The sequence below is a fragment of the Pleurodeles waltl genome, chromosome 3_2, assembly GCF_031143425.1.
Source record: "Pleurodeles waltl isolate 20211129_DDA chromosome 3_2, aPleWal1.hap1.20221129, whole genome shotgun sequence".
Classification (NCBI taxonomy): Eukaryota; Metazoa; Chordata; class Amphibia; order Caudata; family Salamandridae; genus Pleurodeles; species Pleurodeles waltl.
Genome location: NC_090441.1, coordinates 79893643 through 79965731, shown reverse-complemented (window position 1 = coordinate 79965731; position 72089 = coordinate 79893643).

Here is a 72089-nt window from a genome sequence, read left to right as displayed (position 1 = left end):
CTGATATTAGCCAAACCACAGACTTTATAATATTTGCCAACTACAAGTCAGCGACCAAGGAAAGATTTCAGAACACTATGGGTGGAAGAATGACTGACCGGTTCCTAAATTGGTTGTTCTGGGTGATGGGGGTTGAGCGATGCCATTTGTTTCTGTCTGTACAGAAAGACACCAATGTTTCTGACGTAGGAAGCATTGCAGCAGCACATTTCATCAGACTCCTCTTCCAGAAAGTATCTAACTGTAATAACTTGTTAAAAGCTGTAGGTGGTGAGGGGGCCTGGAACTGTGATATATATCTTTATTAACACGTGTTGGCTGGCTGTGAATTTGAAAGTTAAATCAACATCAACAACGAAGATCATAACTCAATTTGGACTGAAGGACTTGGGACTCTGAATTTGGACCATACCACAAGTTTGGAGCATCAATTCATATCATTTGTTTACATTGGATATGAACATTGTTTCTTTATTGAAGGACGCTGATGTTTTTTTGACATATACTATCTTATTTCCTTATTGTTAGCAATACACAATATATGTACATAAAGAATACTCATTCATGAGTACTTTGTTATTCAAATGTATAATAATCACACACAGTTATATTAGATTATTGGTTATTACGCATGTATGAGTGCCTCTTGTAGTTAACGGTATCCATACGTATGACACAGTGTCCAATCAACCACCACTGCCAAGCAAACACATTATAAAAAGACACATTCACCTACCTCATCACGGGCTCCCAACTTCGCACTTTGTGACTGGGCAGACAGCCAATGGAACAATCACACAATTGTATCTGTTAGAGGTCTTAGACACAATCAACTATAATTGTTCATTCCAGACTTCCCACGGTCATTGACTGCTCTCTGCAAGCTACTGATCTGATGTAAACTCCTCCATAGACGAGTACCGACTACTGGCACTGCAGGCAACAAGATGTCAGACTACAACTGGAGGATTCTTTGTGCGTGAAATCGTGATACTGCAGTGCCGGGGAAGAGTTCAACTGATGGCCCGCGATTCGCATACTGAGGTCAAAATCGCCACAGCAGTTCCCACTTATGGAGGCAGTAACAGAAAAATAGCAAAGAGAGGCAAGGGACACTGAGGAAATGGCACAGACACTGTCTCGGAGATAATACTCAAAGAATTGATGGCTCTGAGAACCTTTGTTTCCTCTATAGAAGAGAACATTTCCAAGACATGTGCAGAAGGCATCCCAATATGGGGGAAACTCACAGCTTTCAACTCCTGGGTATCAGCGAATGAGCACAGACTTGCTAGCGTAAGCAAAAATGAATAATCACGACTGACTAGGAGCGAGATTACTGGTACATGCAAGCAAAGTGTATGGAATTTGAAGCAGAAACAGACAGGATAACGATAGTTCTGAAGGATCCCAGACACATTCCAGAAAGACAGAACAAAGACATTTATGCTATGCTTTATCCTGGAACTTACTAAACTGGAATTTAACCCTCCACTAGAATTACAAAGAGGTTAGAGGATTAACACTGGTAATGATAATAATAGAAGGCAGGCTACAAGTCAAGTGATTGTTTTTTGCATCATCCACAAGCACAAGATGTTCTTCAGACGGCTGGGCAAAGGAGCCCATGTGTGCACAGAGATCACAAAATACATGTCACACAAGACTTCCCCTGTGACGCAGTGCTGAACATGAAGCGATTTTTGTCTCTTAGACCTTGGCTACAAAAATTGAAAATCTATCACAGCACATTAGACTCAGGAATTATTTTGATCACCAGAAATGGCTGCACAAGAGAGTTTAATGACCGGTAAGAATTGTTGGACATTTTGGATATAGCAGACATGGAAACAAAGATGATGTTAAGGCACCACCATGGACATAAAGCTGATGAGAAGTCACCACCATGGGGGCATTTCAGTGACGTAGCAGACCAGTCCTCTTTGGTAGAAAAAGAGAGATTGGAGAAGGTTAGCAGGAACTTGGCAATGGGACACAAGTGTAAACCCTTGGAACAAGCAGTGCTTCAATCATATGGCGCACAATTATTACTAGTTTATCCATGTACAAATTGAGGGTGTAAACCGTAGATTGAGATTGTTTTGCTTCATGGCCTTCACAGACGCTGTTCAAGCGGAGCACATTTTTACATTAGTAAATTGATATACACATACTTCTTTCTACCTTATACCTGGTATCAACTATGTTAGACTGCCTCTGTAAGGAGAAGACTGGATCCCTTGGCTGCAACTACTCTACCCGGTTACAGGGTATATACCCACATACATCCCAGGCTCTTCCAGAACAGTAGACACTTCAGGTTAAGTTGTTTAATTGGGTAACTTCATTAGTTAGTTACCTAAGGACCAAATCTACCAGTGGCCATTGTCAGGAACTTACCAATAGGTTTAAAATCTTCTTCTCGTGCATCACAAAGAGACCTTTCCACTCCTGATTAAATGCACAAGCAAGGTGCCTTCTGTTGTGTGCCTTTCTTGTGGGACTTGCTGTTAGTAACCTTAACTTTAGATCTATTACTAATTCCACCTTGTAGCCTTCCACTACACTTCTCCCATGCAGGTTCTTAATGCTCTTGAGGTGGTTTCACTTAATGTTAATGGCCTTACTCACTTTATGAAGCAAAAACAAAATCTATAATTTCTCCATAAGACCCGTCTAGATATTGTACGAATTCAAGATATGCACCTATCGTAGACTGAGAGCAAGATACTTAGAAAAGACTAGGTTGAGTTAGAATATTACACCTGTAGATGTCCCTATTCTGATGAAGCGGTACCCAAATCCTATTGTAAACGAAGGGTAGCCTCCCTAATCTGGAAAGAATACCCCTCAGAGTAACACACATATAGCCAGACTCAGAGGGACATTATTTATTCATAAAAGCCACCATGCAACAGCAGACTCCCAAGACCAGTAGGGGCCTTCAAAGCTTGATTGATAGATTCAACCAGCTTTGCAAAGTTTTTGGCCTTGTAATCAATACACATAAGACCAAATATATGATTTACTCTAAAAGAGCCAGGGCTAGAGTGGTTATTAAGGTGGGACCTAAAACACTAGAAACAGTATGGGTGCTCAATTATCTGGGCATCAGGCTATATCATCCTGGATCCTGGGACCTGCAGATCACAAAATGCACTCCAGTTGTGAAGCATTGTGCTGGAGCCACATGAAAGTTTGCCAAAAAAGCAGAATGGTCCCCTAAACGCCCAGAAATGGAAATTTAAAAGGCACAGGCGAGGGTGCTGAGCTGTATGGAATAGAATTTTGGAGCCACTGCAACACTAGTGCCTTTAACATAACAGAAAACTATGTTATTAGAGGTGTTTTGGGCTTAGTGAAGAGCTTGCCACTAGTGCTGCTTTGCTTGGATCCGGGGATCCAAGAGATATCAGTACTGGCAGCGTTAAGACCACTATTATTCTGGATTCGTATTTGGACTACTTATGAATTGCACCATTTTAGCTGGTCATTATGGCTAAAGGGGCCAGGAAAGTCAGATGGTTCGGTACCTTCAAAAATGCCTGGGGTGAACTGGGTCTAGGGAATTTCTGTAGCGAGCCTCATTCCATTTGTCGAGCAGACACTGGTTAAGTTAAAACATTGGTCAAGGAAAAAGCAACCAGTATTAGGGACCACACAACGTCTTCATTAGGCAACTTAATAAGTGCTTTCCTCTGCCATAAATCTGTAACTAAGGCTGAGGAATTCCTGGACTTCATCCGTTCAGCCCACGCCCTGTCCCTGTTTCTACAATTTGGGTATGGGACTCTTTCAGTTGCAGCTTACACCTTCAATTGGGGGAAGACGATCCAGGGTTCTGTACTTTGCTTTTATTGTGGTAACGCACAAGAAAGCGATGAGCATGTGTTTAGTTTTTTGCCTTCGTTATGTAAAACCAAGACTCAAATGGAGCATTCCCCTATTCAGATTCCTTAACCTACAAGTTCGAGGAGAGGCATATAGAATATGCAGAAGTGATACCTCCTTGACTGTCGTTGTGGCTGTTTCCAAATTCCTGTTTATAGCTTGGTCAATTAGAATCAAACAATTAGGCCCTGCACGGAAGCCTCGCTCCAGATAATTTCACGTATGACCCTGTTCATAGGCCACTATATTTGTATGAAGAATTGTTTCACATACTTTTCAGACATATTTCTTGTTGTATTATGTTTTAATTATTTACTCGTGTACTTTTTGATGATGAAACAAATGTTTCGAAAAAAGAGGAGTAGCCACCCTAATCCGTAAAGAATTCCCCTCAGAGTAACATGCACATGGTCAGACAACAGCAAACGGTAATCCTGGGTTCAGTCTGTGCTCCAATTGACGAGTCAATTTTTTGCATGATTGACAGACTCTTAGCAGCATATTTAAGAGTCCCTATCACCATTCCAACGCCACATTAGCATTATTCTTTAATGCTAATGTGACGTTAGAAGGCCAAAAACACCGCGCCATATTTACAAAGTGGCACAATGCATGCATTGGGCCACTTTGTAACACTTCGTGCTACATTATGCCTGCGCCAGGTATAATGTATGTAAAGGGTGCATTCCACCGTTAGGATGGCCAAAAAATGGCCACAGAAATTGAAGAGATTTCCTTGCTTGCTCAAAGCAGGCGTTAAAAGGACACTTCCATTGCTTACAATGGGCCTCTGGGTGCTCTGCAGGATTAGCGTCAGAATTTTTTATCCTAATCCTGCAAAGTGCCGGACTAGCATCAAAAATTCAGACGCTAGTCCCCTAACTACCATCATGGTGTGCCGTGTTTTAAATACAGCCCACAAATGGTGGCGTTAGGGGGGTACTAAGGGGGGCAGGAAAAGCACGCTGCACTGGGTGAGGTGCCACTTTTGTTAAATATGCCCCTTACTTTCTCCATCAATAGCCAAGATGATACTCGGGCGCAGGGGGCTGAAAGACAGTGTTGGATCACTGGATAAATCAGATCACCACGCAAAACATCACCCCTGAGATAGACATTCACTGAGGGACTGAATGGAAGATCATTCAATACTAGATCCATGGTAGCTGGCCCATCCAGCTGAGCGAGATTATACTTTAACTTCCAGTACACACAGCACACACACTCGTGTAGATATGTTTTTTAGTAACACCCTTTATATTGAACATGTCACTGATTCAGGCATCATACCGAACCACACTTAAAAGCATGACGCAACAGGGTTTAACATTGCTCTAGGCACCTCCCCTCAGTCAATGGTGCTTCAGTGAATCAAGATAAAGTGATATTTTATGATCTGTCAACTCATCCAACAAGACCTGTGCAAAGTCCATCGGGACTAGGAAAGAGCACCTATTGCCCATCAAGTGAGTTTCTTGAATAAGTAATATATCTGTGGGCAGGCATTTAGCCGCATTCAGCCCTGTTCCCCATTTAACCATGTCCAAGAAGTCATTAATATTCCATGTGAAGATACGAAGGGGGCCAGGTAAGTTTTTAACGGTCGCTTCATGCATAGGGGAGGAAATATATAAACCCATCACTGGTGTGTGTTGTGTCTAGGTGTGTCAAATTATAGTGTAGGAGCATGTCAAATGTGATTCTCAATTCAAAAAACTTAACTCCATTACCCACCCCATATACTTCCAAAACTGTAAGTATTTGTTGAGGAATTAACTAGAAGCAGTTGTCAAATTTGTAAACAACCATCAGTTCTGTCTCTTTGCACCTGAACCCCCCTACTGGAATTTATAATCTTTAAGACAGAAACAGAACATTGGGGCTAGGCTGGAACACACAGATACTTCCCTCACAAAGGCAGAGATCAGCTAATATCCGCTAGCTATGCCGTTTCAGGTTGCTTACTGTCAGAGGCTTTCTCCGCAGTTGAGGGGCATTGCTGTTTTGGGCTGTTGGCTGTTGGGACTGATGTCTCTTTCAGGTCTGACAATTCCACCCAGGTAGCTACCTCCCTGCCCAATCTTCCCTTTCCTTCTCCCAGGGGTCTGTTGGGTAGTGCAATCCAGGCCAAAGTCTGGAATTTATTTTACTGAGGCCCATGCACGTTCTGGAGTATGAAACAATAGTCTTTTCCAATAAAATGACTTTCAGATGGTCTGGGAAGGGCAGCATGTGTTGTAGTCACATTGCCCACAACTTTTGTTTAATTTCCAAGAATGTTGGCCATTGCTGTTGTATCTTAAGAGTACAGTCTGGGAACACCATGACACGGGAGAAACCACACATCAGGGCATCTTATTTGCAAGCATCTTTAAGGATGGCGTCTCTGCAAAATTTAATATATGGGCAATGATGAGTCTAGCAGCGACCCTGGTGGTAGGAGGTGAGGTATCTGTGGGCCCGTTCCACCACAAAACAAACTGAGACATCCACCTTGGGGACCCACGGTTTCAATAATTTGGTGATAAACTAAGTAGGGGCCCATCCCTCTGGGATAGCCAAAATCTAATGCTGTTCCAGGAGGAATGGCATTCCACATTCTCTGCCCTTGTCTCTAGTTGTTCTACAGTTTTTTGCAAATCGGAGATAGTGGTGCGGAGATTCCAGAGTGAGTCCTCAGTCTCTGAATTTCGGCCCTTAGGCTCTGTCACACTCTCAATCCTGCTGATGCAGTGACACATCCATGTTTATCTCACCAATATTCCTCTTTAGTGATGTTCTTCAATTTTAAATGGCCTCCATAATTGAGGCTGTTGGCCTTGTGGGGAGTTTTTTGATGTCATGAGTGGATTTTTGTCTGGGGCCAAAATGGACTTTGTCAAATATATTGATCTTTTTTGGTGAGGGCTGTGCTCCTTGTTGTCTGTCTTTTCTCATGGTGGCTCTCAGCCTCCAAGGTATCAGTGAATAGCAGGGGGTTCCGAAGCTCTATTGTTCCAACAGCCTCTGCTCAAACTGAGGCACCGACATCAAATGCAAATGTACAGTGTCAGGTGATGTGTCAGCAAGAGAGTCAGAGAATTTCACAACTGAGTCTTCCCCAGCACACCTTCACCACAGATCTTCTCTAGTGCAGAAGGTGTTGCACTTACTTCAGCACCATTTGTCCCATTTTTGGATGGTTGCTATTTCAGATGTGTGCAGGAGCTTCCCCCAATGCTAAGACTTGGCCACAGATGGTCACAGGCCAAGTACAATGACAGCTATACCTGTGTGGCTAAAAACAACAACCCAAAGATATCCTCGGGCTCACTGGGCATCTCCCCCTGGAGATATTGCCCTCACGTACCTCTGTATAAAGTAACTAATTAACATCCCTGGGGCAGCTCATGTGTCACCACTGCCATCCAGTAAATGAGTGGAGTCCTCAAGGTAGGGCTTTTCAGGTGGGCACCACAGCTCAAACCTAGGCCTCACTCCCTTGGCTTCACTATGCTTTCTCATGATCTCGGTGTGTGCGTCAAGAGGGTCAGCTATCTCATGTCCTCCCAGGTCACAATCAAGGGGTGTAGTCCTCAACTCACCTTTGCGTGCTGACAAAGTCACCACATGTGTACACAGAGGGACATGTATGCACATAGGGCATAGAAAGCTCCCATTTCAGCCCCGTCCCAGTCGCCTCCCCCTGCCACCAATTATTCCCAAACTTGCAACTGAGTTACCACAGAGACATCCACTCCCCTCTGAGGGGTGCCAGCCATAACAGCCTAGTTAATGTTACTACAACAGGGCCTCCTCTAGGCCTTCTAGGCCTGCAAAAGACCCATCAATCTCCAGCCGGAAGGTATTCTGCGCAGTTTCTTTCCAACATCAACATGCGCAACACTGGTCCATCACAGGGCTCAGTAATCGGGGGAGCAACAGGATCGAACCCCCACCCCCTGCAAGGACCCTGGCAGTGGCCAACCTAAAAGATAACGCCATTAACAGCACCACTGGCCACGCCCCTAATCCAAGGACAGGTTTGGGAATGCTGACAGCACCCAGAATATGTTTATGGGTCGGGGAGGAGCCCTATTTGAAAATGGATAACCTGCATACTGTCAGAGTGTGGAGGTTTGAGACAGCCACATTTTAAGTCATACTGGTTGTCCTTTTAGTGGACACATATCTGCTACTTTTTACTTAATACCCTAAAAAAAACAAAGATGGGTAAGAAACAAAAATGATCTGCTGGGATGTATAGGCAATTTTAAAACACTATATGAAGGATAAGAGAGATCAAGTTTGCACTCACCCTGTCTTGCATGCAATGTCTTTTGCTTGGCAAAAGGCGCACCACCTACTACAAATAGATAGTTCAATACATATGGGGGCACCATTATTGGGTAATAGTAAAATCCAGATTGGAGAAAAAGAACCCACTTGGTTAGGCCTACAGATGTGGTCACATTACTGACCAACTGATAGTTTATTGCAAGGTAAAGATATTTGTGAAAGCACAAATACACTGAGCGAGGTGCAGGTGAACTGTCGCATTGCCTCAATCGGGTTCTAGGGCCCCAACCGATCACTCTTTCGGAATCTGAACTGCTGAGTTACTTCAAAACAAGGGGGACCTACAAGGATGTGGTCTCAGGACTGTATAAAACTCAAATAGACAAAGGGGGTGATTCTAAGTCTGGCGGGCGGCGGAGGCCGCCCGCCAGACTTCCCCCCTCCAGAATACCGCACCGCGGTCGGAAGACCGCTGCGGCTATTCTGTGTTTTACACTGGGCTGGCGGGCGACCGCCAAAAGGCCGCCCGCCAGCCCAGTGTAAAACTACCTTCCCACGAGGACGCCGGCTCAGAATTGAGCCGGCGGAGTGGGAAGGTGCGACGGGTGCAGTTGCACCCGTCGCGAATTTCAGTGTCTGCAAAGCAGACACTGAAATTCTTTTTGGGGCCCTCTTACGGGGGCCCCTGCAGTGCCCATGCCATTGGCATGGGCACTGCAGGGGCCCCCAGTGGCCCCGCGACACCCCATACCGCCATCCTGTTCCTGGCGGGAGAACCGCCAGGAACAGGATGGCGGTATGGGGTGTCAGAATCCTCCATGGCGGCGCAGCTTGCTGCGCCGCCATGGAGGATTCATTTGGGCAGCGGAAAACCGGCGGGAGACCGCCGGTTTTCCACTTCTGACCGCGGCCGAACCGCCGCGGTCAGAATGCCCAGCGGGGCACCGCCAGCCTGTTGGCGGTGCCCCCGTCATTTTAGCCCTGGCGGTCTTGGACCGCCAGGGTTAGAATGACCCCCTATATGAAGGATAAGAGAGATCAAGTTTGCACTCACCCTGTCTTGCATGCAATGTCTTTTGCTTGGCAAAAGGCGCACCACCTACTACAAATAGTTCAATACATATGGGGGCACCATTATTGGGTAATAGTAAAATCCGCCCGCCAGACTTCCCCCCTCCAGAATACCGCACCGCGGTCGGAAGACCGCTGCGGCTATTCTGTGTTTTACACTGGGCTGGCGGGCGACCGCCAAAAGGCCGCCCGCCAGCCCAGTGTAAAACTACCTTCCCACGAGGACGCCGGCTCAGAATTGAGCCGGCGGAGTGGGAAGGTGCGACGGGTGCAGTTGCACCCGTCGTGAATTTCAGTGTCTGCAAAGCAGACACTGAAATTCTTTTTGGGGCCCTCTTACGGGGGCCCCGCGACACCCCATACCGGGAGAACCGCCAGGAACAGGATTCATTTGGGCAGCGGAAAACCGGCGGGAGACCGCCGGTTTTCCACTTCTGACCGCGGCCGGACCGCCGCAGTCAGAATGCCCAGCGGGGCACCGCCAGCCTGTTGGCGGTGCCCCCGTCATTTTAGCCCTGGCGGTCTTGGACCGCCAGGGTTAGAATGACCCCCATTATCTCTTCATACCTTGTAGTGTTCCCACCTAAGGATTGGTGAACACATAAACCTAGTCAGACTACACAGATGAGGACTGGTTAGAGCTTTTGCAGATTCACAACAAATATTTGTGTGAATCTAGGCTACAATTTGAATACTATAAAATCATACACAGCTGGCAACTGGACCCCAGTGAGACTAGAGATAGCATGGATATGTACTCTCTCTGAATGCTGACTATGTACCATGGTGCACAGTCTGGAGATGCCAGAGGATTCAAACACATTGAACATTTGGAAGGTGTGAAGAATGTCCAGACATTTCTGGAGAATGAACAGGCTCAACAGTGTTGCTACATGATACTTCACCATACCCAGAGCTTGTGTGTGGTGGTTCTCTATAGCTATGGCCAGGTTATGTATTGTGTGTATAAAGAAGACAGCAATATCCTCGCTAGTGGAGACATGAGCGCAAGCAATGTTTGGAGTGGCCCAATATGAAAAAATAATAGAATCAACTTAACGATCTACTATCCAAGTTTGAGATGTTTGGGTGGTTTCCTTGGCAAATAAGCTGGTGAGCCTCCAGCTAGCCTTCTAAGAGAGTTTTATGACTCCTGGGACATCAAATTTACCCCCTGCAAAATGTTCATATTTATGTATGTAGATTATATCTTATTGCTAGCTCCAAACTTAAACTGATCATTGGTGAAATCACAGACTTCAGTATATAGTCAGGATTAACTATAGATTGGTTGAAATCATTAATGATACTGTTGGCATATTGCACAAAGTCTCCCACATTAGAATACATGCTACAGTGGAAAGAAACCCCTCTTAATTACCTAGGAATACAATTTCAAAGAGACACTGAAATAGTGGTTAAGGCAGAGTGTTTCAAAAAACAACAATGGATGTGGAAATAGAGTAAAAATGCCATTAACAATGGTGGGAGAAGTGGTGATAATTAAATGTTATACAGTTCCTATTAAGATGATAGGACTGTGTATTAGGACAACAGAACTTCAGAATGAGGGAGACTTAGTCCATCCACACCATTAGGAGCTCTATGCCCAATTGGTGGCTAACTCGCAGTGCCTCACCTAAAACCCTAACCCTATTGGGGTGGAAGGTGATTGTGGCTTAACTTGAACATGACACTCTGACTCTGAAGGCAGTTGTGGAAACAGATCTCACCCTTCTGTTGTATTATTCATGCATGGCCAGGCAAAACACAAGAGAGATACGAGATGATTTTTCAATAAATTTCTTGAAATAATCATAATCTTCCACAGAGAGAAGGCACTGCAATAGTTAGGCAGATGAAACAAAGCAAAGTAACCAGCATTACAAACATGGTAAATGGAATGAATAAGCCAACCATAGCAAATGATTTCTGAATGTTCCTGCATAACCCTAAGAATACACTGAGAGCATAGTGGGTGTACTCTCTACCTTTGCCCGATCAAAAGAATTAGCCTTGGATCGCCATGCACAACGCGGGACCAACCTACCTGAACCACCGCATCCTTCCACACCCCAGCCAGATCCCTCCGCTCTGCCCACATGGCCCTGGCCACCGTCCCTCACATCCGCAAAACCACTGCTGGAGGACGATCTTTCACCTACACTGCAGCGAAGAGCTGGAACAACCTCCTCCTGCACCTCAGACAAAGACTGTCGCTCACCATCTTCATGAAGAACCTCAAGACGTGACTCTTTGGATGAGGCTCCTCTCCCCCCCCAGTGCCTTGAGACCCTCACGGGTGAGTAGCCACACTTTACAAACTGATTGATTGATTGATTAAGCCTTAGCCCCACACCTGGAAACTGCGGCAGGAGTCATCCTGTAGTGTGGATGACAATCATTGCGGGAGGCTAGAAGATTAGCACCAGCAGAGCTGCAGGTCGAGCACAGCATTCGTCCCAGGACAGTCACGGCTGGAGTGCCCCTCTGCCCTTTCCAGGTCATTGTACCATTCTTATAATAAAAGGCACACTGTGTTAGAAGCACAGCTCTGGTGCAATTATATGTCTAAATGTTAGAAGCTGTCTCCTGAACGATCAACGCAAGCATGTGTACTGTGTTCCTGGTCTTCAACAGACTATACTGATTATATGTAGAGGAAAGGCTAACTAAACCAAGTAACTCATACCATATATTCCTAGAATAATATCATTCAAGCAAAGTGTGTAAAATGTCACTGCTAAAAAGCACTGCAGCTAAAACATGTAAAATATTAAATATAAAACAAAGCTAAAAAATAGGGAACCAACATAGGTCCAAGAGGGCCTCACTACAGAAAATGCTAGTGCTATTGCGATTATTGTATCTGTTTTTACATATACTGATACCAGTGACACAGAATGTTTAACTAACTACAGGTCCTCATGATTAAGTTATACTGGGTGAATAAGCAACTGAGAATTAGTTGGAAGACTATGCAAAACCATAGTGGAAAGGAGGATTTGCTGGACCCAACTTTGAAATTCATCATCCAGCAGCACAGGCTCAATATGTATACCACTGTTGTCATGATATTAGGCCGGTCACACAAAAAATTTGAATTAGGACTGACAGGCCATACAACTTGAACACAATGAAAATGAAAAAGGTGTTGAGACTCAAGAAAAGAATACACACTGTGGATTGTACAGTGTGGGATTGGTCGAGGTTGGCTGATATACGTGGCAGAAAACCTCTCTACTCATCACACACCCCCTCTGCAAAAGAAACCCTGCACAAAAATGACATGTGAATCACTAGCTGCGAAGAGGTTCAGGGTGGACCAACTGGGAAATTTGGGAGACTTATACACTAACATCACTTCTATGACACCGGAGGAATATACAGCAAGAGCCCTGCGTACCCCATTAGATATCTCCTAGGAAGCGTGTTACTGTTATGTACGTGGTCTCATTGCCTGGAAAACCTGAGGGAACTTTGTCTGGAAATGTCCTTTTGTCTGCAATGTTGGGTTATGTAAAAAAGGTCCCCAAGAAAGTGTTGGACAAGCGCATGGTGGCCAGTGTGTGGAGGAGAAAGAGACTCTCCACAACAGAAGAATGGAAGAGAATATGTAATGTGTTGCACACACTCAGAAATTTATGGAACACTGTTATAAATTGAGCCTCACCTGAAGGATATCTGGTGCTACTTGGCAGCAGGGAATGAGACATGAGCAAATGAGAAATATATTTTGTAACTGCAAAACCAAAGCATCCAATTTATGTTTTATGAGATGCTTTGCCTGAAAGATAAGAGAAAGAAATGTTTGCTTTCTCCGATCACATTATCATTAGGGCCCAAATATCGGAGGAGGAAGGCGTCTATGGTAGGAGAATCATTGAGGGGCAGACAATGGGTTGTTCTGATCAATTGGTATTCGCCTCTGGAGTTAAAAGTGCTCAAAAAGAATTTGTCTCTGACTTACCAGAATGGATATCTACAGGCACTATAAACCAGCTCTCAAACCCATGTATCTGGCCTCAGCTAAGAAGCACTATGGAGGTGATTTCTTCGGCACTAATATATCACGCCAATAAGTTGGATACTCAAGTTGATCTGCTCAATGCACTTGCAGTGCACGTCCAGGGTATTGATCTTAAATTTCAGGAGTTAAACAATATAATTTAAAAAGTACACCACAATCCAACCACTGCTTATCACACTTGTCAGTGCTCCGGTACTATGGAGTCCCTTGCCACAGTCGCTTGAATACTCTCGGAATTACTGGAAGCAGTGAAGGTGTTTCAAACAAGACTTTCTTCGGGCAATCAGTGCACTGTTATGGAACCTGGCTCTCTTGAAAGCCCTATAACAATAGGAGCATCACTCCAACTCTCAATGCAGGAGGAGCAAGATGTAAACGTAGCTTTGGAACCAGAAGGGCTGCAAATGAACAAATCGGCCATTATCCTGTTAACTCACCCTGCCACACAGAACAACATGGAAGAGGTCCTACCATCTATAAGCCCATGACCCTTACTGTCAAAAAGGGAACGTAAGCAATTGAGAAAAGCCAGGTAGGAGAAAAGTGAAAAAATGGCACACTGCTATTTCTATTAAAAAACAAACACATCAACGCCCTCCAGGGAGGAGGTCAGGCTCAATGTTGAAACAAAATTCAGATCTTTTTGTCACCCTGTATCCCATATTCTAGAGACTGGGGGAGCGCAGGAAGTCTTACTGCTCATGCATGAACTGACAGCTTTAGGACATCAGCGCCAACAATGTCTGAATGCTCAGAAGCCCTGAACCAAGCTGAGGCCACTGTACCAAGTTGCTATTCTGGGCTACAAGCTTTTCAAACGTCAGTTCACATCGAGGTCCTTAGTTACAACGGGGTCTTGAAGGCTCCCCGGATAGACTTTATTTAGTCAACAAAACACAGCCCAGTATTCAGGATAATCATGAAACACACAAAAGTTATCTCTCTTCAGTAGGGGGTAACAATATACCAAGAATGGTTACCATAGTGGATTATTACATCCAAAATTAAAAAGCACAACTGATTTGACCTTTCACTACCCATGCTCTTCAACCTCAGGGGTAACCGTCAGTGGAGTTTGAGGCAATTTCCAAAATGCAGGTACAGAATCAGGGTACTTCACATCAAAAAAGCGGAAAAATTGAGTTAATCCCCAATATGACATCTTAAACCGGAGCGCAGTGCCAAGATTTCTTGAAGCAATACAAGGTCTGCAGCATATTAGGTCAAATAACATAGAGGCGCTCAAATTCAGACCCAACCCTGAGCACCCAAGCAATGATATTACTACTATTACTTGGTCAGATGAAGTTATTGCATTGCAAGTTTGGCAGCATAGGGAACAATTTGCAGCTTGCGGAATTAACATGAGGAAAGTGGTGACAGCTCGCTACCCGAGGCCCTTGCTTCCGCCTCTGCCATTGATAGGTATGTTAAAGGGGGCAATAGTCCCAGAGCGCCCCATAGCAGTCAGGGAAGCTCTACAAATAACAAAGAGAACAATTCCATTGCAAATAGCTCAGCAGCATGTCAATCCTGAGGATTTCCAGAAAATCAGGATTCTTAACTGCAATCCTCTTAGTGTTGTGTGAGGTGTGCCACAAGATCATCCCTCTAAAGATCAGATATGTAGAATTTGTGCATGGAATGTGAATGGCCTTGGTGCAAGGGTGGGGGAGAATGAGTCTATCTCATTTCTACTTGAACATGATATCGTTCTCTTGCAAGAAACCTGGCAGCAGTCGTTGGCTCCAATTGTGGGATTCAAGGAATATTTTAATGCAGCAACAAAAGAGACGAGATTAGGAAGGGCCAAAGGGGGTATGGCGATTTACATTTGGAGTGAAATCTTATGGCACAACGGCTGTCAGTACCTGCTCAAACATATAATATGAGGCGCCTTATATGGAAAGATATGACAATAGAGATGGGCTTTATCTCCAACTACCTCCTACAGAAAATGGCAAGTATTACTTCAGGTTTTTTGTCTGTTCAGCAATGGGAAAATTTTGTTGAAACTCTTATTACCAATTTCCCAACAACACTGTCAATGCGTCAAGATGGAATCCACAGTGGGGATGAATGGTTCACACCAGAATTGCGCACTGTGAAGAAGCAACTCAATAGAGAGCTTAGGAGGGTCATTTGAGGGGTGGCCAACCCACCCAGGATTTAATATAAAAAATATCTAGAATGACACACATATATAAAAAAGAAGTGCGGGCAACATCATTTTAATACCAGCAATTGGATCAAACTATTATTTGGTAGTAGTAATGGAAGCCTCCTTTTAATGTCTGCTATTGAGCAGGCATTAAAAGTGCCGTAAATAATGGCACAAGGAAATCTCATAGATTTCCTTATGCCATTTTTCCGGCTGTCCTAATGGGGGAACGCCCCTTTTGCATACATTATTCCACGGCGCAAAGGGTTACAGAGTGGCGCAATGCATGCATTGCGCCTCTCTGTAAATACGGCGCGGGGATTTTGGCCTCGTTGGGCCACATTAATGTAAAAAAATAATTACATTAATGTGGAGCAAGGTAGCGCGCTAGGGCATTATAAATATGCCCCTCTGTGTTTTCAGTCTTAACAGCACTCAATTGCTGCAATCCGATTAGAAGATGCATGGATCACCCCTATGGATTTTGCTGCTTGTAAACGTATCACAAACAAAGCTGTCAAACTTTCATCCTTTGTCATGGATAAGGCTACTGTAGCAAGCAAAGGGTATGTGTGGGCAATCATGCCATCATATGCAGCCTGGGGTCCTCAGCCATATCTAACTGCCAAGAGGCCAAGAAGCGTGAACTCCTGCTGATTCGCCTTGGAGTGTTCGCATCAAAGGATTGTACCCCTCCCTGGAAACAGCACTGGACAGCTGCAGAGTGCAGGCTTTGCTGACAGAAACAAAGAATCCTTGCATCATCTGCTGTGCGTTTGCCCTGCCTTATAAATGCAGAGACAAAAACTCTTCTAAGAGCTCTGCAAATTAGGCCATGTCGATCAGCTGTTATTGCATTATTGGGAGGAGCTTCAGTGCAACCGGCATATAGGACAGTTAATTTGTGTAACTTAGCTGCTACGGAGCAGGAGGACTCTATTATTATACTCCCTGATTGTGTTTACATTCGAGACTAGTTCAATGGTTCTCCCCATAGGTAGTAGGCACACAGCATCTGTGTATCTGGTGGCCCGGTCAGTACTTTAAACATGTTAGGTGACCTACGGAACTAGGCCAGGGATTGTAGTGTATACATTGAAACAGTATACCCTCTAATTTCCTTAGACTTTCCTGTCAGGAAAATAGTTCTTTATTTAGTATATTGTAATGGGTTACAGGTGCACCTTACGGTAAACGTTTGCACAACATGACCGCTCTTTATTATGAAGAAATGAAGGGGGTGACTTGAAGTAGGCTTTAGTCAATTTTATTGCGCGTAGTATCTTAACTGATTGTATTAAATGATTACTGTGCAAGTTTTAACTGTTTAAAGTCAAATGTGATAACTTGCGCTGACTTACTATTTTTTCTTAAACATGATGTTTTAGTGGCTATATTGTATTAGTATGGTAATATTTTAAAATGCTTGTATGCACATGTAATTATTTTTATTAACTTAACTTGAATAAACTAAACTAAGAACGTGTGGTATGTTTGATGTTTGATGTTGATAATACCCAGCATCGAGACAACGTTGCACACTCTAGTCTTTTATGACTGGAGGACTGTTTCTACAGTTGTGGTCTGAGACTTAAGTATATTTGTATAGGTTATGGTCACTAGGTGAAAATAAAGTTTTTTAAGAACAACAAGCTGTGGCTTACAATAATTTTGACTGTGTAGCAACCATGTATCCCTTCATAGTAAAAATTCCAAAGAATAAACAAGCACTGGCAAATCGCCGAGCCTTGGAAAGCTGGAAGCTATGATTAATTGCTTCTAATTTTTTATTGTAGACATATGCCATAAAAAAAGTTTAAAAAAAGAATAAAACATGCTACTACCTAAACTTGGTTGCCAAAGGCGTATATTAAAATGTGAAGTTTAAAAAATATTCACTGATGTGGTTATTTTACTAGTGATATCGGGCCTGATTATGAATTTTCCGAACTTCTGACGGGAAGGTTGCGGCCTTACTGGCTACCTCCCCACTGGGCCCATTACGACTTTCCCGCAGGGTTGACGGCGCGGCAGCAGTCAGTCGTCGGCTCGTAATGCATGTTACTATTATTATTATTGCGAAGGAGACATGAATTAAAAGATAAGGGCCTAAGCAAATACTCAAACTGCAGTATGTAGCTACAATGTTATAATGGCACTCACACACTTTATAATAGTAACTTGAAAACAGAGCCAGAAAATAAATCACTGAAGTGCAGGTAAAATAAACAGCAGCTATTTAAAGATAAAAACAAATAAGTAAACCAAAGTTGTCATTCGAAGAGAAAGAAACTATTTTGAAAAAGATGTGAACAGTGTGCATAGGTTTTGTGCAGTCACTCAAAGTGAAGGGGGTCAATGGGTAAAGTGGACTGATCCATTTCTCCATGCTGTGTGCTGTGGTGGCCATAAGCAAAATGTGAATGGCAGTTTAAAATAACAATAGATGATGCCCAGTGACCAAGCCCCATCTATGTATTTACAGTATTTGTGTTTCTTTTCAGAAAACCAATATTCTGATGAGACATCTTAAGCTGTGTCAAAGGCAGTACCTAAAAACAGGAATGAAGGGAAACCAACATTTTCCAAATGCACTCAAGAAGATATATATATTACTCACCTTGCCAATATTCCCCAGGCGTAAGGCTGAATCCAAAAACTGTAAAGCAGTACTACAACGTAGCTCCATGCGGATGTCATTCCACTCTGGAAGTGATGAGCAGAGCCTCATGTAAGTGCCAGCCATGCTCGCTGATGCCAGTTGTTTCTTTAGTAGCTTTGGCGAAGTTTTAATTATGCCAGCGTATTCAGTGTAATTTTGTTAATTTTGCTTCACTCCTTTTGTAGGAATCTGACCTGGTGTGTGGTGGGTACCTATGGTACGTACACCATTTACCAGGTCCAGGTATCCCTACTTAGTGAAGTGTAGGCAGTGCTAGAATCCAGGCTCTCTAGAGATAGCTATGGAGGAGCAGCCAAGGCTTATCTAGGAAATAGGCAAAACGCATGCAATACCACTGTAGTCACACAGCACTTACACACATGAAAGAAAACACTCAGTTGTACAAAAATAAAGGTACAAATCACCACAAAATACTAAACATGTGACACATCCTTAGGAGGTAAGTAATACACTAAATATATATACTAGCAATCAGAAATAGGCATAGCAAAGGTTAGAAAACAGTGTAAACAGTAATAACCAATAGTGACCCTGGGGGAGCACAAACCATATACTAAAAAAATAGAATGCAAACAAGGTACCACCACCTAGGTAAGTAAGATGTGTAGAGGGGAGCTGGGAGTACTATAAGACCACAGAGGTAAGTAACACAGTACCCCAGCGACCAGGAATGCAGGAGTAAAACACTGGATTTTCCCCAAACCAACCCAAAAGAGGGAAAAGAAGAAAAATAAGACACCCAGAGAAGACATCAAGAAAACCAGCAGTGGATTCCTGAAGAAAGAAGACCTGTGGAAAGAGGGGACCAAGTCCAGGAGTCACAGTGGAGTCCAGGAGGAGTAGGAGGTACTACCCACCCAACTGTGGATGCAGGAGTTAGTCAACGGTACTGAAGAACAGGTCAGCACTGCAGCCCAGGAGCTGGAGAAGAGTTCCAGATGGATGCAGAAGATGTCCCACGCCAGAAGGAAGACTGCAGATGGGTGACAGTGCAGGATTTCCACCAACAAGCCTTGGCAAAGGCAAACGCGGTCAGTGGAAAAGAGGTGCTACCGGGGAACAGCAAGGCTCAGGAGGACTCTCCCAGGAGGGGGAGTCACAGGAGACCATCAGCATCACAGAGAGCCCACAGGAGTGGAAGCAGCACCCACAGGAGTCCCACTGGACAGAGACACTGGAGTCGCTGAAGGAGACCATGCAGCACTAAAAAAGAGGATCCCATGCCGAAGGCAAACCATGCAGGAGGCTGTGCTTTGCAGGATGGAGTACTGGGGGCTGGAGCTACACGTCGCCTGAAGATCCCTTGGAGGAGATCCCTTGGAGGAGAAGATCCCTTGGCAGCTGCAAGAGACACAATGCACAGGAGTGCTGTCCTGCGTGGGAAGGCAAAGGCTTACCTCCACCAAAGTTGGACAGCTGGCAGAGAGGACCAAGTGGACTACTCCGGACCACCACCTGTGATGCAGGATCTATGCAGCTCAGCGAGAGAGGGGATCCACGCAGCTGGTCCCTGCCTGTTGTCGGTGCTTGCGGTTGCAGGGTAATGACGCCTTTAATCCAAGGGATATTCCTTCTTCTTCTTGTGCAGGCAGAAGAGTTGCAGTCTTCTGAGGATGCACAGCGAGGGAAATGTTGCAAAGCTGGCAGGAGCCATGGAAACAATGTTGCTGAAGAGTCCTTTCTTCTTGGAAGCAGCTTGTCGGATTCTGGAGGTTCCAGTCGCGGTCCCGGAGGCCAGAAGTCAAAGCAGAGGTTGCAGAGAAGTCCTGCTGGAATCTTGCAAGCCGAATCTGAGGATCCACCCAAGAGAGAGACCCTAAATAGCCCTGAAAAGGGGATTGGTCACCTAACCAGGTAGGCACCTATCAGGAGGGGGCTCTGACGTCACCTGCCTGGCCTGGCCACTCAGATCCTCCCATTTCCAAAGAGAGAGGGTGATACCTCCCTCTCCCAATACTTGCAACAGTGTTGTGGTATGATTACAACATGTTTGATACCAAACATGCCCAGATTCAGAGTTACCATTATGTAGTTGGACATAGGTAGTGACCTACGTCCAGAACACACTTAAAATGGCGTTCCTGCACTCACAAAGTCCAGTAAAATGGATCTGGAGTTTGTGGGGGCACCTCTGCTAGTGCAGGGGTGCCCTTATACACAGGTACCTGCACCCTGCTTTCTGGGCTGAGAGGGCCTACCATAGGGGTGACTTATAGTGACCTGGTGTAGTGACTTGTAGTGAAAACCGTTTCATGCAGGCTGCAATGTCCGGCCTGCAGAACCCTTTGCATGGGCTCCCTCCGGGTGGCAGAATAACTGCTGTGGCCCATAGGGATCCCCTGGAATCCCAATGCCCTGGGTACCTAAGTACCATATACTAGGGACTTACATGGGGGGACCAGTATGCCAATTGTGGGAAGGTACAATTTAGAGGAGAGAGCAAAACTACTGGGGTCCTGGTTAGCAGAAACCCAGTAGACACACTCAATGACAAACACAATAAAAATGGGGGTAACCATGCCAAGAAAGAGGATACTTTCCTACACTTTTGATACAAAATAAATTGCCAAAAGTTATCCAACTACGCCTGTTTGTGTAATTCTGGCCCAAAAAGCTTACTGCAAGATCACAAGAACAATTAACTTGTCAATTACCAGTGGCTACTGGCTGCTGATGTACTTGTCTTGTTTCATTTAGTGCTATTATCTTCCTGTGATCCATTTTAGTTGCATCAGTGCATTTTGTGCTAGACAATGGCTCTACTTGCTAGTTTGTGGCAACCCCCTAGCCCCCTTTTTTCTCTTCTAATTAAAAAGGCTACATACATCTTTTTTATTTTTTTATTTATTTATTTATAGTTTTATGTAAACAACATACAACATAAAATGAAATGCCACCTTGGTCCTTACAGTAATAGATCAGTCATCTACTTTAATCTATCTTCGGCTCTCCAAGCTCCCCACGTCTCAGTGACTCTTATGGATCAGGCAGGGGAAGACCAAAAAACATTGCCGAATGTCCATATAGTAGTATGGCCCTGCTGGAAGGACCCGACGGGTCATCAAGTCCAAGGGCAGGACCAAACAGATGTGGCAGAAAAAGAGAAAAAAGAAAACAGAAACTTCAAAAATAAAAGGAGAGAGAAGGCCGGGAGGAGCAAGCACAATTCTCAGCAACCATTCTGTACAACCTTATCCCATTGTAGAGTGAGCAGCACTCATCACCTCAACATACCCATCCGCAGCAGGTTCTTCAGACAGACGCAGATTCAAGATAGGATCAAAGCGGTGCCCAGATGTCTCGTGGCCTGGAGCCAACCGGAGTCAACTCTTAGTAATTTGTTAATTGTTCTTGGCAAAAAGCGGCATCTCGCAGCCAATCCGATATCTGGGGAGACCGGGCCCGGCCCCAACAGATTGCCACCCTGCGCTTAGCTAACAATAACATCATGCCAACCAGGCGCCGCACTGTAGTCTGCACCTCATTCACCCCTCCCAGCAGCGCCATCAAGGGAGACGGAGGAATCTCCAGCCCAATCATCTCAGAGAGTACACGAAAGACCCTTCCCCAATAGGCACATACTGCCGGACAGGTCCACGCCAAGTGCATAAAATCAGCAGCAGGGGCCCGGCATCCTACACAGGTATCATCCGTTCGCAGCCCCATAGCACATAAACTTCTGGGGGAGTAGAATAGACGGTGCAAAAACTTAAAATGTATAAGGCGTAATCTATAGTTTGGTGACAACTCCTTCATATGCGTACAGCACATCCTCCAAACATCTTCTGCGATGTTCTCACCCACATCTTCCGCCCATTTCATCCTTTCACCCTGTCCCCTCTCCCTGCCCCTGCGTACTGCCATACAGCTTAGTGATTAGCCTCTCAGGCGTCCGCACACTCCACAACACTTCCAACGCGCGGCAAGAAGTTGGGGTCGCGGGCAAACAGGAGTAGCGAGCGCGCAGCATAGCGCATATCCTCAACACGTAGAACCGGTGGAGAGCAGTGGCCGGTCTATCCCCCAGGATTTCCTCCGGGGACATCAATGTGTCATCAACAAACCAATCATCGAGGGTTATCAGATGAAAGTCCCGTAGGAAGCTCCGCAGCCGCGAGTCCTGAAACATCACCTCATCTCCTGCCGCCACCACTTGCATAGACGGTGCAAATGGCACATCTATCCCTGAACGCTTCAGCAAACCCGACCAAGCCCGGACCGTGGAGGCCACCGAATCAATGCCCCGAGCCCATCCGGCCACACCGCATCGCTTTCGGGAGCCAGGTGTGGCAGATAGCGTATCGGGTTGATCCAATAATAGGCAAACAGAGCCTGCACGCAGAGATAATAGAGCTCCAGATCAGGGGTGGCAAGACCACCCAGCTAAAATGGCAGCACTAGTGTTTTCCAGGCTTTGCAAGGCTGGCCACCTGCCCATACCAATCGGATCTGCGCGGAACGAATGCGCTGCAAAAAAACAGCTGTAAGCATCAGCGGAAGGTTGAGGAACAGATACAAAAACTTGGGCAGTACAAGCATCTTAGCCACCGCAATCCGTCCAGTCAGGGACAATGGCAAGGAGCGCCATGCCGTAACTCTATCGTCCAGCCAGGCCATGGCCCTACCATAGTTGGCAAGCCAGAGCGTGTCTACATCACAGTTCAACCAGATCCCCAAATATTTAACAGGACCGTCCGCCCACACAATAGGGTAGCGGGACCGACACTTTCAAAACTATATTCAAATTTGTGCTAATGACTGCATTTACCATGATGCCTTGGGGTCACAAATGCTGGAATGGAAGACAGGGTGCTCCCCATTTTGACTGTTGTAATTAAGGCTCCCGTGAGCCTCTGAGCTGACGAGCTCGGGTGAAGCACCTGTGCGCCTTCTTGAGTGGTACTTAAACCTGTGAATACTTTCAAGGCGGCATTTCAAGCAACCCCGCCAGCTACATGTTGCTCTTCGCTGATGACGGCCAAATAGCCAGAAACACGTGTCCGAAGATACGGCATTTGCTGCACCAACTTATGGTGAAAAACTTTCAAAACTATATTCAAATTTGTGCTAATGATTGCATTTACCATGATGCCTTGGGGTCACAAATGCTGGAATGGAAGACAGGGTGCTCCCCGTTTTGACTGTTGTAATTAAGGCTCCCGTGAGCCTCTGAGCTGACAAGCTCGGGTGAAGCACCTGTGCGCCTTCTTGAGTGGTACTTAAACCTGTGAATACTTTCAAGGCGGCATTTCAAGCAACCCCGCCAGCTACACGTTGCTCTTCGCTGATGACGGCCAAATAGCCAGAAACATGTGTCCGAAGATACGGCACTTGCCGCACCAACTTATGGTGAAAATCTTTCAAAACTATATTAAAATTTGTGCTAATGACTGCATTTACCATGATGCCTTGGGATCACAAATGCTGGAAAGGAAGACAGGGTGCTCCCCGTTTTGACTGTTGTAATTAAGGCTCCCGTGAGCCTCTGAGCTGACGAGCTCGGGTGAAGCACCTGTGCGCCTTCTTGAGTGGTACTTAAACCTCTGTATACTTTCAAGGCTGCATTTCAAGCAACCCCGCCAGCTACACGTTGCTCTTCGCTGATGACGGCCAAATAGCCAGAAACACGTGTCCGAAGATACGGCACTTGCCGCACCAACTTATGGTGAAAAACTTTCAAAACTCTATTCAAATTCATGCTAATGACTGCATTTACCATGATGCCTTGGGGTCACAAATGCTGGAATGGAAGACAGGGTGCTCCCCATTTTGACTGTTGTAATTAAGGCTCCCGTGAGCCTGTGAGCTGACGAGCTCGGGTGAAGCACCTGTGCGCCTTCTTGAGTGGTACTTAAACCTGTGAATACTTTCAAGGCGGCATTTCAAGCAACCCCGCCAGCTACACGTTGCTCTTTGCTGATGACGGCCAAGTAGCCAGAAACACATGTCCGAAGATACAGCACTTGCCGCACCAACTTATGGTGAAAAACTTTCAAAACTCCATTCAAATTCGTTCTAATGACTGCATTTACCATGATGCCTTGGGGTCACAAATGCTGGAATGGAAGACAGGGTGCTCCCCATTTTGACTGTTGTAATTAAGGCTCCCGTGAGCCTCTGAGCTGTCGAGCTCAGGTGAAGCACCTGTGCGCCTTCTTGAGTGGTACTTAAACCTGTGAATACTTTCAAGGCGGCATTTCAAGCAACCCCGCCAGCTACACGTTGCTCTTCGCTGATGACGGCCAAATAGCCAGAAACACGTGTCCGAAGATACAGCACTTGCCGCACCAACTTATGGTGAAAAACTTTCAAAACTATATTAAAATTTGTGCTAATGACTGCATTTACCATGATGCCTTGGGGTCACAAATGCTGGAATGGAAGACAGGGTGCTCCCCATTTTGACTGTTGTAATTAAGGCTCCCGTGAGCCTCTGAGCTGACGAGCTCGGGTGAAGCACCTGTGCGCCTTCTTGAGTGGTACTTAAACCTGTGAATACTTTCAAGTGGCATTTCAAGCAACCCCGCCAGCTACACGTTGCTCTTCGCTGATGACAACCAAATAGCCAGAAACACGTGTCCGAAGATACGGCACTTGCCACACCAACTTATGGTGAAAAACTTTCAAAACTCTATTAAAATTCGTGCTAATGACTGCATTTACCATGATGCCTTGGGGTCACAAATGCTGGAATGGAAGACAGGGTGCTCCCCATTTTGACTGTTGTAATTAAGGCTCCTGTGAGCCTCTGAGCTGACGACCTCAGGTGAAGCACCTGTGCGCCTTCTTGAGTGGTACTTAAACCTGTGAATACTTTCAAGGCGGCATATCAAGCAACCCCGCCAGCTACACGTTGCTCTTCGCTGATGACGGCCAAATAGCCAGAGACACGTGTCCAAAGATACGGCATTTGCCACACCAACTTATGGTGGAAAACTTTCAAAACTCTATTCAAATTCGTGCTAATGACTGCATTTACCATGATGCCTTGAGGTCACAAATGCTGGAATGGAAGACAGGGTGCTCCCCATTTTGACTGTTGTAATTAAGGCTCCCGTGAGCCTCTGAGCTGACGAGCTCGGGTGAAGCACCTGTGCGCCTTCTTGAGTGGTACTTAAACCTGTGAATACTTTCAACGCGGCATTTCAAGCAACCCCGCCAGCTACACGTTCCTCTTCGCTGATGACGGTCAAATAGCCAGAAACACATGTCCGAAGATACGGCACTTGCCGCACCAACTTATGGTGAAAAAATTTCAAAACTCTATTCAAATTCGTTCTAATGACTGCATTTACCATGATGCCTTGGGGTCACAAATGCTGGAATGTAAGACAGGGTGCTCCCCATTTTGACTGTTGTAATTAAGGCTCCCGTGAGCCTCTGAGCTGACGAGCTCGGGTGAAGCCCCTGTGCGCCTTCTTGAGTGGTACTTAAACCTGTGAATACTTTCAAGGCGGCATTTCAAGCAACCCCGCCAGCTACACGTTGCTCTTCGCTGATGACAGCCAAATAGCCAGAAACAAGTGTCCGAAGATACGGCACTTGCCGCACCAACTTATGGTGAAAAACTTTCAAAACTCTATTCAAATTTGTGCTTATGACTGCATTTACCATGATGCCTTGGGGTCACAAATGCTGGAATGGAAGACAGGGTGCTCCCCATTTTGACTGTTGTAATTAAGGCTCCCGTGAGCCTCTGAGCTGACGAGCTCGGGTGAAGCACCTGTGCGCCTTCTTGAGTGGTACTTAAACCTGTGAATACTTTCAAGGCGGCATTTCAAGCGACCCCGCCAGCTACACGTTGCTCTTCGCTGAAGACGGCCAAATAGCCAGAAACACGTGTCCGAAGATACGGCACTTGCCGCACCAACTTATGGTGAAAAACTTTCAAAACTATATTCAAATTTGTGCTAATGACTGCATTTACCATGATGCCTTGGGGTCACAAATGCTGGAATGAAAGACAGGGTGCTCCCCATTTTGAGTGTTGTAATTAAGGCTCCCGTGAGCCTCTGAGCTGACGAGCTTGGGTGAAGCACCTGTGCGCCTTCTTGAGTGGTACTTAAACCTGTGAATACTTTCAAGGCGGCATTTCAAGCAACCCCGCCAGCTACACGTTGCTCTTCGCTGATGACGGTCAAATAGTCAGAAACACATGTCCGAAGATACGGCACTTGCCGCACCAACTTATGGTGAAAAACTTTCAAAACTCTATTCAAATTCGTGCTAATGACTGCATTTACCATGATGCCTTGGGGTCACAAATGCTGGAATGTAAGACAGGGTGCTCCCCATTTTGACTGTTGTAATTAAGGCTCCCGTGAGCCTCTGAGCTGACGAGCTCGGGTGAAGCACCTGTGCGCCTTCTTGAGTGGTACTTAAACCTGTGAATACTTTCAAGGCTGCATTTCAAGCAACCCCGCCAGCTACACGTTGCTCTTCGCTGATGACGGCCAAATAGCCAGAAACAAGTGTCCGAAGATACGGCACTTGCCGCACCAACTTATGGTGAAAAACTTTCAAAACTATATTCAAGTTTGTGCTTATGACTGCATTTACCATGATGCCTTGGGGTCACAAATGCTGGAATGGAAGACAGGGTGCTCCCCGTTTTGACTGTTGTAATTAAGGTTCCCGTGAGCCTCTGAGCTGACGAGCTCGGGTGAAGCACCTGTGGGCCTTCTTGAGTGGTACTTAAACCTGTGAATACTTTCAAGGCGGCATTTCAAGCAACCCCGCCAGCTACACGTTGCTCTTCGCTGAAGACGGCCAAATAGCCAGAAACACGTGTCCGAAGATACGGCACTTGCCGCACCAACTTATGGTGAAAAACTTTCAAAACTATATTCAAATTTGTGCTAATGACTGCATTTACCATGATGCCTTGGGGTCACAAATGCTGGAATGGAAGACAGGGTGCTCCCCGTTTTGAGTGTTGTAATTAAGGCTCCCGTGAGTCTCTGAGCTGACGAGCTCGGGTGAAGCACCTATGCGCCTTCTTCAGTGGTACTTAAACCTGTGAATACTTTGAAGGCGGCATTTCAAGCAACCCCGCCAGCTACATGTTGCTCTTCGCTGATGACGGCCAAATAGCCAGAAACACGTGTCCGAAGATACGGCACTTGCTGCACCAACTTATGGTGAAAAACTTTCAAAACTCTATTCAAATTCGTGCTAATGACTGCATTTACCATGATGCCTTTGGGTCACAAATGCTGGAATGGAAGACAGGGTGCTCCCCATTTTGACTGTTGTAATTAAGGCTCCCGTGAGCCTCTGAGCTGACGAGCTCGGGTGAAGCACCTGTGCGCCTTCTTGAGTGGTACTTAAACCTGTGAATACTTTCAAGGCGGCATTTCAAGCAACCCCGCCAGCTACACGTTGCTCTTTGCTGATGACGGCCAAGTAGCCAGAAACACATGTCCGAAGATACGGCACTTGCCGCACCAACTTATGGTGAAAAACTTTCAAAACTCCATTCAAATTCGTTCTAATGACTGCATTTACCATGATGCCTTGGGGTCACAAATGCTAGAATGGAAGACAGGGTGCTCCCCATTTTGACTGTTGTAATTAAGGCTCCCGTGAGCCTCTGAGCTGACGAGCTCAGGTGAAGCACCTGTGCGCCTTCTTGAGTGGTACTTAAACCTGTGAATACTTTCAAGGCGGCATTTCAAGCAACCCCGCCAGCTACACGTTGCTCTTCGCTGATGACGGCCAAATAGCCAGAAACACGTGTCCGAAGATACAGCACTAGCCGCACCAACTGATGGTGAAAAACTTTCAAAACTATATTAAAATTTGTGCTAATGACTGCATTTACCATGATGCCTTGGGGTCACAAATGCTGGAATGGAAGACAGGATGCTCCCCATTTTGATTGTTGTAATTAAGGCTCCCGTGAGCCTCTGAGCTGACGAGCTCGGGTGAAGCACCTGTGTGCCTTCTTGAGTGGTACTTAAACCTGTGAATACTTTCAAGGTGGCATTTCAAGCAACCCCGCCAGCTACACGTTGCTCTTCGCTGATGACAGCCAAATAGCCAGAAACACGTGTCCGAAGATACGGCACTTGCCACACCAACTTTTGGTGAAAAACTTTCAAAACTCTATTCAAATTCGTGCTAATGACTGCATTTACCATGATGCCTTGGGGTCACAAATGCTGGAATGGAAGACAGGGTGCTCCCCATTTTGACTGTTGTAATTAAGGCTCCTGTGAGCCTCTGAGCTGACGAGCTCAGGTGAAGCACCTGTGCGCCTTCTTGAGTGGTACTTAAACCTGTGAATACTTTCAAGGCGGCATATCAAGCAACCCCGCCAGCTACACGTTGCTCTTCGCTGATGACGGCCAAATAGCCAGAGACACGTGTCCAAAGATACGGCACTTGCCGCACCAACTTATGGTGAAAAACTTTCAAAACTATATTCAAATTCGTGCTAATGACTGCATTTACCATGATGCCTTGGAGTCACAAATGCTGGAATGGAAGACAGGGTGCTCCCCATTTTGACTGTTGTAATTAAGGCTCCCGTGAGCCTCTGAGCTGACGAGCTCAGGTGAAGCACCTGTGCGCCTTCTTGAGTAGTACTTAAACCTGTGAATACTTTCAAGGCGGCATTTCAAGCAACCCCGCCAGCTACACGTTGCTCTTCGCTGATGACGGCCAAATAGCCAGAAACACGTGTCCAAAGATACGGCACTTGCCGCACCAACTTATGGTGAAAAACTTTCAAAACTATATTCAAATTCGTGCTAATGACTGCATTTACCATGATGCCTTGGGGTCACAAATGCTGGAATGGAAGACAGGGTGCTCCCCATTTTGACTGTTGTAATTAAGGCTCCCGTGAGCCTCTGAGCTGACGATCTCGGGTGAAGCACCTGTGCGCCTTCTTGAGTGGTACTTAAACCTGTGAATACTTTCAAGGCGGCATTTCAAGCAACCCAACCAGCTACACGTGACTCTTCGCTGATGACGGTCAAATAGCCAGATACACATGTCCGAAGATACGGCACTTGCCGCACCAACTTATGGTGAAAAACTTTCAAAACTCTATTCAAATTCGTGCTAATGACTGCATTTACCATGATGCCTTGGGGTCACAAATGCTGGAATGGAAGACAGGGTGCTCCCCATTTTGACTGTTGTAATTAAGGCTCCCGTGAGCCTCTGAGCTGACGAGCTCGGGTGAAGCACCTGTGCGCCTTCTTGAGTGGTACTTAAACCTGTGAATACTTTCAAGGCGGCATTTCAAGCAACCCCGCCAGCTACACGTTGCTCTTCGCTGATGACCGCCAAATAGCCAGAAACAAGTGTCCGAAGATACAGCACTTGCCGCACCAACTTATGGTGAATACTTTCAAAACTATATTCAAATTTGTGCTTATGACTGCATTTACCATGATACCTTGGGGTCACAAATGCTGGAATGGAAGACAGGGTGCTCCCTGTTTTGACTGTTGTAATTAAGGCTCCCGTGAGCCTCTGAGCCTCTGAGCTCGGGTGAAGCACCTGTGCGCCTTCTTGAGTGGTACTTAAACCTGTGAATACTTTCAAGGCGGCATTTCAAGCAACCCCGCCAGCTACACGTTGCTCTTCGCTGAAGACGGCCAAATAGCCAGAAACACGTGTCCGAAGATACGGCACTTGCCGCACCAACTTATGGTGAAAAACTTTCAAAACTATATTCAAATTTGCACTAATGACTGCATTTACCATGATGCCTTGGGGTCACGAATGCTGGAATGGAAGACAGGGTGCTCCCCGTTTTGAGTGTTGTAATTAAGGCTCCCGTGAGCCTCTGAGCTGACGAGCTCGGGTGAAGCACCTGTGTGCCTTCTTCAGTGGTACTTAAACCTGTGAATACTTTCAAGGCGGCATTTCAAGCAACCCCGCCAGCTACATGTTGCTCTTCGCTGATGACGGCCAAATAGCCAGAAACACGTGTCCGAAGATACGGCACTTGCCGAACCAACTAATGGTTTAAAACTTTCAAAACTCTATTCAAATTCTTGCTAATGACTGCATTTACCATGATGCCTTGGGGTCACAAATGCTGGAATGGAAGACAGGGTGCTCCCCATTTTGACTGTTGTAATTAAGGCTCCCGTGAGCCTCTGAGCTGACGAGCTCGGGTGAAGCACCTGTGCGCCTTCTTGAGTGGTACTTAAACCTGTGAATACTTTCAAGGCGGCATTTCAAGCAACCCCGCCAGCTTCACGTTGCTCTTCGCTGATGACGGCCATATAGCCAGAAACACGTGTCCGAAGATACGGCACTTGCCGCACCAACTTATGGTGAAAAACTTTCAAAACTCTATTCAAATTCGTGCTAATGACTGCATTTACCATGATGCCTTGGGGTCACAAATGCTGGAATGGAAGACAGGGTGCTTACCATTTTGACTCCCACACTCCATCCACACTAAACAAATGCAAACAAATTAAAAAACATGCCACTCATAGCAACCTCGCATCCCCTTGTCTGTTACATAATAAAACTACCCTACAAAAAACACTACACTCCTCATTGCTCTCTCAGCCACCAAGTCCACCACCCACACACACAGACCCAACAAAATGCCTCCTTAACCTGCTGGAAGAGGAACACTATATTGAAAAGCAAAACTATTGTGAGCCTCAAACAATTATCAACACTCCTGCTTCAAGCTCACTATTTACTACTTACCCTTCTCCTAAACAAAACAACACTACCACTAACACACCTTTTCTAAACTGCCAGCTCATAAATGCTCGATCACTCTAAAAAAACAAGCACCACATCTACGACCAGCTCACAGACACACAACCTGACTTATTATTCATATCTGAATCCTGGTTGGGAGATGACATGGCACCAGTGTTGCACGAAGCCGTTCCTCCGGGCTATGAAACCATCACTCAAAACCGTATAGGCAAGAGAGGAGATGGACTAGCTATTATATTCAAACAGACAATGAACCTCAGTAAAACAGACAACATCTCCATACAAGGTTGTGAAGCCCTCCTTACCAGATGTCAGCCTACTCCAACTTCCTTCAGTAACTTTCTCCTCCTTTACAGACCTCCACCTAACAACTCCACATTCCCAGATGCTTTTCTAGACACAGTCTCAAACCTTATTACACTATACTCCAATCTATGCATTCTTGGGGATCTAAACATTTAGTTTGACAAACCCAATATGCCCCATCCAAAAGCTATCACCACTGGCCTAGTCGCATTGAACCTACATCAGATTATACACAATCCCACACACATAACTGGTCACATCCTAGATGTCATTTTTGCTAAGCCTGAACTAGTTACTATTTTTAGCATCACGCCAATCACTTGGTCGGACCACCATATGATAACTTTCCGACATACAACTCCACAAATCAACACACCCCACAATTACTTACATACATACACCTATCGACCATGGAGCAAACTCAATTTGAATCACTTAGAAACACAACTAACAGCAAACACAGATCTTGATACAATTAATTCTGTTCCACACTTTATGAGTGGCTACAGGAAGCTTTTGATATCCTAATACCACTCAGAAAAACTAAACACATCAAAAGAAAACCAACACCTTGGAGAAACACAGAACTTAAAAAGATAAAGCAACAAATCAGAAAGTTGCAGCGGACCTGGCTCAAAACAAACAACAGTCAAGACAAACTGCAGCTACACAAACTTAACAGGATATACAAATCATCAGTCAAAAAAGCTAAAAAAAAATACTACTCAGACAGAATTCAAAATGCTCAATCTACAACCAAGGAATTTTATAAAATTCTCAAAGAATTTCGAAAACCTACATGCATGGAAGGAAGTCATCCCACTACTCAAGATTTCAAAACAAATTGGCAACTCACTACACAACCAAGGCAGACACATTGGACTCCTATTTAAAACAGAAGAAAACCATCAGCACCAACCCCTTTCCTAAAATACCCTTTAAGAATAAACCAACCCAACCTCTACAGTCCTTCAAACAAATATCCCAGGATGAATTTATGGATTTGGTCAAAGCAAGCAGACCTTCTGGTTGCCCTTCTGACCCTTGCCCACCACAAATCTTCAAGAACATTCTTCTATCTACTGCTGCCACACCTGTAAGAAGAATCATCAACAACTCTTTAACTTTGGGAACTTTTCCTGCAGACCTGAAAAAGGCATACATACGACCTTTATTAAAGAAAACAAACCTAGACCCGCAAGACCCCAACAACTACAGACCAATCACAAATGGACCTTTCCTGGGCAAATTGATAGAAAGAGCAGCATTCGTCCAGATGTCACAATTCATTGAAGACAATTCTATACTTTCAGACTTCCAAACTGGATTCCGCCCAGGAAGAAGCACTGAATCGGCACTCATTGCAATCTGGGATGATCTTAAAAACACAGTCGACCGAAATGGAGTTGCTGCACTACTTCTCTTGGACCTCTCAGCTGCCTTTGATACGGTTGACCATGGCACCTTATCTCAAAGACTCCACAAAGCCGGCATACAAGGGATTGCTCTCGACTGGATTACTTCCTATCTTCAAAAAAGATCTAATATCATCCACTCACCCCCTTCTCGTCTGAACCCTACCTCACAAAAGCAGGGGTCCCCCAAGGGTCAATCATCTCACCTTTGCTTTTCAACATCTACATGATATCTTTACCAGAACTGATCAATGATTTCCATCTCACATGCTACAACTATGCAGATGACACACAAATACTACTTAAATTAGAATGCCCCAAAAACATTGAAAACTCACAAATCTTCAGTTGCCTCAGAGCCGTTGATCAGAGGATGACCTGGAGCCATCTCAAACTAAATACCTCCAAAACAGAAATACTCATATGTGGTGACTGGAAAAATTATGACCCTCTGTGCGTCTGGCCTGACGATCACGGACCACCTCCTCAATTATCCAAGGAAGTTAAAAACCTAGGAATCACCATGGATTCCAAGTTAACTATGAATGCCCAATTGGACAAATTAGCACAAACAAGAACAAGTCACCTTGAAGACTTTATGACGCATCTTCCCCCACCTCGGATTTCCACACAAGGTGCAAGCTACTATCTCGCTTGTACTATCCAAACTGGATTATGCCAATGGCCTCTACCATGGATCTTCTCTATCTGTTATGAAAAAACTACAACGTATCCAGAATTCCGCAGCCAGGCTACTATTACATGTAAAGCCGCAAGCCCACATCTCCCCTGCCTTGAGAGCACTACACTGGTTACCCACTGCCAGAAGATGCACTTTCAAGCTGCTTTGTATCACCCACAAAGCTCTACATGGAACAGGACCGCTTTTTATCAGAAAGAAAATTACCAAATATATCCAACAAAGAAACCTCCGCTCAAGATTGGCACCCCGCCTTAGAACACCACCATACAAGAAAAAGACTACAGGTGGTACATCCTTCTCCGTCCAAGCAGCCAAACTATGGAATTCATTACCCCCAACTATAAGAGCCACAGATAACTTTCTTGTCTTCAGAAAACTACTCAAGAGTTGGCTCTTTCCTTCATAACCACCATATTCAAACAACTATGAACTGTATATGCCTATGTTGATAAATATTTTTTCAGATTATGTGTATATTTCTATTTATTTATAGTTTCTTTAGAAAATATGTATCGCTACTATGTCATAACAATAAAATACACACACACTCCTTAAACTTGTTTGAATAAGTATTTTTTACCCATGGTTCTAATTATGCATTGTATGTGCATATGTGTGTGTATTCATGTGTGTGTGTGTGTGTGTGTGTGTGTGTGTGTATATATATATATGTATATGTATATGTTGTTTCTGTGCTTGGCATGTTTGTGGATCATTGCATGGCTCCTGGGTGGGTTGTTATACTAGATATCTATGAATTCCTGCTCTCATCTTATCACACTTATCTACTCATCATCATATGTCATGTCTCTATCAAACTATCCTCCACTCTCGCTCTGACTCATCCCAAATCCCTTCTACTACTTAAATCTCCTAAATAACTCTGCCTAAGCTCTTCCCTCCGCTTCCACATCTAACTCACCAAACCTCACTCTACTACTGAAACCTCGCACACAACCCTACTAAATTCTCCCGCATTTATCTCGCCCTGCTACTATGCTCTCCCTAACCCTTCCACATACTCTTCCCTCCTCCACCCCCCTTTACTCATCCCAAGCCTTTTGGTTGCATAAATGAAGGATATACTCCCAATTAACACTTCTGGATTTCTTTCCTCCTCCACCCCTCCATTACTCCAGTCAATCTAATTAACAAACTCTCATATCCGCGGCTCAAATTAACTCATAATAATACTAAAACTGTACTCATTATTTCCCGATACTAATCCATCACTAATTCTTGTTGGGTTCCAGAGTAGCGTGCTACTCATCGAAAAGAGCTTCAACGCCTCGTCAGGAGTAGTAAGCGCTATATAAATACGATTACAATACAATACAATACAATACATGCTGGGTTACGCTTCTCACATATTTCTGCATAATCTCACATTAATACCCTCCAGCAAATTACGGTATTTAGACCTACACCTATTCCTTAGGCAGATTGAGATGACCAGTCTGCAGATCTCTAGACTGCAACTTTTCAAATGGAAAACAAATCCTGTTCATAGTATGGTGAGGTGAGAGGCTCTGTGAGGACTGCAGTTAGATTTAATATCCACTGGAAAGATCGTTACCGAAGGTTAGCTAATTGATCTTCTAATGGATACTTCTATATACAAATTTCTCTCTTTGTGAATAAATACCAAAGCAGTTCCTTCCCAGTTTGTTGGTCTGAGAAATGGCTCAGCTCAAAAAGTCTGACTACTAAGAAGGGGTGGTGTTAAGTGGACAAGGCGCTCTCCATAAGTATAATCTTAGTAAACCAAACGGTGCTTATAACAAGGTACCTCCCCTACAAAACTTTGTAAAAGAACAATCCTAAGATTATTCTAAACATACATGTAAAACCTAAAAGCACCCGTATTCCATTTAGTATACAAACAATGAAGTATGAGTCCCAATATATGTTCCAAATTATTGTTCTTTATTGTTTCTTCACTTTTGTTCAAGCCAAGTCAACACATGTTTCAGCTGGGTTATATCTCCCCTTGACTTCCTCCTCAGGACTTTTTAGGCTGTGAACAGCATATACATAAATACACAAAAATATCCATTATATCGCTTCTATTTCTCTACTTCTATTTTGTACATAAGTACAAATGTAAAACTACATAATAATATATACAATCTAATTATATAGTGCCTTGTGGAAATCAACAAATTAGTGATCAACACACATTACTGTGAAAACCTTATTATTCTCCAAAATACTAAGATCAAAGTCCTTAGTAACGTGTCAAAACTCCATGTGTTATTTTGTGTACATTTCTTAAGTGCTCCTAATATTTAACCTGCCAGAAATACAATTATACCTGCTCCAATGAAACTTCCAGATACTTTCTTCTCTAAACAATCAATTCCATCATCAATTCAATTCCTCCTGTCCCAATCTCATACATATCTAATATCCAATCAAGTTAGTTTGATGAAATATTATTTCTACGAATTAATTACTAACTTTGAAGTCTACCATTTGTCTTTATTCACGTGCTTACCTCCTTATCAACTTAATTGTCTTATTATAATTTTTATTGGTCTGGATGCAAACATTCGAGCGTATCCTGTAATGTAAAATCAAAAACCTCAGAAAATAGCCAAATTTGTAAGCCCCAAAGTCTGTAATGAGCGCTCCGTTAAAACGCTTCATTAAAACGCTTCCAATTATGTATCCAACTCACGTCCGGATAGAATGCTTCTGTATCTACTAGCACCGCGAGTACGTGTAAAGTAAAGCAAACCGAGTACGCGTCTCCCGGCTCCTTAAATAGCCCCTCCTTCATGGTGTTCAACAAAGAAAGAGAACTTCCACATTCACTACAATTTCATCAGAAGTCTCCAGACGGAGTCCTTTTTCTATTTACTATTCACCGCTTATAGAAACAGAAAGAGCAATATCTCTATGCTCGTCTGTATGCTATTAAACCCATATTCACTGTGTATATCTTTGTATATGATGTAGCTAAACAGCAAATACCTTATCACAAACTTATTAAACCCTCCCTTATTATGATTGTCATTCCATTTTAAGTTATATCTATATTCCTTAACAATCATCCCTTATTTACAGTGAAAGACAAGGATAATTATTAAGATACTGTGATTATTTTCAACCAATGTTCTATATATTAATATCTATCAGCAATTATTGTTACACCTAACTCTCATGTTTATCTAATAACACATCGCTTGTTCACTCTGTAACCAACATATCAGTATATATCTTATGCTACACCTTATATATAGATATCTTCTTATATTCACAATCAGAATAACAAATAATGAGTTCTCATTCTCCTTGTGTGTGCATAATTTCGTTACACATATCAACACTGTTACATATACATCATCTATCACCTATAAAATATTCCAGTTCATGATCAGAATTTAATCCACATTCTACTGCTCATAATCTCATTATCCACATAGACTTCTTCCTCCTTAATTATAGTTCCCTATTACCTCCTTGCAGATCTATCTTAATATGCTCGAAACCAAAGAATTTAAATTCTTTATCTACATCTTGTGCACTACACCCCTCATTTGTGTTACAATTGGATATCTTTCATCATCGTGTCTGATAGCTCTCCAATGTTCTGCAATTCTAGTCTTAAGTGGACGAATTGTACTACCAACATAAATCTGTTCACATTTACAAATCAACACATATATTACATACGTGGTATTGCAATTTATGTATGTCTGAATTGAATATCTCTTATTATCAACTCCACCAAAGTCTTTCTGTGCTTGACATGCCCATTTACATACTCCACAACCACCACATTTATAAAAACCTTTGTTATGTGTATCTAACCAGTTTGTATCTAATGATCTATTTGGATAACTAGGACTTAAAAAACTACTCAGTGTTTTCCCTTTACGGTAAGTAGCTGTCGGTTTTCTGCCAATATATTTTCTCAATGTCTGATCCTGTATAAGGATCTGCCAATACTTACTCATACTTTTCAGTAATATAGCTGAGTTATCTGTATAGTCCAAAATTATTCTTATATGATCATCTTTATCTTTCCATTTTTTCTTTGTTGTCAATCCCGGTGTTTGTTGCTGAGAAATACATAATGCCTTTTTCAAAGACTTTTTCACAATCTCTTCCTTATATCCTCTAACTAAAAAATGTTTCTTCATGTCAACATTCATTGAAATCTTTATTTCTACTACAGTTTCTTCTTGCTCTTATCATCTCTCCATATGGTATTGCTTCTAATTGACATCCAGGGTGTGCACTTGTAGCATACAATATTGAACAACAAGATGTTGGTTTTCTATATAGTTTGCATTCAATCTTATTATCAGTCACATATAGTTCAACGTCTAGAAATTCTATATGCGTTGTACTGTAATGGTAAGTGAATTTCATGTTCACCTTGTTACTATTCAGTATTCAGGTAGTCGCAAAACATTTTTAATTTCTCCAGAGTCCCTGCCCATATCATTAAAAAATCATCTATATATCTCCCCCAATATAAGATGTATGTGTGCCAGTCTGCTGCTCCATGTCCCCATATCCAGGTCTCCTCAAACCAACCCATAAACAGATTGGCGTATGAGGGAGAAAATCTCAACCCCACCGCAACTCCTTGCTTTTGTCTAAACCATTCTCCATTAAATAAAAAGTAATTGTGATTTAGAATAAGATCCATCATTTCTATTAACATTTCTGTGTGATCCAATAGACTTGCTGACCTCTTATTTAACATATTCTTAATAGCATTAATACCTGCATTATGTCTTATACTAGTATATAGAATCTCCATATAGCATATTCAACAAATGTTTAGTATCTTTAATATATGATGGAAGATTCGCTACCAGTGGTTGTAAAAATATATCAACAAAGTCCGATATTTTTTCCGTGGGAAATTACAGATTTTTATGTATTTTCAATAAAGTATAGAAACAAAATAATTTAACCTGGAAATATTTATAATCATCCTCATCTAATATAAGTTTTTCAAACCATGTTTTTAACATCCTATTAATATTACTGGTTAGATTTATAATAGGATTGTACTTCAATCTCTCATAACATGCAACGTTGTTCAATTGTGTATAAATCTCTTTATCATAATCACATCAATTCATCATTACCACATTTCCTCCTTTATCTGCTCTCCTTATAATTATAGCATTATTTCTTTGAAAGCCATATATTCTTTATAATTCAGATTGTATTTTCTCCTATTCTGAGTAGCTATTGTCATTTTTTTGTCTAACTCCTCGCTGACCAATTTATAGAAGACACCTACATTGTTATCTGTAGATAATTTGGGTGTCCATGTGGATTTTTGTCTAAGACCACTACTCAAATGCACGTCAGATATAATATTTAAATCCTGTAATACTCTAGAGGTAGTAGCTGGAAAATCCTCATAGTCTGTAAACGACATAAGGCCTACTGTATCTCTAATATTCTGTATAGATAATGCACTGAGTGATCCATTAAATGAAGACATACTACTCTCTCTATCATGTCTAGAACATAATTCAAAATATTTCTTGAGTTTAAGCTTCCTCAAAAATTTGAATAAATCTATTTTTGATCTACATATGTCGCCTTTACTTATAGGGCAGAATCCTAATCCTTTATTCAAAAGAGTTTATTTCTCTGGTGTTAACATTGTATCTGATAAAGTTATCACAATATTATCTTGTCCCGAACATGTACTTATACTTTCCTGTCCCAGGATCTTGTCTTCATCCCTATACGTTCCTCCTGTGCTTTTACTTCTCTTCCTTCTCCTTGTTTTCCTTCTCGATCCTTTCTCATATTTTGATCCCGATAACCTTGTTTCATCCTCCACATTTCTTGTAAAAAAGCATTTGTATCTGTCTGTTAAGTTGACGCTTGTCCTTCAGTATTTTCCACCTCACTATCACTAGTTGATATAACTCTTTTCGATGTTGCCGTTGAACTAATAGAGGTAACGAATGGTGCCTTAGGTAAAGTACCTTTAATGAAATGATCATATTTTCTCAAAAATGTAAAAACTCTGCCATTCAAATAGTCTTGTTCATCTCTTTTCAGTTTCCTTGCCTTTCTGTCTTTTATATCTTTTTGAAATTTTGTAATTATATCATTAAGGATATCATAATTCTTTTCTGTTGCTGTCTTTAAATTCAAATCCTCGATGTCCTTTTCCAAAGTTAGAATTTCTGTTTGTAATCTTTGAACTTTCCTCTCTGCATTTTCTATAAGTATATCCATTAACCTTATTGAATTAGATTTCAGTTCTTCTTCCCACCTTATCAATAGATCTGTAGCAAGATCATCATAAGTAGGAAATATATTAGATCTAAGCCCTTTAGGTATTCGATGTCGTTTTTTATATTGTTTCAATGTGGCACTATCCCACCATTTAGGCATCTCATTTTTTTTTTATTTCTCTAACCTAATAAACTTCACAGCCTAAAAAGTCCTGAGGATGTCAAGGGGAGATATAACCCAGATGAAAGATGTGTTGACTTGGCTGGAACGAAAGTGAAGAAACAATAAAGAAGAAGAATTTGGAACATACCCTGGGACTCATAATTAATTGTTTGTATACTAAATGGAATACGGGTGCTTTTAGGTTTACATGTCAGCTCAAAAAGTCCGTGTGAGCAAAATGCCCCTCTCAAGGGACCTGACAGTCGAGGCAGTAGTGCTTTGTGAGCCCATGTTCCAAAACCCATGTAGCTGCCTGACAAATACTCTGTGCACTAGCTCAGTGGTAGCAGTGTTTGGTCTGGGAGAATAAGACCGTAAGCTTTCTGGCAGCTGCTTTTTCACAAGTACATAATAGATCTGTATGTAGAGAACAATCCATTGGGAGATGGTCTGCTTTTGCACTGCTTTGCCCTTCTTTGCCATGGAGAAACCCACAATGAGCTAACTGTCCACCCGATTGTCTTTAGTGCAGTACAAATAAGTGCTTACAATGGAGTATCTCTTCCTCCTTAAAGGGATGAGGTGAGGCAAAGAATGCTGGAAGGGTGATAGCCTGCTCAACATGAAATGGAGTGACAACTATCAGCCTGCAGCTCACTCAAAAACCTAATCAATGGTATGGCTATGAGAAGGACCACTTCCAATGTCAGAAGTCTTAATGGACAAATGTTCAGAGGCTGAAAAGGGGTGCACATCAAAAAGTGAGAACTAAGCTCAAGTCTCACTGTGGCCTCACAAAGGGAATTGGTGTAAATAAGTGTTGTGACCCTTTAAAAACCACTGCAGGTGATTTATGTAACGAAGACTGATCCGGTAACTGCATAAAAGGTGAAAAAGCTGACAAAGAGCCTTCAACAGTGTCTAAAGCAAGTCCTTGCTGGCTTAGGGATGACAAACAAATGCCAAAACCTGAGACAACTAGACTTGTAATGTTTCAATTTGGCAAATGCCACATCAAGCAACAGATTTGCCCTAACGACTGGCATTTTTGTAGAGAGACACCTCGCCTCCAAGATTACACTACTGGCCACAGGAGGAAAGGCAAATGTGAAAGTTGAGAAACTGCAGCTGCTCAATCTCCAAACATGAAGATGCAGATTGTGCAGGTCTGGGCCCAGTACCGCGCACCGCTGCTTCAACAGAAGTTCATAGTAAAGCAGCAACCTGATCGAAGGACAGATACTCTTGACCAAGCGTTCCAAGTGCAGACACTCCTGGCCCATTTCAATGCCACAGAATGATATGGACACAATCATTCCTGGTCTTCTTCAGAACTCAGGGCAGGTGAGACAGTGGGAGGAAGGCATCCAGGAGTCCCGAGCTCTAGTCTAGGCAGAATGCATCTTCAAGAAATAGCCTTCTTGGGAAATCAAGCACACAAAAATGCTAACATTGCACATTTTCAGTGGTGGTGAAAAGATCAAGCCAGGGTTCTCCCTATTGATGGAAATGCCACATTCCTCGGTGTAGGTGCTATTTGTGATTATTTGAGTGTCAGCAGAGGAGTCATCCACCCTAGTGTTTAAAGATCCCACCAGATGATTCACCACAAAAGAAACTACCAGGAATTCAGACACTTCCAGAAATGTAAAGCCTCCTGGCACGGGACCCAAGACCCAACCCTGCCCTGCTTGTTGCTATGCAATGTGGCAGTGAAGTTGTCTGTGAGAACCTGCACACGTATTTCACTGACCGAGTGAATCACCCTCAACCCCAACAAATTAATGTGGAATGGAGCTTCTACTGGAGATCTGAGGCCTCTGATCTCTGCAACTCACAGAATAATCCCCAACCCAGAAGCAATGCATTGTAGCCACTGTCAATCCTGGGTGGGGGTAAGAATAGACATCTATCACTGACTCAATTGCGGTCCAGCAATCACCAATGCAGATCCTTTGCAGTTTAATCTGAAATCTGTATACAGTCCAACAGATTCTCCTGATGCTGTGTCCAGCAGGATGTCAGGTCCCACTGCAGAGCCATCATATTCCATCCTGCATGTATCATCAGCAGGATGCAGAAGTCCAACAAACCCAGTAGCCTCAGAGTCATCCACACTGTGATCAAAGACAGAGACTGAAACATTGGGATCATAGCCCAAATGTCCTGAACTCTCCGCTCCTGGGCTAAAGCACAAAACTGTACCAAATCCAGAATGTCTGCAATGAAAGAAAGCATCTGTGAAGGAGTCAGGTGTGACTTCAACAAGTTGATAGTTAACCCTAATGGTATAAGGAGGTTTGTCATAATCTGGAAGTGGTTGACAGGTGTCATGGTAGGGGAAGATTAGTATCCCTAATCTCTAAACATGTGTTGTGACCATTGCCATCACTTTCGTGAACACCAGAGGTGCACTGTTGAGGACAAAATGGAGCCTATGAACAGAAAATGCTCTTGGCCCACTGTAAACCGCAGGACGTGCCTGTATGCCTGCAACACAGGGAAATAGAAGTAAGCATCCTGTCAATCCTTTGCCACCGCAAAGACTTCAGGGTTTAGCACAGACAAGACATAGGCTAATGTGAGCTTCTTGAATGTATCCATCAGCAGGAAGGCGTCAAGAAAGCAAAGATCTAAAATTGGATGAAGACCTCTGTTAGAAATGGGGTCTTTGGTTGACAGTCAGGTTACCCCCTGTTCGAGCAAAGACCCTCAATCTAGTCAGGGTAAAAGAGAATCACCCTCAGCTAACCCCTGCTTACCCCCTTGGTAGCTTGGCAGAGCAGTAGGCTTAACTTCAGAGTGCTAGGTGTAAAGTATTTGTACCAACACACACAGTGACTTAATGAAAACACTACATAATGACACAACACATGTTTAGAAAAATAGGAAATATTTATCTAAACAAAACAAGACCAAAATGACAAAAATCCACAATACACAAGTCAAGTTATCAATTAAAAAGCAAAGAGTTTTTATGTAGTTTAAAACACACACTAACACTGTTAGAGTAGAAATGTACCTTGGGTGCATCAAAAATAACCCTGCACGGCCGAGTGTGCGTCAAAAAGGGCTTGCGATGCATTGATTCCACTCACGAGCGAGACCTTGCATCGTTTCTCCTTTCTTCGGGTTGGGGCGCGTTGTTTCTTCTCTTTGCAGGAGAGTCATGCGTCGATCCGGTCAGCACCCTTGGGTCCGGGCAGGCCTTGCGTTGTTTTTACACGCCCAGTGGTACTTGCATCGGAAATCCAGCCGCACTATGATTAAAAAAACACCCAGCACGGGTTTTGTTCTTCAAGTCTCTGTCAGTGATGCTGCGCATCGTTTCTCCAGCTCCGTGCGTTGATTCTTCAGTCGGGTTTCCGGCAAGCGTCGATTTTCAGCCACAGAGCAGGCAGGGCATCGTTTCTTCAGCCGCAGATCGGAGTTGCGTCGATCTTTTCCCCGCACGGCGCTCTGTGCGTGGATTTCTCACTCTTGGGCTGCCAGCTTCTCCTTTCAGGATCCCAGGAACTGGATGGGCACCACAGGGCAGAGTAGGAGTCTCTCCAGAGACTCCAGGTACTGGCAGAGAGAAGTCTTTGCTGTCCCTGAGACTTCAAATAATAGAAGGCAAGCTCTAAATCAAGCCCTTGAAGATTTCTTCTCAAGATGGAAGGCACACAAAGTCCAGTCTTTGCCCTCTTACTCTGGCAGAAGCAGCAACTTCAGGATAGCTCCACAAAGCACAGTCTCAGGCAGGGCAGCTCTTCTTCCTCAGCTCTACAGCTCTTCTCCAGGCAGAGGTTCCTCTTGGTTACAGAAGTGTTCTAAAGTCTGTGGTTTTGGGTGCCCTTCTTATACCCAATTTCTCCTTTGAAGTGGGCTTACTTCAAAGTAAAGTCTCTTTTGAATGTGAAATCCTGCCTTGCCCAGGCCAGGCCCCAGACACTCACCAGGGGGTTGGAGACTGCATTGTGTGAGGGCAAGCACAGCCCTTTCAGGTGTGAGTGACCACTCCTCCCCTCCCTCCTAGTGCAGATGGCTCATCAGGGAATGCAGACTACACCCCAGCTCCCTTTGTGTCACTGTCTAGTGTGAGGTGCAACCAGCCCACCTGTCAAACTGACCCATACAGGGAATCCACGAACAGGCAGAGTCACAGAAATGGTAAAAGCAAGAAAATGCTCACTTTCTAAAAGTGGCATTTTCAAACACACAATCTTAAAATCGACTTTACTAAAAGATGTATTTTTTATTTGTGAGCTCAGAGACCCCAAACTCCAAATGTCCATTCGCTCCCAAAGGGAATTTACACTTTAATCATGTTTAAAGGTATCCCCCATGTTAACCTATGAGAGAGGCAGGCCTTGCAACAGTGAAAAACGAATTTCACAATATTTCACTGTCAGGACATATAAAACACATTACTATGGGGGTCATTCCGACCCCGGCGGGCGGCGGGCACCGCCCGCCGGGCGGAAACCACCCAAACACCGCACCGCGGTCAAATGACCACGGCGGTGATCACAACTTTCCCGCTGGGCCGGCGGGCGATCTCAAGCAGATCGCCCGCCGGCCCAGCGGGAAAGCCCCAGCAAAGATGAAGCAGGCTCCGAATGGAGCCGGCGGATTTGCTGGGGTGCGACGGGTGCAGTGGCACCCGTCGCGATTTTCAGTGTCTGCTTTGCAGACACTGAAAATCTTAATGGGGCCCTGTTAGGGGGCCCCTGCAGTGCCCATGCCAGTGGCATGGGCACTGCAAGGGCCCCCAGGGGCCCCACGACACCCGTTCCCGCCAGCCTCTTCCTGGCGGTGTAAACCACCAGGAACAGGCTGGCGGGAAGGGGGTCGGAATCCCCATGGCGGCGCTGCATGCAGCGCCGCCATGGAGGATTCCCTGGGGCAGGGGAAAACCGGCGGGAAACCGCCGGTTCCCCTTTTCTGACCGCGGCTTTACCGCCGCGGTCAGAATTGCCCCGGAAGCACCGCCAGCCTGTTGGCAGTGCTTCCTCTGCCCTCTGCCCTGGCAGTTACAAACCGCCAGGGTCAGAATGAGGGCCTATATGTCCTACCTTAACCATACACTGCACCCTGCCCTTGGGGCTACCTAGGGCCTACCTTAGGGGTGTCTTACATGTAAGAAAAGGGAAGGGTTAGGCCTGGCAAGTGGGTACACTTGCCAAGTCGAATTTACAGTTACAACTGCACACACAGACACTGCAATGGCAGGTCTGAGACATGTTTACAGAGCTACTTATGTGGGTGGCACAACCAGTGCTGCAGGCACACTAGTAGCATTTAATCTACAGGCCCTGGCACCTCTGGTGCACTTTACTAGGGACTTACTAGTAAATCAAATATGCCAATCAGGGATAAGCCAATTACATACACATTTTGTAAAGGAGCACTTGCACTTTAGCACTGGTTAGCAGTGGTAAAGTGCCCAGAGTAACAAAAACAGCAAAATCAGAGTCTAGCACACATCAACAACCTGGGGAACAGAGGCAAAAAGTTAAGGGAGACCACGCCAAGGATAACAAGTCTAACAACCTCCATCCTTCTTCAGTACCAGGAAGTAGCAAAAGTAAAACCCAACTGCTACTTCTTATTCTGGATCCCTTAAAATCGGCCATTTGGCCAAAAGAGCTTGCACTTCCTGTTGCAAGATGGACAAGTGAACCTCCATCATCCACCCTGATGGTGGTGGAAGGTGCAGTGGGGTGGGGTGGAAAGAAATGGGAGGGTGTAGCCCAGATGTATAATTAGGATAACGCTTGTCTAAAGTAAAAGCTTGTCACCCTTGGAGGAAAAATAGGATCTGGTCTCCAACAGGGTGGCTGTGAGCCAGAAAGGACACGTTAAAGCGGTTTGGCAGCTGGGGATGCTTGAGGGACGGGGAACTAAACTGCACATTGTCCCTGATGTCCTAGGTGTTGCCTATAGAAACCACAGCCTTGGTCACAAAAGGGTTGAAAGACTTTTTGGGCTGGCAGCAGATCTGCTGTTGGCGGTATTGGAAACCTCTAATGTAGTTTTGAAAGGGACAAATTTGCTGATGGAACTGTCTAGGTGGGTCACACAGGCACAAGAAACTTGGCCCTGCTTTCTTTGAATCATTCCAGGGTGGAGTCCACTTTCTCTGTGAAAAGGAGAGAGCTATCAAAATGCATGTCCATTAGGAATGCTTGCACATCCCGGAGATGCCCGTAGACCGAATGCATGCATGGCACCAAAGTGATACACTCATAGTCTAATCGAAGCAGTTGATCATGTCCAAGACTAATAAAATCACAAAGTTAGCAGCATCGCAGACATCCTGGCCAGCTTGAATCGAGGATGTTTGCACTTTGTCAATACGATTTGGTCCATCATGTCCCATAGGGCACAAACGTAGCGGCCAAAGAGATAGCTGGTGTTCAATGATCACAGAGCAAGACTTGTGGAGGAAAAGATGTGCTAGCCAAATGTCTCTATTTTCTTAGACTCCCAACCAACTGGGTGATGGGGAAGACGTTAGATTAACTTTACTGGTTGACACTTGCAACACCAAACTCTCTGACGTGAGATGTTGTGTAAGTAAATCAGTGTAGCTTGGGGCTGGTCAATGGTACCAAGTGACCTGCCAATTAACCCTGGGTCCTGAACTTGGTTTCGCCCAAGTGCCCAAATGTGTGTGAGCATCATTAAATACCTCTGCTAGAATATTAGTCTTCACCTTCATAATAGGGCGTTGTAGGCTAGCACTTCTGTTGCCCCGCATAACAACGGAGAAGGAAGTGTATTTATTATTAACAGGGCCGGGAGAAGAAACAACACCATTATCTGGAGAAGTATTCAGGCCACTGACATCCTGTAATTCCTCCGAGGGCAGACTCACTGGCAGAAGTGCACCTGGAGGCCCCTGCCGATCCTTGGGGCCCAAAGGCACACCAGAGGGAGCCGATAAAGTGCAGAAAATGTGCAGCATGGCCTCCCTAAATGTCTCCACTTGCTGTAACATCGCTGACAGATCCGGACATTGGTACATCAGGGCTAGGCTTAAAGTTTGAGAGTGGTAGGAACTGTCTGGTTCCTGCTTTGATTTCTTGTGCTTCTTGTTGTAACCAAAGACTGGCGCTGGAACAACTTCGAGAGTGGGAACGGGACCTTCCTTTGACTTCAACACATAACAGCATGGAGTCTTCGATGTTTGGTGACATAGATATTTTTAATGGGTTTTACTTCACATTGACTTACAATTAGAAACCAAAATTATAAAGAAATTCCTTAGAAAATAAAAAAAAAATCCTACTACTATGGCTTCTCACACTTCTCTGGATAAAACTGGTTCTCCACATTTGTGGGTAAGCTGATCATGCAGGACAGAAAAGGTCCAAAACTAGCATGTGAAGGGAGGACACAGATGGCATAGCCCCTTTTTGGTGGCATTGCCTGATGTTTCTTACCCTGGATGAGCTTGTACCCAAAGAAACAAACCAACCCCAGAAATATCTGAAATAAAGAGACTCAGGGAAGTTGGTGTGGCTTGTATTGATCCCACTACTTTTTTCGCAACCATAATCTCCTGCAAATTACTTACTTTGCTTCTGAAACCAGAATTCCATTATACTTCCCTAATAAATAGTTCCAGAATTTGTAGGGGACAGCAAATATCCTACCACCTTGCAGTCATGTACTTCTGCCAGTAAAAACTATACCCTTTTTTAGAGTTAGACTATTGCCTGGCATAGGAAAAGGCTAAAAGCACAAAAGAAAGACTTCATTATCTCTACTTTGAATTACAATCAGCTTTTGATATGGGTAGGTGTGGAATATGGACCTGTGTTGTCCAGCATCGAATGCAACCTACCAACCACCGATGTTTCTCATAAAATCAAACCATTTTGCCCTTAATAATTGTACTTGGCACAAGGTGAATGCTAGACAACCTTCCTTATTTTGCTAAGTGCTCAGCACAAGGTAGCAGCATGCTATTGCCTACCTGAGCTAAACATGCTTTTCCATTTCTGGTTTCCGGGGACTCCCTATTGAAGGAGTCCATTGACCCCCACTCCTGCATCCAAATGAGGCAGTGATGAAACAGCCAGCCAGCCAGAGGCATGGTCCTAGAGATCTGACTCTACACCTCCCCCATTCAAACACAGCCCACCAAGCATTATGAGTCAGATGTCTTCTATGAGTCTATGAGGTCTGGTCACCACTATGCCAGACCGTGGTCAGTGAAGGGAGTGTCAGCTTGCATCCCTTTGATCAGGCAGGACTGGAGCTGCCATGGGTGAAGAGTCATCTGGGTCCCAATTGTGTTTGGCGGTTCGGAAGTGTAATGTGTTATGGGTTATTGATTTCCCAGGGCCTGATGCTGTGACCATATTTCCTTTAACTGAGGTGACTTCAGTGGTTGAGTGTTGAGGGGGGTGTCTATCTACTTCAGTTTTTTTTGCTTAGCTTCCACACAGTCACCTGGTTCAAAAGTGTCTCCTGCGCACAACATCTGACATTGGCATGCTCTTTCATTTTCTTTTTCTTCTCTTGGTCCATGTCTCGCTCTACCTCAGGGCTCACACAATGGCCAGGCATTCACTGTGGTAGCTTGGTGTGCAGGGATCGCCCAAACATGAGAGTGGTTGGACTTTCTCCCATTGTTGTGCGGTGTGGTCCAGTCTGCTGAAGGGACCTGACAGAGGTCGTCTTCCTGCACAAGTCCTTCTTCCCTGGCTTTTTGCACAGTTTGTTTGAATGTTATTATGAATCCTTCTACTATGCCATTGGCCTGAGTACATAGTGGGGTTATGCATTGGTGTTAATATCAAGTCCTCTAAGATATTTTCTGAAGTCCCCACTGGTGAATGGCGGTCCATTGCCAAACTTTAAAATCATTGGAGATCCCTAGGTTGCAAAAATGTAATTGAGGATCTTCAGGACCTTGGCTGCACTGGTGGAGGAGACCAGTAAGACTAGGAAATACTTGCCAGATTTAAGCGGGCCAAAGCAGCTGATGGCTTCCCTCTCACACACACCTGAAGGCATCCCTGACATCTCCAGTGACAAGAGGCATGAGACTGGCGCCGATGGTTTGCTTGCTAAATGTTTTAGGGATCACTATCCATGACCCTCTCCGGACTAGTCCTTCACAGGTGACCACCAGCTCATCATTAACATTGTGGAATGCCCTGATTTCCTCAGAGCCGTCATCTCATTCCAAGCTATGTTTCCACTTGTTTTGTTCAATGAGCCAGTGTGCCATCATTCCCTGTGGCTTCAGCTATCTGAGTGTTGAAGAGGGTAATAGGTATGCTTGTACTGATTATGAATGCCATGCCTGTGCACCCCCAGGGCACTCCAGTATTAAAGAAGAGGCCGCAAATGGTTGTGTGGCCACCTCTGTAATACAGATAGCGCTGGTGCACATATAGAGCCAGTGCTATCATTAGTGGATGTTTCCATATTTGCGTGGGGATATGGCCCCATGCAAATGAGGGAATCACTTTGCCTCTGTGCCCACACGTACTACTGAATTGGGCTCAGAGGCAAACATGCCTTCGGAAGGTGCATTGAAAGTGTGGCACTACAAGGTGGTGCACTTTCAGGGTGCCTTCTAAATTCAGCCTTCTAAAGGGATGAAACAGGGTCCCATCAACCCCCAAGGCATCCCCTTGTCCCCTTGCAGGCAGGTGCAGTCATTCATTGCACCCGCCTGCAAGGGGATCTCTAATCCCTTTTAAAATTGCAGGTGGGTTGCCACCTGCACAGAGAAACACAGAGCAGCTTTTAGACAGCTGCTCTGTATTTCTCTTCAATGCGCTGTCATGAGGGAAGCACAAGTTTGCGGTTAGCCCAAGAGCAGCGCATTCTCCTGATAGGGTGTACTTTCCATGTCTGCACCTGGCGCACCTGCTTTAAGGTGCGCCGTGGCACAAACATGGAAAGTGCGCCCTATGTGTAATATAAGCCCAGGTAGTTGTATAGTTGGAGACGGATTCCCTGCCGTTTGATTCTAGGGAAACTCTTGGCCTTGGGATTCCTGAAGAAGGTCAGGAGAGCATGATGGTCCATGCCGATGAATTTCTTGCCGTCCAAGAAAACATGAAAGTGCTTACAGGCTAATACCAGTGCTAGACCTCTTTCTCAAGTTGAGAGTAAGCCTTTTCCGGGGTCCAACAAGCTTTTGCTGGCATATGCAACTATGTGACGATGAGTTTCCAGAGCTCTGAGCCAGGATGGCACAAAGCCTCACATGGCTTGAATTAACTGTCACTTCAGTGTGCAACTTGTGTTTAAAGTAGGTTGTGACAGTGGATTTGGCTAGGACAGTACTTATTTGTTGAAAACTCCTTTCACCATCCAGCGACCACTGGACAACCACCCCTTGTCTCGTGAGATGTTTAAGAAGAGTCCTGATGGTGGCATAATTTCAGATATATCGGGCACAGTAGCTGGCCATGCCTCGGAAGGAGTGGAGAATGATAACATCGTCAAGTGGGGTGGTGAACGTAAGGGCAGCGACCTTGTCTGGGTCAGTTTCATACCCTTTTCCGAGAGAAGGTGTCAAAGGAATTTTAAATTGGTCTTATGGAACTCAAAGTTGCTGGAGCTAAAAGTGAGACGAGCTTCGCAGAGGACATTCACCTCAAGGGTGACTCAAAAGACAAGTATGTCATTGATGTAGATGAGTGCATTAGGTATGGGCTGGAGATCTTGCAGACTGCTTCTTGGAAGACTTCAGCTGTGGTCGAGATACCGAAATTAAGTCTCTGATAGTGAAACAAACCCATGCGCATGGTGAATGTTGTGATATATCGCCATAGTTCCTCCAGCTTAATATGATGGTAACCCTTATTGAGGTCTAGTTTGGAGAAAAGTTTGGAGCTATTAAATTGGGTGTTCATGCCCACAATGCTCAGGCCGGGTGGGGCCCCCTTGATTGCTTTGTTTGGCTGTCGCTTACCTACACATATGCGGACAGCCCCTGGATTGTCCTTCTTCGGTACAACCACAATGGGAGACACTCATGGTGTGGGGCCTTCAGGTAGTTCATTTATGCAAAACTAGTAAGGTTGTCTATTTTCTTCTCCACAGCTTTCTGTAGATGAAACATGATTCTCCTATGTTGATGTGACACTGTGTGGACATGCTCATTTATGTGAAAGCAAACATGGGTATCTTTCAGTCTGCCAAGACCAGTAGAGAGTGCTGGAAAAAGGTGAAAGTTGCTGGAGATGAGTCCCATTGCAGCACCAGTGGCAAAAGTGAGAATGCATGCTCCAGATATCTTGCTCCGTTGTATATGGACGGGAGATGTGATGGATTTTGTGTCATGTGACAGGGATGCAGTAAAGGAAACATGGCTGTGTAGTGGTTTGGCCATGGCCCAGGTGTAGACTTTTAAGGGCAAGTATTCAAGAAGCAGTGCTGGATTAAGTGTCAATGATCCTCAGGCATGGTCTCTTCATAGGAGAAATCAGAAAAGGGCCAATGTTTGATGAGGGTTTCTAGGTGCACTACAAAGTCATCTATCAACTCCCCTGGTTGCTGCTGAGCTTTTCTAAACACGTATCATTCATAGTCCACATTAGTGGCTGGAACAAACTTCTTTGCCAGTACATCTTTGAGTCTGCAATAGATGTTCTTCATTTGGAATTTTTTTTAGTGCTTCTTGACGCCATCTCCCGCAAGAATTCTGAGATAGCAGATGATTTTGGTGTCATCAGACTCATCCAGTGCCTCCATGAAGTCATCAAGGTTCTCCATCCAATCAGACCACTGCACCTCCATGTTGAGCTTCTTGGATATATCAAATGGGGGAGGGGGCTTCAGGAATGCAGCAGCGTTATAGGCAGGTTGCCAGTCAGTGGACATGATGACACGTGGCTGATCGAAAACCCACAGGGCAAACACCTGTGGTAACAGTTGCACAGTTTGGCAAACAGTCAGGAATGCAGCTTTATTGAGGTCACTGAGAAACAGCAGCCAGTCATAGGATGTACTGATGTCAGGATCATGGTAGGGTCAGGAGACACTGGTGTCACAAAGCCAGACAGTGTAGGCATAGGGCAGAAATGAAAGGCCTCCCAGTCGTAGAAATCCGCATGCAATAGCAGAGAGAACAGAGGGGCGATGGGTCACCACAATTCAAGATTGACAGAGAAAAACAGTCTGGAGTGGCTGGTAGCCCAATCCAAATGGCCATTAGAGCAGGAATCAAGGACCAAGGTTTGCATCACAATACAATATGGCAGCGAAAGTAGGAAATCAAGGCCTCAGGGCTCGTAGCCCAATCCAAGGTGGCTGCCGAAGTAGTACTCGAGGCACAGGGCACTGAGTCAGCACTGAGTTACAGAGAGGGTGGCCAGGTCAACAGGTTAGTGATGGCCACAGGGTAGGCATGTGGCAGCTGCTTGAGGCTTACGAAATTCACCCAAGGGGGAAGGGACCCAGTTATCATTGGAACATGAGAAGCGCTGCCCGGGTGCCTAGGCAGTGGAGTGCCACATGCTCAATGCAAGCAGGAGGTAGGCTGCCAGGTGCACTACGCGGCAGGGCAAAAACAACAAGGTGATGAATGGAATGCTTGAATTAATCTCAGTCACTGGGGTTCATTTGGGGCCATATCTCAATCCATAATTTTTTTCCCAGCATAATGATGGGATGAATTAGGATGCAGCCCTGAGTAATTACTGATTGCTTGTGTTCTGGCTTAGGGAGGACCTGGCTTGGCAGTTCGGGATGGACTGTTCCCATTGAAGAAGAGTCAAGACTGATTTGCATTTAGCCTGGTCCAAACTGAGGTGACATGGTGTGCAAAATAACGATGGGTTGGGATGCGGCCTTGAGTAATTACCAGTGGTTGAGATTAATTCAAGCATTCCATCCACCACTTTTTGTATACTGTAGTATGTCACCCTAAGTGGGATGGGTATGTCCAGACGTGGGTCCCGTGCACACTGTGTCACTAGAACCAGTCCTGGGTTGCTCATGTTCCAGTTCAGGGAGGACCTGGTTTGGCAGTTTGGGTGGACTGATCCCATTGGAGCAGGGTCAAGACCGATTTGCATATAGCTAGGTCCAAACTCAGATGGCCTGGTGTGCAAAATAAAAATGGATTGGGATGTGGCCCGAGTAATTGCCAGTGGCTGTGATTGATTCAAGTATTTCCTCAATCACTTTTTTTATACTGTATTATGCGAATGGGCGGCATATCAGTGCAGGCAGCAGGCATCATCAGGTCATGAATAGGTCTTTCACTTCCTCATCACCAGTTGTCGCGTCCTTAGGTATACTAGACATGAGGTGAGTGCTATATAACCTCCTTTATTTTACTAAGTGCTCAACACGATGTAGCAGCATGCTATATCTCACCTGTGCTAAACATGCCTTGCCTCTTCCAGCAGACCTTGTCTGGTTCTGGGAACTCAATTGACCCTCACCTCCGGCTGACGACACAGTCAGCCAGAAACAGAGTCCTAGAGACCTGACTCTACACAAACCTGGGCTGAGGATTGTGACTCAATGCCTGGATGGGACGGACCTTGATCCCACTAAAAAAAGCAAGTCTCCAGTGTGCTAGTGGGCTTTTCTTCTCTACCGTGGGAAATAGCTGGTATAAACTCCCCAATCTGCTCTGCAGTGAGGCAAAACGATTGTGGATGCTTCTGGGATTTGGGGATTTTGGCAGAATTTTAGGACATGCCTCTTTATCACTCTATTCATAAAAAATAATTCCTGATGAGCAAGTGATGAGCCACACAGGAAGTCTGGGTGTGCCCCTGGTGTGGGTGGTGTGGCCCGATACCATGAGGGGCCAGACTCCCACCATATAAAAAAAATAGTCCCTGGTATTCTAGTGGATTTTCTGCCTCCTTAGCATGAGCAGAATAGGGGTTAACTCCCTAATGCCTCCTCCAGGGAGGCAGAAAGAATACTCGAGTACCAGGTGCTGGAACAATTGACCATGCAGGGAGTAGAATGTGGTCTACCCATATCTCTGGTGGTTCAGTGGTTTAGATCCCGTGCTCACAAATCACCCTCTTGCAGTGATACCTGATTGTGGATCCACAAAGGAGAACCACTGCTTGGGAGAGGTCAGTCTCCCCATTCCACAGTTACCTCTCTCAAAGCAATCTGTGCTTGAGGAGCTGAGCAATGCCTCCTAGCTCGGATCCTCCCATGTGCCACTGGAACCAAATAGCTGCAAAGGCTTACAGGCACTATATCAACATAAACCAGTGGATGGCATAAAAAAAAATAAAAGGTAGTGGGATTAAAAACAATTCCACTCCCTGCTTAGGTGGGGGCTGACTGAAGAAGCCCTGTGGTCACTGCCAGGCCCTGCTGGAAGTGTATTTAGCGCATTAGAGGTATGCACCACGTCCTTAGTACTCAACCGATAAATGTTAGACTAACCCGAGATACTCTGTTGAACTATAAACATGGCTCAATATCTAGAAAAGCTATATAATCCATATTACGCTATTCATTAAAAAAATTAACTATTTGTAGCATACCTGTCAGAACAGAGGACAAGCACCATCCGCAAAATTTAAAGACATGCACGTTCATGGACAGAGCTCCACGTATAAATCACTTGGGCGCATATGAGGATGTAGAAAAATTCATGATTCATAGTTTACAGCTCATTTAAAACAATAAAAGGGCTTTGAATAAATAATGAAGTGGGCTAGCTAACGTGATCCTCTTAAATTGTGTACACAAAAGGCAACTGGTCAGAGTGTTTGACATTTATTAAATTGGTGAACCTAAAAAACTTGGGGCATTTGTTAATGGTCTTTGAAGGTGGATCTTTGCAAAGAATATAACAACGTACCTCAACAGGACTGGGTAAAATACACATCATCTTTTTATGTCAACAACGCTATCCAACAATCCGTTGGCTGCTGTAATTGACTAAGAAGTGAAATTGAGTAAGGGGAATCTGTTGTAGATTATGAAGATCCACAGGTGGCCAAATCTAAGGTATATTATTTAAAACATATTATTTAGCATAAGATCTGGAACTGAGGACTCTAGTTTTATACCCATTTTAATAAAGTGCTTACAGGGTCAATCTGTCCTAGACTTCTGTACCGAAACCAAATCTCTGAGCTGCTGTCACACTACCATCTCTTTCAAACCCTCAAAGAGGAGGAAATATTTTAAGACTAGGATATGCTAGGTGCACTTGAGGCCTAAATGGCAAAATAAAAGTTAATTCCCTGCGATCAAACTGGGTTTATACCTGTAGGAAATTGAGTTTTTGATTGAGGGGGTGAAAACCCTTCTCAAGCAACAGCCACAGACCATGTCAGGGCGAATCACAAAAATAACTAAATTAACCTGTACTTAGCCCTTTGGAAGCTTGGCACAAAAGTGGTCAGGATTAACTCAGAAGCACTATGTTAAGTATTTATGCAGCAGACAAACAGTAATAAAGTGAAAACACAATAAAAGAGATATCTCACATACATTTATAAAAATAGAGTAAACATTAATAAATAAAAAGAGATTGAAACAACAAAAACCCAATCAGTAGAACTGGAAAAATGAAATTTTAAAGGTAAAATAGCACCAAGAAGCAGAAAGTGCTACCTATGGGTATCTGGTCACGCTAGATGGAACAAAGTTATACATCCAGGCTGACCGCAATCGAGTTCAGGTTGGACATAGGGACCAGGTTAGTCTAGCTAAAAATAATTACCTTCTCAAAGTCTGGTGCCCAGAGTTCAAACATTCAGGATTTCACCGGAGGAGCTCAAATGATGCCAGTTAAAGGTCCAGGACCTGGGAAGGCACCTATTGGGAATCAAGAACTCACTCCAGGAGAAGACAGCAGGGCTCAGGCAAGTGCAGTTGCATTTCCAGCTGCAGGTCCAGGCAGGGCCAGCTGCAGCGGGTCAGCTGTGCAGTTGCAGGAAGGTGTCTGGAGGTTGTTGTGTCACTGTAGCTCAGAACAGCAGGTCAGCGAACTGACCCCTGGAGTCATTGTGGTAGTCCTGGGATCAAGCAGCAAGGTGGTCCTCAAGCACCTGGGCTGTCCTCTGAGGGTACATGGCAGGCTTCAAGCAGCAGGGCAGTTCTCTTGTAGCAGCAGGGCTGCACTCTGCGGTAAAAAGTAGGCCTCAATCAGCAGGGCAGTCCTCTGAAGTACAAGGCAGTCTTTCTAAGGGTCCTCTGTAGGTCCATGAGTGAACTGAGAGTGGCTTAGGAAGTTAAATATTTATACCTGGTGCCATCCTTTGAAATCTGGGAAATTTCTACTCTAACCTACATCTGGTTCTGGAAAGTTCCTTCCTTTTAATTTCTTCCCCTGCCCAGGCTCCAAGGGGTCTGGGGTGTAGGAGACAGGCCCTCTAGGTATTGTGCAAAACCAGACACACTGTGTAGAGGGCCCTAGCAACCACACATTGGTTTACAGAGGTAATAACTTGACCACCTACTGCTCTAATTTTTATAGTAGCTTGGTCGAGCAGTTAGGCTAATATTGGAGAAGTACAAAGCATTTGTGGTACTTCCAGGATCAATAAAGCAAGACACACAATCAAAAGAATAACTCAAGACCAATTTACAAGAATACTTCACATTTTTATAACATTTTTAAGACCAAGATTATCAAAATCAGGTAAGTACTTTTTAGGTTATGAATCTTTAAAGTTTAAAAAATGTCTCAGTTCTGTGTGTGATTATGCACCATAAGAATCAATAGAGAAATACTTTAAAAATGCATATAAAATCAGATAATGGGTTTACCAATGTATCCTTTTGCAGGTATGTCAAGGTCATAAGTAGGCCCTATGGACCAGCTGGAGAATTTCGGGCAGCTCCCGGTTCCAGTGGGAGCAACTGCAGAAAGTCGTTGGAGTTGGGCCAAGGCCACTGTGGGGGACCACTTGGAAAATCACTGCACAGGTGGACTTCAAGGTGAGTCCAGTGGGTCCCCTTGGAGTGTTGATTTCGCAAGGGGTGGGGGACCCTTAGGGCACAGCTATTCTTTGGTGCAGGGCACAGGGCGGCTGGGCGCAGAGGGAATCGGTGAGCCAGAAGCTGTACGGAAAGGTGCCCTTGGAAGCAGGAGGTAGGTTGCTTTGACGGTCGCTCGCAGGTCAGCAGTGGGCACTCTGGTGGGAGGTCTTGGTGTTTTCTGAAGGCCCTCAACTGGAGCTTTCTCCTGGTCCTTCTTCAGTCCAGAGTGGATTGCCCTTCTGGGTGTCCAATGTTGAGTCAGTATTACCTGGGGCTAATGCATTGTTTGGCCACTGGACAGCACAGTGCCACCAAACCTGGCACACTGATAGGTTTTGTCCTTTTTGGTCTGTTGAGTGAAATTTGGTCTGGCTGTGGTGTCCGATTCCTTGGTCAGTAGCTGGTGAGTGAACTGAACTTCACTGGTCTTCTGGTCTTTGTTGCAGGAGAGTGATACCTTCACTCTGGAGGGAGATCTTAAGCAATTTTCAGAAGTGTGGAGGTCACTGGGGGTTTGTAGAGTCCGTCCAATGCCCAAGCAACCCCTTAATGGTGATTGTTGAGTTCTGGGTGCAGCAGACAGGGTTTGGCGCCTTCTTCTTGGTGCAGCAAGGTCTCCAATTCTCAAGCAGATTCTTGGAGTGATCTGATGAGGGGAAGGGTATGGAATGGGGTCAGCAGGGTAGGAGACCTGTATGAAAAAATAATCATGCAACTCTGAATATTCTTACTATTCATTCATAGCAATTCTAGAAGACTTGTATATGTAAATATCCCAGAGCGGATTAATTTACCACTTTTCATAAACTTCTTTTCCTATGGACAAATATGAGTCGTCCTCATCAAAGAAACTAAACTCTTGTAATCTCTGCTGCCTATTCTATTTCAATCACAAGATTTGTGCCGCGATTTCCAAATGAGTTCACTGCACTCGCTTCCATACAAATTATACCATCATTCACACTTGTGATTTCAATGTGAGTCAAAGATTCGTAAACCAATATACACTCCACAGCAATATCCAAAATATCAAGCAACTTAAAAAAATGGTGCATTGATGGTTAGTGGCCATTCGCTCTGCAATAATCTTAAAACACCAAGGGAAATGAACCTTGCGCGTATGTTAGATCGGGTTAAAACATTAACACTCCATGTGCCTCAGCGATAGATGGCCTTACTGTACAGAACATGACCTGTTCTGTGATTGCGAGTAATGGGAAACAACTTCCTAATTTCCGCACGTGCTCTGCCGAAGAAGAGGATACGCCCAGGAAGACAGAAGACACTTTTTTATCTCAGCCGCGATAAAATTGGAGGCGAAGAGGAGAAGACTCTTCTAAGCCAGAGCCTCGCAGAGGAGAACGAAATCGGCATAGGGAACCGTCTGACCTTCAGAAGGAATCCGGAAAAGGATAGTGAGCATCGGTTGTTGGGCGGGCTGGTTTTTTACTAGGTGCCACACCCAAACTGGCACACCCAAGATAGTGGCTGTACAGCCTGCTGGGAATTGTAGTCTCCTACAGACTACTACAAAAACAATAGAGAATGAAGCAGCACAACCTTAGCAAACAACTATGTGGACCAACAAACATTTGTCTAAAAATGCAAAACATGCCAAATAATATCATTAGAAATATCATAAGGTGATAAAACAGTTTAATAAGAAAACGAGCAACGAGACCACCAGTTGGCTTTGCAGGTGGCTTCATGAGCTTTCCCACAAGATGGTTTGGCACACAATGGTAATAATGAGCATGCAGGTAACTTAGCTGGAGCGGACCCTAGATCGCGCACCAGCCGTGTTCTGACAGACCTCCATATTGGTGGTGGGACGCACCACTAACAGGCTGGCGGAGAAGACTGCCACATTATGACTATGGCGGTTTTCCCAGCAGAACACAGCCAAAGCACCGCTGGCACAGCCAGTGCTGTCTAGCCGCCACGGACGCCAGCAGACACCTTCAGGCTGGCGGAGACCATGTTTCCGTCGGACAGATTACGAGGTTGCACACTGCCAAGGTTTCCGCCACGGTTGCACCACCACGGAAACCCAGGCGGAAACTAACATTATAAAGACTCGCCTGGAGCTGCCACGGAACCTGAACTACACGTCTTCCCGCTGCTCCTGCTCACCGGAATCAACGCCAAAGACAACAATGGCAACTGTGAGTACACACACTTACCTTTCACTGTTATAAATTGTCAACGTACATACGCACACACAACATACCAATCAGGAATGGGTGGCAAGGACAACACAAACACGTAACCTGACATAGACACACACACTCACAGACAGCCACACACACACACCCGCACTTACACAGTACAGACGATACGGCCATCACACATGTCAAAAACACATGCCTACTCCCAGAAACACAGCACCGGCACTGTCACACACAACAACACACAACACCACCAAACGACACTCAACACCACAACCACAACACCATAAAGGACTGGCAAGCACCCACAATACTCACTATCCATTGACAAATCACACATACAGCACAACGTACCACCAACAGGGAACGAACACACACTATCACACAACCGTACAATGCAGCATTCGACACACCCAGCAAACACACATCACAACGTATCTGATATACCAGTCACCACACATGCACACAATCAAACCACACAAAAACACATCTCAACACTAAAGCCACTCAACAACATTTCCTCAACATACACATGCCCATCACAAAACACACACCCATCACTGGGGGACAAATGTACTGCCACAACCGCACATGCTGGCCAGACAAAACAGGTAGCACAAGCAGCACTTCCACATAAATAATGTCCGGCAAATGGCCAAAGAAAAGAATTCCAGTACAAATAGTAACACTAAAACCAACAACATGTTCATTCAAATAAGTAATAAAAATATTTAAAATATTAAAAAGCTCAAGGCCACAGGCCAGTCCAAATATGATACGTTCAACATGTACTTTATGCATATCTTGGTGCCCATAACTTGCCATTTAACCTCCACAGGTAGGGGCATCAAGGGGGCAGGCAGGTACCTCAAGGATTAGGGGGTGGGGGTAGAGGAGGGGTTTGGGCCTAGGCTTGGGAGGCGGTCATTTGGGATTGGGTTTGGAAGGGGGGGTTTAGGTCTAGGCTTAGGGGAGGGTTGGGTTTTCTTGGAGGGGTAGAGTTCTTGGTGGGGTAGGGGCATGGGTACTTGCAGAGGGGTAGGGGAGGCCCTGGAGGTGGAAGGGACGGGCCTGGGTAGAAAAACTGAGCATTTAGGGTTTTCACAGGCAGAAGAGGAGCAGAGAGAAGGTCAAAACATGAGAGGAACTCTTTCTTAGACACACAGGGACGGACTTCAGTAGGGGTTTTGGGAATGGAGGGTAAGGGGGCAGTTGTCTTACGTGTCGGTGTGCTCATCATCAGTTCGTGTGTGTGGTAGGTATGCTTGTGAGTGGTGGCTGTCTGTTTAGTGGGTGAGTGAGGGCATTTATTTGTACGGGACTGAGGGGGGTGGAGGTGCTGGGGGGTGCCATGGTGGGTAGGTGACTGCAGGTATGGTGGATGTGCTGCACGTAGGAGTATCAGTGGTTGTGATGTCTGTGGCCCTGGTGATTAGGGTGGATGTCTGGGGTCTGCTGTGGTGTTGTCTGTGGGTAAGATAGGTGTGGTTACTGGATCTGTGAATATTGGCGTGGTTTCTGCAGGTGTGTCAGGTGTTGTGTATGTGATGCTGGGGGGGTGGGGTGTCACGGCATGCAGTGACTGTTGATGTGTGCAGGTGTATGTTGCTTGTGTGCATGCCGGTGGTGTGTCTTGTGGTGCTTGTGTTTGACTGAGTTACCCATTGGGGGCATCACGGTCCGAAGGGCAACCCTCCTTCGTTGGGAGGACATCCCCAGCTTGGCCTCTGCCATCATCCGGGCCCAGCATCTCAGGTTCTCCCACCACTTCCTAAAGTGTGTGCTCCGCTGGCTGTGGACCCCAAGGATTCGCATTTGCTTGGCAATGGCACACCAAGATCCCTTGTTCTGATTGGCATTGACCTGCATGGATGACACAAACATAAGGAAAAAATCATGTCCACATGCACCATACCAATAGTAGTGGACAGTACACATCAGTGACAGCAAGTAGGCAAACATTCCCATCCTCTCAACTCACACTCATTTACAGATTATCATCTGCATGCATGCATCAACTCCTTCACTGCGTAAAAATTTGTTGACACTCTCATTCACCACACCTATCACACATAGGTATTGCATTGGACTCACCTGCTCCTCTGGTGCACCATAGAGCTATTCATCCAGGGGTAGGAACTCCTCCATAAGTTTCTCCAGCTCCTCAAGGGTTAAGGCTGGGGCCCTATCACCTGCAGGATGTGGCATGATAGCTCCCAGAGGCAGTACACAGCAGCTCAGGTAGTGGAGATCTTGCTAGCAGCAGTGTCATGAGTCAAGTGAGCAATACTGCAGAAGATGGCAGTCACGTCCACCACGTACAGGACCATCACCGCCTGCGGACATCGCGATTGGCTCAAGTCCACCAAAGGCAACAATGTCTTCCAATGGCAACTTCTACCACAGTTGTGACAACTTACCACCATGACGACTTCTCCCGGCGGACTTAGGTCACTTCCATGTGTCTGCCATTTTAAGCACATTACATGTATGGAAGAGTTTCATCATGTGCGTCATTCACTATACCCCATATTGTGCAGTACAACTGTAAGTAATGCCTTTATGTTTAGTTGTCAATATGTGCATCTGTTACTGAGTAATCCGTATGTGTAATTCTATAGTTAAGTGGGGGAATGTGCCAAATGAGTTTGTCATCGGGTTAATACCTATGTGCTGTAATGTAGATATCTGAGTTTGTAACCGACCTCGACAGTAGATATGTGTTGGTTATGTTAGTGCTTTTACAAGATGTCTGAATGCTGCATGTCACATATTATATATTGATTTCTTCACGTTGTTTTCCTGCCATAAGGACGACAACCACCAGCGCATCATCCACTAGTAGACCTGCACACCATGGAGGAGCGACATTGTATCCAGACCTATTGGCTGAATTGTCTTACTATCATGGATCTTTGTGATCAATTGGAGCCAGATCTGATGCCTGCCATTCGCAATTGCAATCGCTATAGCATACCACCCATTGTTCAAGTCTCGTCAGTGCTACAATTCCTGGCAACTGGGTCCTTTCAGAATACAGTGGCCGTATCTGCCGGAATGTCTCAGCCCATGTTCATTCTTGTGTTGAGGGATGTAAGTTTCACGTACGTGCAGATCTGGCCTATGTGAAGGCAGAATTTTATGCAATGGGACACATTCCACGTGTGGTTGGAGCCATAGATGGCGCCCATGTAGCTATGGTTCCCCCTAGTGCCAATGAACAAGTGTACAGGAAAAACTACTAATCAATCAAAGTTCAGGTTGTGTATCTGGCAGACCAGTACATTTCACAAGTCAGTGCCAGATATCCTGGATCTGTCCATGATTCTTTCATCATGCAGAACAGCAATGTCCCACTGCTGATGACACTACTCCACACAGAGAGGGTCTGGCTGGTTGGTAAGTTATAATTGAAATGTGTGTTTGCAATGTATGTCTCCTGCCACCACAATGTAGCATGTCCCACACATATATGCATGCTGTTCTACCTATTTGTTCACAGGTGCCTCTGGCTATCCAAACCATCCTTGGTTCTTGACACCAGTGGGGTACCCAACCACGTCAGCGGAAGTCCGCTACAATGAGGCCCACAGGAGGACAAGGCGTGTAGTTGAGCGGACATTTGGGCTCCTTACAGCAAGATTTAGGTGCTTGAACAGATCAGGAGGAACCCTCCTCTACTCACCCAACAAGGTATGTCAAATAATAAGTGCCTGCTGCATGCTACACAATCTTGCCCTGAGACGACAGATACCATTCATACCAGATGAGGAGAAGACAGCAGTACCTGTAGTTGTTAATGCAGAATTGCCAAGTGATGAAGAGGAAGAAGAAGCAGGAGACTCTAGGGCAGATCTCATCAGTCAGTGCTTCAACTGACCAAACGGTATGTGAAGTAGATGTAATGTTGTAACCTGAAGTTGATAGGTAGCATGTCACTTCCTTCATTGCATCATCTGTGTGGTTGTAGATAGCTCCAATGCCTATGGGTGAGTTGTGCTTGCAAACTGTAAATTGTATTGTGAACAGAACAGAGTGATCTTCATTTTCATGTATTGTTATAGAGGATGCAAAGTTACACTTCTGGACATGACTTCTGTGAATTGAGGATTGTAGACTGCATTGTCCCATCCCTCTTCTCTTACAAACACAGATTTCCCTAAATCCTCTTTGGCTGATCAACCTTGGGAAACAACAGACAGTGTCAGAAACAGATGGGAATTGCAGACAGACATGAGAAGTGAACATGCCTCCTAACAGGTACAGTGAGTGTTAATTATGTGAAGTGTGACTGACATTGTTAGACTGTCTTGACACTGGGGTGGTAACGTGTTTTCCCATCAAGGTCACCTGTAGGGTACATGAGGTTGTCTAATGTTGTCATTTGTATCTGAATATGTGTCTGGCTCATGTGTAAATATGGGCCCATAGCCTCTCCCTGCATAATGGTAAAAGTTTTATGTATTCTACCTTGAATCTATCTGTCAGTGTGTTCCTACTTTGCAGACCAATCTGCATGTCACTGTGGACTGACATAGGTGAGTGACAAGCCTACAGGTATGTGGCCAATGTAAGTGAAGGTTTCCAGGTATGGGTAGACAAGTACTGATCTCTGTCTGTAACAAGGGATATGTAAATTTAGAAGCTATGGTATGGGTATGTGATAAGGGTTTGCCAGGTGATACATAGTACCGATCTGTGTGGCTCCTGCCTTGTTGATAGGGTGGCATGTCCTTATCTTCTGTATTGTGTAGTTTAGCATTGTGTTACACCTTAGCAGACATCCTGAGGCTACTGTCAGTCATGCTCTTTGTGCTGTTAGCATTTCTGTCACTGATTGTATGTAGTTGTAGTTTACAACCTATTTGGTATCTGTCAAGTTACATTCCTATTATAATGAGTCTCCTGCTGATGACTTCCTCATTTGGGCTCCATAGCAGTGGATGTACAATACAGTGAGACATGATCAGACTTGAGTTTGCATGCATGACTATTGTACATGTTTGATAAATGAGACTTACACACGACCTGTGTTTAAGTGTGATTTGTTGTGGATAAACAAAACACATATGTGACTAAGAACGTTACACTGACACAAAAAAGGTGATAGGTTAAGTCATGGTGGACGACATCATCAGGGTAGCTGTTACACCATTCGGGAACACAGGCCCAGTGTCTTTGTACCATAGGGAAATGGAGATTGGTTATAGAACAGTCAACAGGATATATCTGTGCAACATATGGGGAACAGTTCAAGCGAGGTTTACTTCCTGGCAATGGGTTTGGTCTTTGCATCTGCTCCTGCAGGATATCTGGGTGGCTGTCCACGTTTGCGGCAGGTTCTTCTGATACAGAGGGTGGGGTGACTGAGGCATGTCCTTCTCCTGGCAGGGCCTCCATTCTACCATCAGTCGCAGGTGTAGAGGGGCCTGATGAATCATTGTTAGTGGAAGGGGCCAGATGTTGGGTACTAGACCTACTCAGTGGATCTCATTCAAGTCTCTCAGCACCCGTGCAATGGAAGCCAAGTGGGCATTTTGTGCCTGCCACTGCTGCATGACTTCCTGGTGTTGTCCCTCTGCAGCCTTCGGATTTCCCCCAACATGCCTTAGGAACTTTGGTAGGCTCCCAAGACTTGGGAGATGGTATCCTGGTCAGGAGTGTCCCTTTGAGACTCCATCCTTTGGTGCACAGCATCCCTCCCACAAACCCTGCCCCCACGTGCCAGTGCCCATGGCACACTGTGCCCACTCCCAGTGGTGGCAGGTCCATCATTGTCAGGGGTGGCAAGGTGAGACTCAGGTACCTGTACTGTGGGGCACACAATTGATGACACAAACCTTGGGACATAGGTTAGGGGCAAATGGTTGCTGTGATGTAGATGCTACAGGGCTGGGCCAGGTTCTTCGTCAGTGTCTAGACATCCAGGGGTGTTGCCCCATGGGGCCTTCATCCAGAGGTGAAGTGGCAGTCTCTGATATCCTCTCCATGGTGACAACGGCAATGTTACCGGTGGAGGGAGTGGAACACAGAGTTCAGGTTACAATGGGGGTATTGTAGAAGTTGTGTGAGTTGCAGACAGTGCCTTGACATGATCCCCAGCAATGACATTGACAGCTGATGCACTATGTAACATGAGATTCTGTAACTTCAGTTCCATTCACTATGTTTTATGCAGGTAAACCATGTTGGTAGTGATTGTTCAGCTGATGGCACCTGGTATTGTCAGATAAATGACGTGGCTGTTCACCTCTGTTACCCAGTGAGCTGTCTGGCATGATAGCTGGCACAAATGAGAGCTGTGGAATGTACATTGGTGTTCTTTTAGGAGCACAGTATATGAGTTTACAATGGACATTGACCTGTAACTGGATGTACTGCATGTGCATCCACTCAGCTATCTGACTTTTCAAACCTGAGTAGTACGTTTCTAGCTTGGGATCTTTGATATGTGGCCATTATATATGGGTACTCAGCTATTGCAGTGTTTTGTTTTGGATGTTAGTGTGAGTGAGCCATTGCATTGCTGTCATTGCCCTCTACTGTTCCACACTAATACAATCAAGATGGGCTAGATATGATATTGCTTTGACATGCATGACAAGTTATATTTGGTGCAGTGTACTGGTTTTGGCAATGGTGTGATTTACCATTCTGGGAGTTGTAGTACTATGATTAGCCAGTGCTTAACGTGCCATTTCCTAGGGCTGTGGGACCAGATGGGTTCAGTGGACATGTGGTATGCCAGGGATTAGTTGAGAGTGTAGTGGGTATTATATAATTTGGGATTGGTATAGGTGATGAGGGAGCATGCAGGACAAGACAACTGTGTGACATGAATGTTGTTGGTACTTACCAGACTCCACTCCCCCAGGTATTCCTGTCAGGCCCTCAGGATGCAGTATGTCCAAGACCTTCTCCTCCCAAGATGTGAATGTAGGGGGAGGAGGTGGGGACTCACCGCCAGTCTGCTATACCACGAGCTGGTGCCTGGATTCCTTGGAACGTACCTTCTCCCTGTGGTCGTTCCACCTCTTCCTGATGTTCTCCCTTCTGTGTGGATAACTGCCCACATAATTGACCCCGTTCACTATCCTTTGCCACAACTCCATTTTCCTGGCAATAGATGTTTGTTGTACCTGTGCCCCTGTACAGGTATGGCTCTACCCTGACACTTTCATCCACCATGACCCTCAACTCCTCATCAGTGAAACATGGGTGTTTTTGTGGGGACATGGCAGTTGTTGTGTAGATGGTGTGGTTGTGTTCAAAGTGAAAGGGTGCAGAGTTAGGTAAATGGTGCGGTATTGGTGCTGTGAAGTGAGTGGGTGACAGGTGCTGTGGACTGTGCGTGGTACTAATATGTGTGTTTTGTATGTTGTACAGGTGTGTGATGTGTGCCTCGTGAAATGTAAATGGGTGCATATCCTTGCTAATTATGACTCTCTCGGATGTTGGTTTTCCTTGGCTATGTGTGGTGTTTTGATTGCAAAGGATTGTGGGTTGTGTAGGGGGGTGTTATATAGTGCAGTGAGTAGGTGTTTCAGGGGTGTGGGTGTGTATCAGGTGTGGGGTATTCAAACTATCCAATGTGGTGTGGTGTTCTGACAGAAGAGAGTTGAGACCGCCGCGGTACGCTCTGCCAATGGTTTTCCGCCATGATAGAACCATTTTCGTGATCTATGGATCGTAATATGATGGGAGGATTTTTGTCAGGTTGCAGTGCTGGTGGTGGGAGTGCCTCTTTTCCGTCCTCCGCTGTCTTGACGGTTTTGGGAATTTGGCTGTTTTTTTGGCACTTTGCACAGTGTCACTCTTATTACAGCGGTCAGATTACTGCCAACATGGCGGTCTTTTGGCGGCTGCCACCAAAGTCATAATGAGGCCCCAAATGTAGGCAGGTGGCCCTCTATGTAGTGTGCAAAACCAGGCACACTGTGTAGAGGGTCCGGGCAACCACACGTTGGTTTACAGAGGTAATAATTTGACCACCTGATGCTCTTTTTTTTTATGGTAGGTTGGTTGAGTAGTTAGGTTAATATTGGAGAAGTACAAAGCATTTGTTGTACTTCCAGGATCAATAAAGCAAGACACACAATCAAAAGAATAACTCAAGACCAATTTACAAGAATACTTCACATTTTTATAAAACTTTTAAGACCAAGATTATCAAAATCAGGTAAGTACTTTTTAGATTATGAATTTTTAAAGTTTAAAAAATGTCTCAGTTCTGTGTGTAATTACGCACCATAGGAATCAATAGAGAAATACTTTAAAAATGCATATAAAATCAGGTAATGGGTTTACCAATGTCTCCTTTTTCAAAGGTATGTCGAGGTCATAAGTAGGCCCTATGGACCAGCTGGAGAATTTCGGGCAGCTCCCGGTTCCGGTGGGAGCAGCTGCAGAAAGTCATTGGAGTAGGGGCAAGGCCACTGTGGGGGACAACTTGGAAAATCACTGCACAGGTGGACTTCAAGGTGAGTCCAGTGGGTTCCCTTGGAGTGTTGATGTCGCAAGGGGTGGGGGACCCCTAGGGCAAAGCTAGCTCTTTGGTGCAGGGCACAGGGCTGCTGGGCGCAGAGCGAATCGGTGAGCCAGGAGCTGTACGGAAAGGTGCCCTTGGAAGCAGGAGGTAGGTTGCTTTGACGGTCGCTCGCAGGTCAGCAGTGGGCACTCTGGTGGGAGGTCTTGGTGTTTTCTGAAGTCCCTCAACTGGAGCTTTCTCCTGGTCCTTCTTCAGTCCAGAGTGGATTGCCCTTCTGGGTGTCCAATGTTGAGTGAATATTACCTGGTGCTAATGCATGGTTTGGCCACTGGACAACACAGTGCCACCAAACCTGGTACACTGATAGGTTTTGTCCTTGCGGTCTGTTGAGTGACATTTGGTCTGGCTGTGGTGTCCGATTCCTTGGTCAGTAGCTGGTCAGTGAACTGGACTTCACTGATCTTCTGGTCTTTGTTGCAGGAGAGTGATAACTTCACTCTGGAGGGAGATCTTAAGCAATTTTCAGAAGTGTGGAGGTCCTCTGGGGGTTTGTAGAGTACGTCCAATGTCCAAGCAACCCCTTAATGGCAATTGTTGAGTTCTGGGTGCAGCAGGCAGGGTTTGGCGCCTTCTTCTTGGTGCAGCAAGGTCTCCAATTCTTGAGCCTTGGGTCTTCTTTGTTGCTGGTCTTTATTTTGTCCTTGGAATTATAATCTCTGGTCTAGGGGTGCCCATTCAATACCATATTTAGCGGGCATTTAGGGGACTACCTGGTAGTAACCAATGGGTCATCTACCTTGGGGTGGCTACACCCACTAAGTGACCACTTCCTGTGGGCAGAGGTCACTTCCCTACATCTGATTGGCTATTTTCTTTCCACGCAAAATGGAGGAAAATGAAATGGAGGAGTCACATTGCATGCACCACCTTAAGGGTGATGCAAGCTAGGACTGACTACTCCTCCCTTCCTTTGTGTGTTTTCCCACCATTGTTCCCACAAAATGTGGGGGGGTTGCCATGGGGGTGGCCATCTGCTGCTATCAGCAGAGATGAGGCTCGAGGTTTAAGGGTGGCAAGTCCTTTGAAGTTCACTGGCTGTGCACCTTCCTGAGGAGGAGGAGGTGTAACATCTCTGCCCAGGAAGGGCTTTGTTCTCTGGACCCAGAGAGCAGAGTCTCTCACCACAGAGTTCCAGAATCTTGCCTGGTGGTGGCAGGCTGGTTTTGATAGGCCAGCAACCATGCCAGGGTTAGTTCGGTTTGCAGGGGTCACCTCTAAGGTAGCCTCTGGGTACATTTTTCAATAAATTCAATGCTGGCACGAGTTAGGATTTATCATTCTGAGTTGTTTGATAACAAACAACCCAGGGTTCAGAGTAGCCATCATGTAGCTGGGAAACTCATACTGACCAGTGTGCTTTGTTCACTTACTATGTGCCAGGTTTAGCAAGGACACAGTAGGTGCATATTGCTCATGCATCTATGCCCTCACATGTAGTATAGTGCACCTTGCCCGGGGGCCTGCCAGAGGGGTGACTTACCTATTCTGTATGGAGTGTGTAGTGTACAGGTCGCACAGGCTGAGTGCCATGTCAGTGCTAGGTGCATCTGGATCCATGGCCCTTGAGGGTGGCACAATCTGTGCTGCTGCCCTCGGGGCCTACCTTTAGTATCCCAAGCCCTGGGTACCTAAGTACCATTTACTAGGACTTACAGTGGCAGCTTAAGGTGTTGCCAATTGTATCAATACCTTTGCAATTTTTAGGGAAAGAACACTGGCACTGGGGACCTGGTTAGCAGGATCCTAGCACACTCCAGTACAAGTTGCATCCAGAAACCAGGCAAAAAGTGTGGAGGGGTACTGCAACAGGGTGCCAGTTTCCCACACTGGGCAATAAGAGGCTGGTGTCAAGTTCCTTTGTGAGTGTGCTGGAGGCAACCCTTTGAAATGTAAGTGGTGCAGGGACCAGCTCCGCAACTCCCACCCAGACGGGATGGCTCTCTCAGGTCCTATTGTTCACTGTCTGGGCCCAATATGCATTCTTAACAGGGGAGCAATTAACTATTGAAGGCAAATGGGAACTTCTAGAAGATCTCAAAATTTAGGTTAAGAAAAAGCTAACTTTCTAAAAGTGGCATTTTAAAAATTGGAATTGAAAATCCACTTTTACCATTAAAGAGGATCTTAAATTACAATGCTTTTAAGTTCAAATATGGTGTTTCTGTGTGTTCCCAATTACAAGTTAGCACTTATTAAATGTAACAAGGTAACCCAATGTTATCCTAGGGGAAAGGTAGGCCACGCAGTAGAGAAAAACAAATTTGGGAATGTTTCTGTTTCAGGACATACACAACTTAAAAGTACATGCCCAACTTTTTAAATACACTGCACCACCCTGCCCTATGGGCTGTTTAGGGCCTATCTTAGGGGTGACTAATATGTATTAAAAAGAGAGGTTTGGGCCTGACAAAAGGTTTATTTTGCCAGGTGGAATTAGTAGTTCATAACTGCACAAACACTACAGTGGCAGGCCTGAGATGTGTTTTAAAGGGCTACTTAAGTGGGTGACATTTATTTGAAAGTCCCTGGGTACATGAAGTTCCACTTTGCTATAAACTTCTAATTACATTCAAAGTGCCAACGGGGTGTAAGGCAGTTTCACTTTGTTTAAAGAAGATAGTACAATCACTTTAGTACTGGTTAGTAGCTGTAAAGTGCACTCAGTCCTAATGCTAACTAAAAGGAATTTCAGAAACCAGGAGGGGAAAGGCAAAACATTTGGAGGAAGACCACACCAAGGCTATTGGGTCTAGCAATACCATAATACAAAACTACAGGTGTTATTTTCCCACTCTTGCATTTGGTTCATCAGCATATCCGCATTATGATGAGCACCATTTTATTTGCCTGTTTCATAGACTAAAAGGGTATCTTTGATAGTGGTGGCTAGGGCCTGCCTATGGCACATAATATTCACATGGGGGATTTAATCAACCTATTGCAAAAAAGGTCCTAATGCCAGGGTCTGGATCAGAGTCAAACTGGGCCTTTCCGAAAACAAATACACCAGTCAGGTAGTAATGCAATTGTGGATTTTTGCACCCTTTCTCTTTAGTTTGTCTCCTACTGATGTAGGTCCTTAACTAGAAAGGATACAGCTTTTTCCACCTAAAATCAGGTAATACTATTTCCTAATTACCAGTATCAGTTTCGTACCATTCTCTCCTCCATGTCTGTGATCAGCTTGAAGAGTTAACATAACTAGCGATAACTAGTCATCCGAGATCTTCAGATCTTGCCACTCCAGAACACGGCATCAACAATATTTTCTGTCATAACTCTTTGGTGACTTCAACCTCCTCCCCCAATAAATTTAAGAATTTGGTGGAGTAATTAAGTTAACTGAATAGATCTTTAGACTAGGCCTGGACATAATTTTAACTATGCTGGAAAAACAGGAGTAATTTTGGTAATTCTGCTTTACTCTTTAGCTCAGAATTACCTATAATAATGCAATTACGCCTGCTTACGTAATTAAGAGTGATTTGGGGAAAGAAATCCTACAGCAATCATTATCATTAGCACTCAAGCATCTAAACCATGAACCTAGAAGTGCATCTGCTGAGCACATCGAATCGATCATTGAGGGCAAAACTGAGGCAAGCTCTGCTATATGGACATTTTGCTACCCCATGAAAATTGACACTATGGCTATACTACATCCAATACCAGGCTTTTAGATGGTCATTTGGCAAACTTTGTCAAGCCCAGCACAGATATGCCTATAATTAAACCTTCAGGAACACTCACTGGCAGCCAAAAAGGAACATTTTTAAAATGACTGTTTTTTGGCAACAGCAATTTGATCATCAAAGGGCCATTTATGGAAAGAGATGGGGCAAGAAGACAAAGAAGTAGAAACTAAATTCCATTGTCAAGTTACTTGGAAAAAAGCTTTGCATTAACTAAATCTGTCTGGGTGCTGGGAAATGCAGGGCAATTACAGTGCATTTATATGTGTTTCTCACAGGAATTGTAGGATCATTTTCTGTCAAGAAGGATCAACAGAAGTTGTTACAGATGCTACACGTTATTGAAAGGTTTGTATTTGGGAAGAACATGGTGACTTGCTTGGTACTGTCTAGAGGAGACAATCATTCTTTCTACTAAGATTCTTATTGATACCACTTCAAGATCCTAGAGCATTCCGGAAAATGTTTACTGACCAAAGCGAATTTTGCAGCTTTTGTGAGCAGAAAAAAGGAAGGCCTAGACTATGAACATAGATTTTCGTTGCCAGAGGTTTTGATAATGCAGAAAAATGTATTACTGGGGTGCAATTGTTAAATCATTCAACTGAGAGGATTATAAACTGACTGGTGGACTAAATTTAGTTGTATGTGGATTAGGAAGAAGGTATTCATACCAATTTATCAAAATCCAAATAATTTGACTTTAAATTACATGTACATATATTTTGGCAACTAAGATGATACCCAACCACTAGAGATCATAATGCAGTAAAGGATTTTAGTAAGATTATCGAGGGTCCACACAATTCTACCTGAGGCGAAAGGATATTGGTGGTCATTCCGACCTAGGCGGGCGGCGGTTGCCGCCCGCCCGTCGGAATCCGCCTGAATACCGCCCCGCGGTCAATTGACCGCGAGGGGTATTCTGACTTTCCCGCTGGGCCGGCGGGCGATCTGATTCAGATCGCCCGCCGGCCCAGCGGGAAAGCGCCTTCCACAAGGAAGCCGGCTCGGAATCGAGCCGGCGGAGTGGAAGGCGTGCGACGGGTGCAGCAGCACCCGTCGCGCTTTTCAGTGTCTGCATCGCAGACACTGAAAAGCCTAGTT